The following is a 72,089-nucleotide window of genomic DNA, read 5'->3' as shown; positions in this document are numbered from 1 at the left end:
TACTTCGAGTGGCCAACTTTCCCACATGCTTCACATACCTTTGACCCACACCAGCCAGAATGGTGACGCTAGCAGGTGTTACACTTGGGATGTGTACCCATATAACCTTTTCCTTTCTTCCCAGCACCGGTTGCAGCTTGGACCGGTGTGCTTGACTCTCCTTTCTTGCCAACACCGCTTGTTCCTTGTTTAAAGTTCGAGAACTTCCTTTTGTTCTCGCCAGATGACTCTACGTGAGTCTCTTTCTTCTTTGGTTCAATATTCGAAAACTTGTTTAAACGAATGGCCTCCTCAGTAAGAGCTACGCTCAGATCGATGGCCTCTGTGATTGTCGCAGGCTTTGAAGTAGTGACCATACTCATGATCTGTGGAGCTAAACCCCAAATAAAGCGCTCGATGCGTTTGAATTCCGGTGTAACCATATAGGGTGCCACATGAGACAGGTCGTGAAACCTTTGAACATACTCCGCGATTTTGGGTCCTTCCATCTTCAGATGCCAAAACTTAGTTTCCAACTTTTGAATTTCAGCGCGAGAGCAATACTTTCTTCGCATAAGCTCTTTCAGCTCATTCCACGTCATCGCATAAGCTGCGGCTTCACCAAGGGTTTGTACTTGTAAGTTCCACCAGGATAGGGCTCCGTCCAAGAATAGCCCAGAAATGTAAGTCACTTGTTGGTTTGGAGCGCACTTGCTCATTCGGAGAACAGACTCTGTCTTTTCGGCCCATCTGACAAAAGCAACAGTACCTCCGGTGCCGTCAAAGTTTACAGGCTTGCAGTCAAGAAACTGCTTGTAAGTGCACCCTGCACATACGTTAGAATATACAATTGGCATTAGCAAACATGCTAAAAATATCCAACTTTATCGTAGTACGCCTCAAACGACTTAATCGTTACCATGAGGTGGATTGTTGTTGTCGTTGTTGTTCGAATTACTCCCGCTAGTTCCTCCTTGTGAAGCTGCATACTGCGCAATGGTGGCAACAATGATCTGTTGGAGTTCTGCCTCGTTGGTAGGCATGCGTGTCTGGCGTCTTGGAGGCATCTTCTAAAAGATGGTTCACGTTGGTCAGGTCATAATAGGTAGAAGGATCATACGTACGTAACAATAATATCAACACATAACATCTCATGTTATAAATAAATCAACCACATAACATCTCATGTTATAGAACATAAACAATCAATCAAACATCACATATGATGAGAATACTGCGATTGCACTGTCATAAATCGAGACCACAATGTTTATAAGTACACAACTGTATCATACAACATCCATGACTAAGGGCCACATCGCCCTAGTCCAAAACTATCAGATCAATGTCCACAACAACCAATATACAAAACATCAAAAATCATAATCATCCAAAACGCGGTCTCCAAAAGGCTGTAAAGTCTGCACAATCATCGTCCTCTCATCAAAAGTCTACCCGAGTCGTACAAAATGGCCCTAAGCTGATGGCGGTAGAGGAGGGGGAAAATGAGAAAAGAGCAAACGTCGCATGTGAAGCCAATCCTCCTCCATAGCGCGATGAGAGCGCAACAGGTATGCTATCTGCTACTCCGGAGTCCAAAAACGAGCAGCATAATCAGGAGATAATGGACGAGGAGGGTGTGATACTGCAGGTGGAGTCTGGCACTGGCACGGGAGTCGCTGAGCTCTCTCTAGCTCCTGCACGCGACGGGTCAGCACCTCCTGCTGTATCATGAAAGATCTGAGAATATCCTCCGTAGAATAACCCACGTGGTAAGGATGATAAGGATCAGATGGTGGCATAATGGGTGGCGAAGTCCAGAGGAACGGATCACTAGATGGAGCGAAGGATGGCACAGCAGATGATGCAACAGGGGGAACAAAAGTATGATGAGAAATCGGAGGTACAAACTGATCTCCTCCTGTCATGAGAGGTGTATGACCAAATGGCTGACGAGAAGAGCCCTCTCCAGGACGTGGCGGAGGTATGTCCTGGAGAAATGTAACAGGAAGATCTGCGCGATGCGCATCTGTGACGAGTATGGGAAGCAAAGGGGCATCAAAGGCAGCTGACGCAGGGGCTGAAACAGGTGTAATTGGTACCACGAAAGGTGGGTACTCATCGTCAGCATCTATCCACCCATTTTGGGTGTGCGCATATCGAGGATCAACATGGGTAGCAAAAGGTGCATGATCGAACTGCACAGGCACTGGGTCAGGAAGAGGGGTAACAACAGGATCAGAAGGAATGTCAGCAACATGAGGAGCCTCAATATGAGCAGCATGATCATCCTCCAACAGTGGAGCAACAACAGGATGATCGTCAATAGGTAAATCATCAACCAAAGGAGCAACAGTAGGTGCATCGGCATGATCAGGGTCATGCTCAAATGCGGGGTCAGGAGCAACAACTGGCTCAAGGGCCACAGCAGGCTCTGGATCAACAAACTCCATGTCAAAGTCAGCTGGATCAGCAAACACGGGATCGACAGGGGCTACGGGATCCTCCATGGGCTGATCTAAATGTATAAACTCAATGTCATGATCGGGATCAAAGCCGGGTGGAAAAACAGGATCCGAATCGTCATCAATGTCATGACCAAACTCAAAGCTAGGGGCAGGGGCAGGTGCAGCGGATGATGCCATATCAGGGCCTGTGTCGTGCGAATGATGCTGCACTCCCTGCGTGTGTGAAGGTGCAGATGCCACAGGCTCAAAGGAGTCTGGGACAGGTGAATGGACGGGTGCCTCCTTTGCAGGAGCATCAGCAAGAAGTAGGAGATCGCCAGCAGCAATATGGGCCTCGCCCTCAAAGTCATCCTCGAGTGGGTCCTCATCAAACAAGTCGACGTCGTCGTCAGCGACTACGTCGAGGGGCATATCAACAATAGGGTAAGCGGCAAGGGGTACAGGAGCAGGGATCACCGCGAGCGGCAAATCCCCAACAAGATGGCCATCAGCAGGCTCTGCTACGACATCGGGCAGCGCAAAGGGCTGGAAGTTGTCATCGTCCGTGCTGGTAGTATCTGAAGTATACACCTCGTGCTCTGATGAAACTATGTCGTCTGATACTATAGGCATGGGGTCTGTAGTGTCCGACTCTCCAGTACCAGATGAAGGCATGTCGTCTGTAACACAAACGCACATATGCACAAACAATCAATCATATAATCAAATAAACATATTAGTCACAAATAAGCAATCAAATAGTTCTCCTAGTCCCACTAGTCTACCTCCCAGCCTCTCAGACTGAATCTCCTAGTCTCTCTGACTACTCCCTCAGTCTCCCTGACTGAATTCCTCAGTCTCCCCGACTAATTCCCTCAGTCTCCCCGACTGAATCTCCTAGTCTCCCCGACTAATTCCCTCAGTCTCCCCGACTGAATCCCTCAGTCTCCCCGACTGAATCTCATAGTCTCCCCGACTAATTCCCTCAGTCTCCCCGACTGAATCCCTCAGTCTCCCCGACTGAATCTCCTAGTCTCCCTGACTAATTCCCTCAGTCTCCCCGACTGAATCCCTCAGTCTCCCCGACTGAATTCCTCAGCCTCCCCGACTGAATCATAAATTTTAAGAAGGAAAAGTGCTCAACTTTTGTTTGTAAAAACGTTTTGTGACCTGGATCTGGACGTAGGGGGTATGCAATGTAAAATTTTTTTCGTGAGAGCCCTAGTGATCATAGTCTAGACTCGAGAAGGAATCCTAGTTCACTATGATCAAAGCTCTGATACCAAGCTGTCACACCCTGGCTTTGCGGAAGCCATTGGAATTTCAGGTAGGAGATAAGGTATTATTAAAAGTCTCTCTTTGGAAAGGAGTCGCCAGATTCATCAAAAGGGGAAAGCTAAGCCCCAGGTATATTGGACCTTTTGAGATTATTAGAAAGATAGGGCCTGTAGCCTATCAGCTACAACTGCCAGAGGAAATGGCTGGAATACATGATGTATTTCATGTACGTAATCTCAAAAAGTTCTTAGCCAATGAATCACTAGTAGTGCCTCTTAAGGATATAGAGGTAAACGAAAAGCTTAAATTTGTAGAAAGGCCTCTACAAATTGAAGACAGGAAAGTCAAAAAATCTCAAACACAAGAGATTGGTTCTAGTCAAGGTAAAATGGGATTCCAAGAGAGGACCAGAATACACGTGGGAGCTGTCACACCCTGGCTTTGCGGAAGCGTGGGTTAATTTGGTGTGACTTCTTAATACCATAGCTTAATAACAACAAAGCTATATGAAAGTAAAACCATGCAGATCATCCATTGATTCATGTTTTAAAATAACAGTACCACAACATTATTTTAAAACGTTGACACATGCAACGAAATTACAACATAACAAAATAAAAACATTGTTCAGAAGACATAACCACAAACATGAAACAGACGCAGTTTAAGAACTGTGACTCGTCCAGGTAAAAGGCACAACCCCTAAACTTGGATGACCCCATAACTCTTACGCAGCGTGAAAACGTAGCATACCGTTCCAGATCCTTAATTCCCTGAAATACATGTAAGTTGGAAAAATCAACAAAAATGTTGAGCGAGTTCATGTGTAGTGAGTATGTAAAACCTTTGTAAGTATAAAAATTCCTGGTATGTAGCAAATAAGGAAATAAAGAGATCACCAATGGTTTGCAAGGCCATTGATATGTGTGAAGTGCAGTAGGAAGACTCAAACCTAGCAGATTTTTGCGTCGGGCTCAAAGTCACCCCGAGGTCCATTCTGTTGGGCCTGGGGCTGGGCTCGCTACACCCAGATAGATCTACCGCTACTAACCCTCGGTCCTACACTGAGGATTAATGGCCTTCAGTTCCCGCCTACTCACTCACATGATCTAAGTAGTAACCCTCCTTACGCTAACCATACCATGTAAAAAGTACTCGTAATCATAGTAACATGTATTTCACCCCCGCAGTTTAAAAACTGAAAACAGTTAAGAGAAAAGGGGGACATGAACTCACTGAAGTGCGTCTCGAAATAGTATCTCCCAGTCAACCTGTTGCGTGACGACCTACACGTACTAACTTCTATTAGACGGACGATCGTGCCTTGGCTTAAGGTTTAACGTTTTTTTGGGAAACAGTTAGGTAACTATTTCGTATTTGCACTTCGTAATTATTTAATAATTATATTCCTTCCCAAGGATGGGGGGTTTTAATACATGTGCGTTTATATAATTCCAAGACTTCATTATTAAGTCCCACTTAATAAAATATACTTTAATTTATTCGTCAGAAACATTCTATCTCTAAAATATACATATTTTTCCCAAAAATATTATATTTTATTCCATATAATTTTCCAAAATAATACTTTTATCAAAATACGCAATTTAGAGTATTTTTCCGAAAATACATAAGTTACATTTTAAGGTTCGGGTGGTAATAATAATACCGGTGTAACTTAAATATTTATACGTGAAGGCGTTAGTATTATTTTGGAGTCGTTACTGTTCAGTGTATTCCAGTAATATTATTTTTACTCTAAAAATAATATTTATGTAGTTCACAAAATAATCATAAGAATTACACAAGTGTTACTATGAAAAATATATATTCTAAATATATATTTAGCCAGTTTTATTTATGAAAATCCCACCTCCGACACTTGGAGATTTTATAATAAAAATCATGGCGAACTTTATTTGGAAAAATAAGTTAAAAATATATTCATAACACTTGTTGTAAAAATATTTTCCAAGTGTTATATTTCTAGAAAAAATTCGCCAGAGTTTCCTCCTCTGTAACTGGAGGTGGCCACGCTTACTAGCGTATCATTTTCTTTTCAAAATTCAATCAAAAATTTTCCATCATCAACAAACAATATTCAAACATTAAACTAGTCAAAACAAGTATAAATCGCAAACACATGAACTTGTAGGTTGTGTATAAATACGTAGTAATCTTCCAACATTTTTAGTAGATCTTTCTATCCTTACAAATAAAATCGGTTTCTTGAAGGCTCTATTTTTAAAGAAAATACATCTTTACAACTTCTTAGTCAAGAATTACAAAAATATTTCTTTGTTGAAACCTTTCGTTACACAAGTGTCTACACACTTGTTTGTTCACAAAAATGCTTTTATTTCATGAAAGATCCTGCTTTTAAACGTGGTTTGCATCTGACACTTGGTTCTTCGAAAATACCACTTGTAGATCTTTAGATCTACTAGTTTAGAACTCCATTTTACAAGAAAAGCTATTTTTACACAAGTTCATGTTTATGTATGAAAGGGTTCGTCATCTTGTAACTTTCCTACTTAACATAATGCTAGTTCATGTTCCATGAACATGATCTAGCGTGGTTTGATGACGATCCGTTCCACTACTAGCAACCAACAACATAAAATAACCGTTACTAAACAAGATTCATGAGTTTTACACCATTATTTACTCTTTAACCACTTTGTTTATCCTTCTTACAAGACTTATAGTTTTGTTTTCGCATGTTCTTGATTTTTATCTGTTAAACTTCTTATTAACCACTTTAGACAAGATCAAGAGGGTGTTTAGAAACACTTACAACTAGCTCAAGGCTAGGGAAGAATCAAAGCGAAAACAAGGTGGTTAATAGCGATGTAGAGAGGTCCTTGTGATTCCGTAAGCACCGAGCCTCCTCGTATGAACTCTAGCACCTTGATGTGTATGTGGAATTGCAAGATCAAGATTGAATGATTGTGAGGTAGAGGGTGTTGGGTTCGGCCGATCCAAAGAGAGGAGAGGGAGAGTGAAATTTTTGGTTAAGTGTTGATGTGTATGGAATGAATGATCTCTTGGGTTTATTTATAGTCCATCCATTCTTGTTGTCCATTATACAAAGTGTAGCCAAGATATTAGACAAACAAATAAAATAATCATATTTTGTGTGGTGTGTGTTCCCTAGGGGAACCGAATCGGTCAAGGGGGGGGGGTTTGTGGTTAGTTTAGAACTAGATAGTTAGATGTTAGTGAGCTTAGTTAGGGAGTTTAAACTAAATACTAGTGTGTTATGTATTATAGCGGGTGTTAGGGTATTCGGGGACCCTAACTGGCTCAGAAAAGGAAAAACAATGTCATTGTCAAAATTTTTATGTTCCGGGTAAAGTCCGGTTGTTCGGTTGGATACTGATCCGTTAAAGTGTCAAACAAAGCTTTAAAGTGTCTTTAATATTATTTTTAATGACACAATGAATTCCCGACACTTTGGAAAGTGTCTAGTATTATTTTCCCATGTTTTTGCACTTTACTAGTTAGTTTAAATGCTGAATTTTGTATTAAAGTGCAGAATTTTGTGTTTAAAACATGTTTTAGGCACATCCAGTCACTATAACTAATACCTAGTGACGCAGTTCTACAATCCTCACCTCCCTACACTCCCTACTAGTGTAGTGAACTATTCCCGGCTCATACTGGCCTTAGAGACAGTGTCTGTTTGGTGCTGGCTATGTCAGCACGTTTACTGGGTTATCCGTTCATTGATGCTACTGTGCTTTTGTGCATCAAGTTTGTCACTATAGTTTGTATGTAAATAATGTAGTGACAGTTAATAACGTATGATGCATGTATGTGTATGTATCAGAATTCAAGTAGCAGTTTACCCACAATTGTAAGCAAGCACAGTAATTAAGCATTAATTAAATATTAATTAATTCGTACGGATACCTGGTTTGGTGAGGGTTGTCACATTCTCCCCCCGTTAGAAAAATTTCGTCCCGAAATTTTAGGCTCTGCTTCTAGTTGCAGGGGTCTTGGGAAATAAGTGGGGGTATTTTTCTTTCATTCGGTCCTCACGCTCCCAGGTGTATTCTGGACCGTGTCTTGCATTCCAACGAACCTTGACGAGTTTGACACTGCTCCGGCGGGTTTTATTCACCTTCCAATCCGTAACCTCAGCGGGTTCTTCGACAAAATGGAGCGTGTCGTCAATATGAATCTCGTCTGCGGGAATGACAACAGTATCTTGCGTTGGACTCTTCTTTAGATTTGATACATGAAATGTATCGTGAACACCGTTCAGCTCGACAGGTAAATCCAACTTGTATGCTACTAACCCAATTCTTTCCAGAATCTTGAATGGACCAATATACCACGTATTCAACTTTCCACGCTTCCCGAAGCGTGCCACACCCTTCCAGGGTGATACTTTCAACAAAACTGTTGGATCTGAGTTTGATTTTGATTGTATTTTATGTTTGAAATTAAGATGAAAGTGGATGAGTGTGCAGCGGAATTAAGATGAAAACAAACTTTGTATACAATCAAACGAGAGTAATACTTTGATCAAACATCTTTACACAATGAACCGAAAGATTGAATTTATTTCAACAACGATTACAATGATTGATGAATGAATGCAAACTCCCCCTCAGCCAGAGCTTAGTTGTTTGTTCGTGCAAAGAAGACAAATGATGCAAAAGAGCTAATAGAACAGTACAAAGTACTGAACTATTTATAGGCACTTGCAAACTACTGAGCATCTTAGCTGACGTCACCATGAAAGTGACATCTAACCTCCTAACAAACTCTAACCTCTGATCTATACAGACACTGCTTGTGTTAACTATTGCTAATACATTCTATTACAAAACAGACTTTAGAACAGCTGCTGCAACCTTCTACTGCTGTGAACCCAGCGGCACTTGTCCGGATCAGCAGTGCTTGACTCAAGGTAGTAGATTGAATCAGCAGGACTTTAGTCTTCCATCAGATCTTTACTTGAGCAGCAGTTGTAGGTCAGCACTTTGCAAGATCAGCAGATAGGAGGTCATCAGTTGTTGTAATCACTTTCAAGGGGATAGACTTGTATGTAAACATCTGCTTATTCTGGATCTACTGCTCTGATCCAGTTTTGGCTTTAATTATCTGTTCCTCTGATAGGGTTCAATCCCAACAATCTCCCCCTGGAACAGATAATGCCAAAACTCTTCATTATTGTGGACATTTTATTGCCTCATTAACAGCTCCCTTATCTGACCTTTAAATTGTAATTCAAAGTCAAGGGCATCTGTGTCTTCATCATCCCTGCTAAGTGGAAGATCAAGGAGATCCTGCAAATCTTCAAGACTCAGGCCAAGAGCTTGTTCCCTTGATATTTTCTTCACTTCTCCACCAGACCTGAGCAAAGTCAATACGCAGGTCTGTTTGTCAGATTCCCACTTTTGTATTTTTGAGCCTGGTGGGTTTCTTGGGAGATGTTTATTAGCAGAAGTATTTGGTGAGGCTGGCATATTCATCACTGGCTGAGCAGTGTTAGCAGAGTTTTCCAGTTCGAATTCTTCTTTAAACTTTCTCAACAAGCTTTCTTTTACAACGGCATTTCCAGTAAGAATTTCTTGAACTGTTTCAGCACCTAACTGGCTTTGTCTCCTTCTTTTGTAGATGGCAGTACCAGTTGGAGCAGTGGCTCTCCTGTTTTGCAGCTTTGATGGTCTTTTTGAAACCGCTGCTTCTGGATAGTCAGGTTTTTGAGGAACTTTTGGATCTTTCTTTCTTAATTCCTCCAACCTTTTGTAGGTTGTCCTGACCACATCTTCTTTCCATCTTGCAACTTGTCTTTTGTTACCATATTCAGCAGCAACCAGTTCTTCTCTCATTCTTTTCAGTTCTACCTGTTTGTCAGGTACATTCTTTCTAAACTTTGCCCAATCAGGAGGAGTGTGAGTGACTTTCCTTTTTATCATGTCTTGAATTCTTGTTGCTTCAATTTCAAGCTCAGGAACAGTCCACTCTTTGTACATGTGTCTCTCTCCTTTGTATCTTTTGTGAATCATAATGCTTTCAATGTAGTCTTTCTTCAAAGTTTCAGCTGCTCTTTCTGAAATTTGTTGACTGACATTCTTTGCAAAACGTTCTAGGGAACTGACTTGTGTGAGCAGATATTAGTAGTATCTAGAAATTTCTTTGTCAGATTTCCCTCGTGTGTTTCTTTTCGAGATATCCTCTGCTTGCTTGGCCTTTATCTTCAAATATTCATCAACATTTTTGGGCCAGGGATATCCTTTGATTGATGGCAAACTCCTTTTGGCAGGGTCATCCTCATAATAAAAGGATTTTGTTTCTTCTCTAACAGCTTCCAGTTCAAGAGGAAATTGAACACCTGCAGGAGGTAAGGGCTTGTGCATTGGAACTGAAGAAAGAGGAACTGGTTTTGGTATTGTGACAAGAGCTAAAGATTTGAAGAAGTCTGGGATGGTGAAGTGACATCATCTTTAAGAATTAGCCTTCTCCTCTTTATTTGAGGAGGGACTGATGATGTTTTGGATGGAATGGTGGTTGTAGTGGCAGTGGTTTGTGATAGACTAACAGTTGTTGAAACAACTGGTGTTCCAACCACTGTTGTCTTTACAACAGATGTTATAACAGCTGCTGTCTTCTGCCTTTTGGCAGGAGGTGATTTTGTTTTTGGTGGTGATGGTGGTAAAGCAGTGGATGTAGTGTGTGTTGAAGTGGTGTGTGTTGAAATGGGAACAGATGTTGAAACCACTGATGTACCAACAGTAGTGGATACAGCAGGAGTTACAACAGCTGTTTTAGGTGGTGGTTTTGGAGCAGACTTTGAACATCTGGTTGGAATGGATTTGGGTAGCCTAATTCTTCTTGTAGGCTTCTTCTTTTCATCAATAAGATTTTCATCATCTCTTGACCCTGAAGTATCCTGATCCGGATAATCAACCCTGGCTTTCTTTTTGGCCTCTCTATCCCTTTTTACACATGCAACTGCTTCTGCAAGTGCATTTGTAGTTACATCAATTTTCTTGCTCCCATCTGGCAAAGGGATCTTTTTGGTCATGTTTGAATTTTCTGGTGCAAGGTAAAGACCATCCTCTATTCCCTTCCTTCTCCACTCCTGAATTTTCTCCCCCTTTTTGGCATTATCTTCGGGAAGTTGATCAATGAAGAAAACTGGTGGAGGAGCAGTGCCAGTGATGTGCAAGATCTGAGATTTGAGAGCCTTTAGATCTGCCTGGGTGTTTTTGAATCTTGACTCCATTGCATTTCGCAGCTGTTGAACATGTTTTACATGTTGCTGATCTGCTATTTTTGCTTGCTGATGGAGAAAAGGTTGAAATAGATTCTAGAGCTCTTTGGTAGCAGATGCCTGTTGTGGAGCAGGTGCTGGAGATGGAACAGCAGTGGATTGTACCTTTTATACTTGTAACAGCTGTTGTAGCATATCTTTGAGTTCTGCAACAGAGTTATCAAGTTTTTCAACACGAGCCGTCAATTTCTGGTACTTTAAACCATCACCCAATTTAATGGGATCATCTGATTTCCCACTAACAGTGGTTTTATCAGTGGTAGAGATAGGGAGTTTACTCCAAACATTAACCACTGATGCCCCTTTTTCTTGGTACTGGGGTCTTCTTCCTTCAACACTTGACAACCTTTTGATGTTGCCAGTAGGATAAATAAATCCACTGGTGGTTGGCAGAGGTGCTATAAAAGGAATTGCCTCCAAGGAAGACTTATTGATGTAACCACTGTCCAACTGTAAACCAATGGGTTCAACAGTTGTAGTGGCTGCTTCACTTGGATTACCACCAAGAGTTACTTGTAACTCAAGGGGTTTAACCTCCTCAGGTTGTGTTGGTGGGTTAGCAAAGATTGATACATCAGGCTTAGTCAATTGTTGAGGTATATTCTCATTAACAGGTGATTGAGAGGGACTGGGTAATGCCTGGTTCAAATCGATTGCATCCAACAGTAGTTGTGTTTTTGGTGGAATTGTGGATGTGATGGTGGGTGTAGAAGGCGGATTTGCTCCGGGCATTGAGCTGTGGATGAAGGAAACGAGTGTATCCAGAGCATCATAATGTGGTGGCCCTTTGTGTACAACCTGTTCTTTTTGTGAAGAAGCAGGAGGAGTTATGGTTATGGGTTGAGATATTTGTACCAACTGCTGTGAGGAAGAAGAAGCAGTGGTTTCTTGTGACATTTGTGTTGTCACAGGCATTAACTCTGGTATCTCATCCTCCAGAGTTGCCGTTTTGATTGGTTTGGGGGGTTTTGGATTTTTCTTTTTGTTTTGCTTTTTGGGATTGGTAGGTGTGGGTTTCAAAATAGTTGGTCTGCTGCTTTGATCACCTAGAGCAGTAGGCTCAGCAGCAGATACCTGAGGAGCAGTGGTAGCTGCTAAATTCTGCTCAGGCACACCTGCTTGTGTTTTGCAAGGTGCTAACATTCGTGAAAAAGTTTCAGATGTTAGGCAGTTTATTACAGTTATTTCACCTTGGTTTATTAAAGCTAAATCATCCTTACTGAATTTCTTTGCAAAATAGTAACTTAAAAACCTTGGAAACAGTAAGAATGATTTGGTTTCAACATTATTAACCAAATCTTTAAAGATTTCCCGAGAATAGTTAAAATTTTCTTCTTGAAGAATTGCATATCCCAGATTTTGAATCTTTATAGGGATCTCATTAAAGGAAGTGGTTTTGTTTGAAACACATAGTAGGAGGGTATGAAATAGGAATCTGGTTGCAGGAGGAAAATAACCTTTTTCTAAGGTAAGTTTCTTCATCATTGTGGCTTCATACCCTCGTTCAATGAAGTCAATGTGCAACTCGTTTTTAGTGAAGGAAGTTTTACCTGCCTGATCATCGAGCTGGAAGACTTCAGAAATGGAGTGTGGCGTGATTTGGACCTTTTTAACCTTTATAGAAGAGTGTATGGTGGTTGCAATGTCTCCTTGTTTTTCAAGGATTGCATTCTTCCAAAACTCCCTTTGGGTCGCCAAATAGATTGGTGCATCGGCGGTGAACAAAGTTTTGTACTTTGATTTTGCCATGATGTTGATGATGGAATCGAAAACATCGGTGGTTCCTGGTTTTGATAGAAGACCCAGGAGATTGTGAGATGATTTGTATGGAATTTCAGTGGAAGTTGCCTTTTGAGAGGCTGTTTTCGATGATGATTTGGATGAGGGTTTTGCAGATGGCTTCGATTTTGTCATTTTTGAAACGAATGATCGAAGAAATTTGTGAGAAAATAAGAAGAAAAACTGCTTTGAGAAGAGAAATTTTAAGAATTCAATTCGACAGTAAAACCCTGTTTTGGTGATAGGGCAGAGTTTTATTTAGGAAAAAAAATGAATGCTGAAGTGAGAGCGGTTATAATGATCTGACGGCTAAAAGCTGACCACGTGCCAACCCCTGATGAAATGGTAAATAATGGAGGACAGTTGTTTTGACAACTACTGATGGAGCAATCATCAGTAGTTACAACGGTAATGAAATGAAACAGTGGATGTATCAGTGGATGAAACAAAGATTTTAAACATCAGTGTTTTGTAGAAGCAGAGGTTGACTCTCAGCAGTGGACAGGCTTTAGAGAACAGATGTTGAGGCACAACAACATTTTAAGAACAACAGAGGATAAGAACAATTTGTATAGCAACTGGTTGTGCAGCAGTGTTTTGACTACTGACAGATAATTTTAGCATCTGTTTGTTCAGATGTAGGAATCTATCATCTGTTGAGTACCAGAAATGCTATTCTTAACAAAATACATTTTAGATGTAAAATGTTAAGATTAAATTGTCATCAGTAAACTTCAGAAATTTTGTTCAAGGTTTTGCCAACTGTCTAGTTTTTCAGACAGTGGTTTAGCATCTCAGATGATGAAAACTTTTCTACTAGACCTACTCATTTTGTGTCTAATTACTTGAACTAGAACATGAGTGTCCAGTAGTTCAAAATCAATTTGCAATCAATTTTTGATCAGTGATAACCAAACTTGAGCTTAACATGACCTTGATATGAGTGTCATTTCCTTTTGATCAGTTTTAAGGATAGTAATTTCACACAAAAATAAGGAAATTACATCCTGACCAGAGATGAACTTTTACTATCAAAAATGAGTAAAAGTACAAAATATATTTTATAAAAAATAAAACATATCTGGTTTTATTTAGAGAAAAACACCTTAAGATAAATTAAAGGAAATTTTGAAAAATAAAAGGATCTGACAACTTTTCAATAAGGTTCATGATCATATCATTCTCAAGTTATTTTGACCATAGTTTGGGGTCATTTTCTTGACAATTGATTGTAAATCCTACTTTTAAGAGCTATCACTGGTGATGCCATTGTTACCTGAACAATTTCTGCATTGATGAATGCACACAGTTGCATGACTCCATTGTTTTACCCAACTGTAACCTCAAGAGTGTTTTATGCTTATACTCTTTTCCTTTTGGATACAAAAGTTTGAGATAGCCACACTTTGAGATTTGTTCATTTTCTTTTTCCCTTTCTACCCTTTTTATTCATATGTTCAAAAATGCTCACTGGGAGATTTTATTTTGAACATGCTTAGTCCAGAATCACTTTGAAGTAATGTTTTGAAAGATCTAGTCATATTTGTACATGTTTTATTACCAGATCTCACATTACGCATGATTTGGACAATTTTGACATCTTATTTTCTTAATGTGTTTTGACAAAGTTGATTTGGTCCTTTTGAGGATACTCAACCTGCCTTTTAGCACATAAGAATTTTTGACTAAAGCTTTATTTCCCTCTTTTAGAATTGGCAAAACACTAATGGTTATATGAACTTAGATTTTGCTAATTCTGAGGTACATACTTTAGTGAATAATATGAAAATATCACAAATAACCAAGCAACAACTGAAATCAATTTGAAGATATTGAACGATCCCATAATTTATCAGATACTTTACAGATCTGAAAACTATGAGAGACTTGTGCATGAAATCACTTGTTGCGTGAAATTTGTGTGTCATATGACATCTTGGTTGTTTTACAGAGTTTTCTGAATAACCATTTTGATCATGATTCACTCGTTACTCTGTTTTTCAACTGAATACAACCAACCTTAGTATCAATGAATTTTGAGCTGAACTGTTATGTCAAATTGATTGTTAGATCGATTTTGACTGTCCAAGCTCTGATACCAATTGTTGGATCTGAGTTTGATTTTGATTGTATTTTATGTTTGAAATTAAGATGAAAGTGGATGAGTGTGCAGCGGAATTAAGATGAAAACTAACTTTGCATACAATCAAACGAGAGTAATACTTTGATCAAACATCTTTACACAATGAACCGAAAGATTGAATTTATTTCAACAACGATTACAATGATTGATGAATGAATGCAAACGCCCCCTCAGCCAGAGCTCAGTTGTTTGTTCGTGCAAAGAAGACGAATGATGCAAAAGAGCTAATAGAACAGTACAAAGTACTGAACTATTTATAGGCACTTGCAAACTACTGAGCATCTTAGCTGACGTCACCATGAAAGTGACATCTAACCTCCTAACAAACTCTAACCTCTGATCTATACAGACACTGCTTGTGTTAACTACTGCTAATACATTCTATTACAAAACAGACTTTAGAACAGCTGCTGCAACCTTCTACTGCTGTGAACCCAGCAGCACTTGTCTGAATCAACAGTGCTTGACTTAAGGCAGTAGATTGAATCAGCAGGACTTTAGTCTTCCATCAGATCTTTACTTGAGCAGCAGTTGTAGGTCAGCACTTTGCAAGATCAGCAGATAGGAGGTCATCAGTTTTTGTAATCACTTTCAAGGGGAGAGACTTGTATGTAAACATCTGCTTATTCTGGATCCACTGCTCTGATCCAGTTTTGGCTTTAATTATCTGTTCCTCTGATAGGGTTCAATCCCAACAAAAACCATGTCACCTACCTCAAACTCTAGAGGTTTCCTTTTTCGGTCCGCATAGCATTTTTGACGATCGCGAGCCGCCTTGATGCGATCTCGGATCTGTGCGATCTTATCTGTGGTTTCCTGGACCACATCCGGACCAACCAATTGCCTATCACCTGCATCAGACCAACAAAGCGGTGATCTGCACTTGCGGCCATATAGAGCATCAAATGGCGCGGCACCAATACTGGTGTGGCAGCTGTTGTTCTATGAAAACTCGACCAATGGTAAATGTTTATCCCAGCTACCACCCAAATCCATAACACATGCTCTCAGCATATCTTCCAAAGTCTGTATCGTCCGTTCGCTTTGTCCATCGGTCTGTGGGTGAAATGCAGTGCTCAAATTCAATTGCGAGCCAAAAGCTTCTTGGAAAGACTGCCAAATCCTTGACACAAACCTTCCATCTCTATCAGAGATGATCGAGAGAGGCACTCCATGACGTGCAATGATTTCCCTCATGTAAATTTCAGCCAATTTGCTCGTGTTATCTTTCTCTCTGATTGGTAAGAAGTGCACAGACTTTGTTAATCGGTCCACTATTACCCAAATAGTGTCATGACCTCTTGGCGTTCTTGGCAACTTCGTTATAAAATCCATGGAAATTTGTTCCCATTTCCACTTGGGAATCTCAGGTTGTTGCAGAAGTCCTGAAGGCTTCTGGTATTCAGCTTTTCTAGTAGACCTCGAGGACGAGTTCTAAAACAAGGTGGGGAGGATATAACAACCCTCCTAAAATATTCTGACACCCCTAATATATTTAGAACATCCCTATACGCCCTAAAATACACCCCGTATACGTAAAATGGTCATAAATACCTTTATATAATTAAAAATTAAATAAAAATCAAAATCTTGGTGTCGCTCGCGGGCCGCGAAGACCCTTTAGGTCTCGTTCACGGGGCGAGACAGCTAGGAGATCAGGCCGCACCCTAAGGTGCCACGTGTCGTAGGCGTGTCAGAGCTAGGTCGATGATTGGTTAAGGCTACAACCTAGGTACCCTAGCTCACGGGCCGCAAAGGCTTAGCCTTCATCTTACGCAGGCCGCGAGAGACTGGCCGAATAGCCCTATAAATTGGGAGTTCAGGCAGTTCATTTCCGTCGTTCATCACACAACTTTCTCTCTCAAATTCTAAAGTGTAGAAGTAATACCCGGGCATTATACCCCCCCTAATTAACGAAGTTCTGCCTCGTTGTAAGTATCATAACCCCGGTTACGTTTTAGATACGCTGCCCGATTGATCTAGTGCTCCGTAACGGCTGTCGAGGCTCTGCCCGACGTAGTCGTTGGAGTTCTGTCTCGGGGAGGGTATAACTAATGTAAATATTGGTTTATTATACTAACGCGAATGCATTATTTAAAATTTATAGATTATAGCCAGGAATCCACATGAAATTACCTAAAGTAGCAATGTGAGTAATCTCCTTTTTGTGAACCTTTTTGCAAACTGTTTTTACAAAACCTCAAATGTTTTACATTATATTAAACAGTGACTGAGTATTTGTATTCTACAATTATCGTCTATATGTTGGGGTTTTGTTTACAAAATTTGTTACTACACTGTGCGTAGTAACATGACCACAAGTCGGGTTGACAGTACCGTGGGTGGTAATTAAAGTAGAAAATAAACAAATGTAATTACGAGATCGCCCTCAAAGGTTTCCTTTTTCGGTCCGCATAGCATTTTTGACGATCGCGAGCCGCCTTGATGCGATCTCGGATCTGTGCGATCTTATCTGTGGTTTCCTGGACCACATCCGGACCAACCAATTGCCTATCACCTGCATCAGACCAACAAAGCGGTGATCTGCACTTGCGGCCATATAGAGCATCAAATGGCGCGGCACCAATACTGGTGTGGCAGCTGTTGTTCTATGAAAACTCGACCAATGGTAAATGTTTATCCCAGCTACCACCCAAATCCATAACACATGCTCTCAGCATATCTTCCAAAGTCTGTATCGTCCGTTCGCTTTGTCCATCGGTCTGTGGGTGAAATGCAGTGCTCAAATTCAATTGCGAGCCAAAAGCTTCTTGGAAAGACTGCCAAATCCTTGACACAAACCTTCCATCTCTATCAGAGATGATCGAGAGAGGCACTCCATGACGTGCAATGATTTCCCTCATGTAAATTTCAGCCAATTTGCTCGTGTTATCTTTCTCTCTGATTGGTAAGAAGTGCGCAGACTTTGTTAATCGGTCCACTATTACCCAAATAGTGTCATGACCTCTTGGCGTTCTTGGCAACTTCGTTATAAAATCCATGGAAATTTGTTCCCATTTCCACTTGGGAATCTCAGGTTGTTGCAGAAGTCCTGAAGGCTTCTGGTATTCAGCTTTTCTAGTAGACCTCGAGGACGAGTTCTAAAACAAGGTGGGGAGGATATAACAACCCTCCTAAAATATTCTGACACCCCTAATATATTTAGAACATCCCTATACGCCCTAAAATACACCCCGTATACGTAAAATGGTCATAAATACCTTTATATAATTAAAAATTAAATAAAAATCAAAATCTTGGTGTCGCTCGCGGGCCGCGAAGACCCTTTAGGTCTCGTTCACGGGGCGAGACAGCTAGGAGATCAGGCCGCACCCTAAGGTGCCACGTGTCGTAGGCGTGTCAGAGCTAGGTCGATGATTGGTTAAGGCTACAACCTAGGTACCCTAGCTCACGGGCCGCAAAGGCTTAGCCTTCATCTTACGCAGGCCGCGAGAGACTGGCCGAATAGCCCTATAAATTGGGAGTTCAGGCAGTTCATTTCCGTCGTTCATCACACAACTTTCTCTCTCAAATTCTAAAGTGTAGAAGTAATACCCGGGCATTATACCCCCCTAATTAACGAAGTTCTGCCTCGTTGTAAGTATCATAACCCCGGTTACGTTTTAGATACGCTGCCCGATTGATCTAGTGCTCCGTAACGGCTGTCGAGGCTCTGCCCGACGTAGTCGTTGGAGTTCTGTCTCGGGGAGGGTATAACTAATGTAAATATTGGTTTATTATACTAACGCGAATGCATTATTTAAAATTTATAGATTATAGCCAGGAATCCACATGAAATTACCTAAAGTAGCAATGTGAGTAATCTCCTTTTTGTGAACCTTTTTGCAAACTGTTTTTACAAAACCTCAAATGTTTTACATTATATTAAACAGTGACTGAGTATTTGTATTCTACAATTATCGTCTATATGTTGGGGTTTTGTTTACAAAATTTGTTACTACACTGTGAGTAGTAACATGACCACAAGTCGGGTTGACAGTACCGTGGGTGGTAATTAAAGTAGAAAATAAACAAATGTAATTACGAGATCGCCCTCAATAACTGTAAACTGATAAAACCTGTCTTGATTAAATTGGGATTCATTCACCAGTATTTCCCACTGACAAAATGTTTTTAAGCGCGTTTCAGGTAACAAAATGTGAAAGCCCAATTAGAAACCAGCTGGACAGCATTGAAAGCTTAGAAAAGTGGCTATAAAAGTTACCTAAATAAAGAAGATGTTTTATTTCAATAAAATAGGGTTTATCCCTATAAATCTGTTTGTAACAAAACTTGGGTTTTATCCCAATATGTTTACTATTATAAAATGTGGTGTTTGACTCTGATAAAATATTTCCTAACTACGGTCCTGATGAAATTTCCGCTTCCAAATAATGATAAACACGGATACCACTATCTCTGAGTAGGTCGCGGCCGCCCGCCTCCCGAGGCAGGGGTCGGGGGTTGCGACACTTACATCACTTGGTGAAGACAAATCTTTTATGTATTTCTTTTTGATTTCCAATCTTTGGCTCCTTTTTAATTGGGTATGTATTAATGACTTTAATAAATAGTTTTTTTTTTTATTTTGAAGGCGAATTTATCTAACCATTCTTCATATGTCGTTGATTCACATATTCGTGTCTTTACGGTCTATATAAAGCACGTTAACTACTTGGAAGGGGGTTAGAAGGGTGGTTGAGTAATTCTATGTCTCGTTCAGTGTATAGATGTTGCGAGAACCTGGTTCAAGCTTAGTACTATTCCATGGATTGGCTAGGAATGACTGGCCCGACTGAGAGTAAGAAACCGCTTGAATCCCTTATCTATAAACTATTATTAAAACTTTAAACCAACCCTGCGTGGACTGTATCCCTACTGACTCAGACCAAAGGGTTGAGGGTAACGCTGTCTGGAAGGGGGCCTACCACTTTTTACATTAATAACTTACTTAATTATCTTTCAATAATCCGACCTTGCGGGATTGTATCCCTGTTGATTCAGACCAATAGGTTGAGGATAACGCTGCCTGGAAGGGGGCCTACTACTATAACTTAAAGATAATCTCTTAAAATGCTCAAAGTGCGGAAATCATCAAAAGGATACATAAAAGAGGAGTTGGAACCAAGTGATTCCTTCTTGTCTATTTGTTTTTCCTTATATTTATTTTTATTTTTATTTTTAGTTTATCTTTTTATAGCTTTAAAATCTTTTCATCAAAATTTGGTTCAATTAGACGTTAACGATAAGCCGGTATTAAAAGCTCTTATGTCCTTAGACGACCTCGGTATCTTGCCATCACTATATTACGTCTGCGATGGGTGCACTTGCCCTAACGTTTGTGTAGAGTGATAGTAGAATATCGTGTTTTATAAATTTAAAACTTGAATTTGCGAGTAAAAAGAGCTAAAATATAACTTAATAACATACGCACACCCGCACATGTCAGCTCATCAACGTACTAGTCATTTAAACATACATGTCATTAAAAACATAATGACTTTGTATAACCAAATGTGACTTTGTGTAACCTAAACCAACTCATTAACACAAGAAAAATCCATCAACGTTCATCATACACTTGCCACTAACACTCATATAACTCATTACAAAAATTGTATATATTATAATGTATTTGGAATATACTTCATTTATTTCTAAATTACCCAAAATAGTTAAAAACTATTTTCCACAATGTCATCGAAAGGTGTGAGTTAAAACATTTTGACCACACACTCATTTTAATTTGCCTTTCTCCCGCCCCTTTCCCATTCCCCTCTTGAGCAGTTGCACCCACCCCTCCCAACCGTCGCACCACCATTTTAACCATCACTCCACCACCGCAGTACCATTGCACACGTCCCCCTTTCCCTGCCTCACTATAAACTTGACAATCAGACCCCGACCACACTGCTTAACTACATTTCAAGTTGGCACTCACCACTTGATGCCACCACTTCGCCATTTGAACCCAATGTCTTAGGTAACTGATTGTGTTCAAGTCTAACCTAATTTCCCATTTTGATTATACGGAACTTGATTTGATTTTGTGGATTTAGGGTGTTCTATTGTTCATTTGTTCATATAAAATGTTCTTGTATTTGTTATAGTTAAAGATTCGAACTTGTTGTATTTAGGACTTTTAGGACTTGTATGTATGTACTTTGTTTTAATTTGAATTTGTTGGTAATCATCATATGACATGACCATTTTTACCTAATATGACCATGTTTGACCTAATGTGCAGTGATTGATCATGTGACTTATTTTGTGAAAATTGTCTGTTTTCTGACGGATTTGATGTCGAAATGCATTACAGGGGACAACTGATCGGGTATAACTGATATAATTATTGGTCTCTTATTACCAATTGATACTCAGACATTCACAAATCACTAACAGTTCTTTTAAGTTATTATTTTTATTTTAATGACACTGGTCCATAAATGTTGGTAACTCTTTGGCGGCTTTTTGATATAAATTTTATGTCGATGATAGCCTAATTCTCTTGTAGTGTTTGTGACCCAAAAGTTGTCTTAAATTAAAGAAAATGCATTGTCCCTAAACGGGTTGCTAATATGGTTGTTTATTTAAAAAGAATCGCTAAATTAGTGGTTAATTTTAGAGGAAAATTGCGTGTGTTAACTCTTTTATTGGAAAACTACGTTTTCTAAGTCTGTCTTTTAAATATTTCTTTCGCAAAAATCAAGTACGACGAGTGTTTATGCAACCCTCAAAAACGGTACCAGCCATGTAGGACCATACATCAAAAAACCCGTTCCCTTTAAACAAAAAAACGACTTTATTTATTCTTCTCAAAATTACATGCAATAGTAAAGTAAACGCTGATCAAGTGCAACAAAGCTTTAAAAACTAAAAGGCATTTCTTAAAAGAAAATGAATATGTATTCTGTGTACACGAGCACAGAAAAAACAAAACACTCGTATAGTATAGTTGATTAAGCTTTCCACGCCGATAATGGAAGAGTCTCTGAGTCCTTATATGTTTTAAAACCAGCACCATATCGATCCCCCTTGATTGAATCAGGTGATGCAATAGACTCAAGTTCAGCCATATCTTCTGGTGTTAGCTTAACAGATAAAGCTCCAATGTTGTGTTCAAAATTTTGAATCTTGGTGGTACCTGGAATGGGCACAACATCATTTCCTTGGTGGAGAACCCATGCTAATGCTAGCTGAGAGGTTGTGCAACCTTTCTTTGTCGCTAGGTCATTAATCCTCTCATACATGATCTTGTTGTGTTCGAGATTTTCAGGTTGCAACCTTGGCAAGTATTACAAAACATTAAAAGATTCAAATTTAATGTTAGTTTCGACACTTTAAGGCATTTAAACAAAAACACATAGAGCTTACACCACTTTCTTCCAACTTCTCCAACATCTTTGGAAGTTGGAAGGAACCGAACAGAACGATATTAGAAAATAGTGGATTGTAGTGTTTAACGTCTTTTTATTGAAACGGTCAGAGATGGAAGTGACCGGACGATAATTGGAAAATAAAACAAAAAAGATGTAGACAACATACCTTACGGGCATCACTTTCTTCCAACTTCTCCAACATATTTGGACCATGTGAGAAAAAACCACGTCCTAGAGGACTATATGCAACAATCCCTATCCCAAGTTCTCTAAAAGAGTATGATAAGCGTTAAAAAAAACTTCCGAAGAAGATTGGATACTTGGTAATTTATAATATAGAAAAGAAAAGGAGGAAGGACGATATTACACCTGCAAGTGGGAATAATTTCTTCTTCTACATCTCTTGACTGCAAGGACCATTCCAGTTGTACCGCAGTAATTGGATGCACGGCGTGAGCTCTTCTAATGGTGGATGCTGATGCCTCTGATAATCCAACGTATTTAATTTTACCTTCTTCCACTAGCTTCTTTAGTTCCCCCATCTATTAAGGAAAACAAAACATCAAAAGCTAGCACAAGTTGTACGCCAAAAACACTAAATAACATACATGTAGTTGTTTTTCTGGGAAAGTTTATGTAAGAAAAACAAGGATGGATGATGTAAAACTAACTAACCGTGATTTCGATTGGCACGCTAGTATCAATCCTGTGCTGATAATAGAGATCAATGCAGTCGACCTCGAGTCGCTTGAGGCTGGCTTCGCAGGCAGCCCTGACATAGGCGGGATCGCCTTGGACCTCCCAGGAACCATCGAGCTTGATCCCAAATTTGGTAGCCAACTGCACTTTGTCCCTCATCCCCCCTTTCAAAGCCTTGCCGAGAAGGATCTCGTTGGTTTTGGGGCCGTAGACATCGGAGGTGTCGAGGAGGGTGACACCGGCGTTGATGGCGTGGTGGATGAGCTTGATCATGTCAGGTTCAGGTTTGGGAGCACCGTACAGATCGGACATGCCCATGCATCCTAAACCCAGAGCTGAGACCTCTAAACCCTGTGAACCCAATTGCCTTCTTGGTACTCTGCTTGCCATTTTTGGTTTTAAATTTAGTTTCTACAGTAGAACGGATTGATTGATGATTGATGAAATGAACGCATCACTCAATCCTAATTATAGCAATTGGAGTCGGTACCACGTAGAATTATTTCCGTATATGGATATGAGTACGTCAGCTCCTACGTATGTCGGCTCACAAAAGTTCCAGACGCCTAAGTTGATTTATAAAGTCTTTATATTTTTAAAGTAATAATATGGAACGTTACATTTGTAACAAAAATAGATAATCTTATTTTAATAGATATATCGTCTTGTCTTCTGTGCCATTGTGGAATAATCCCCATTCATCCCTAACTGCTTCTGTCTCTCTTACTATTATTGAAAGGGATACATGGGGTGACCATTATTTAGTTTAAATTGCTTCAAATTAATTTGGTTTTAAATCACAAAATAATTCGTTCTAGTCTTCAAGATCGGGTTCACAATCACTACGTCCCACAGATTATGTCACCAATACATGTTACGATGCCTTAGAATCTAAAGTGGTAATACTATGTTCTAGTACCATCAAAATTAACTCAATCCTTGTTTTAAGATGTGTTATATGTTGTTATATATGCAAGGAGGGTTATTCCTTTAATAAACTACAAGTTTTAAGATTATTGTACTCTCGTTTTGAAACACTTGAAAACACTATTTACATTATGCTTCCGCTGAAAAAATTGGTTTTGATTGTGTTTGGATTTATTTATGAATTAAATGGAAACTTTTATTAAATTCTATGTTATGGTTCAATGTGATTGGTGGCTATATCCTGATACGTCACACGTCCCGCGGAGATTCCGCATGTGGTATTTTTGGGGTGTGACAGGAACGATGAGAAAAAATATTAAATAAAGTTGCGTATTCAACTTTATATAAAAAAATGATGAACGTGAGTTATTGAAGGAAAATCAAATTATATACAAACTAAATGGGTTAAAAGTTTATAAAGTTTTTAGCATATACCGATACGGGTATCGACTTGTTCGGTCGGTATTCATTTTGTTCGTTAGCCTACTACACAAAAAATACTCTATTTCGAATACAACTCTGTTTTCAATCAGATTTATATAAGGACGTCGAGAAATTAAATCAAACATAACTACGTATTTAGTTTTTTTAAGTCAACGGACGCAAGTTATGGAAGAAAAATTAAATTAGTAAAAAGAGTAACGATTAAAAACGTATATTGTATCGGATTAAAAATAGAATAATGTATTAAATTAAAAGGTTTTTGCCAATGGCATCAATTATTAATATTGTTTGTGGCATTAATTATTAATATTTTTTTTAGTTTGGAGCAAAAAGAATTGATTTAGAGCACTGTTCATCAGCCCCGTGCTTCGTGGCAGGATCTCGATCGGTATTGATTTGATTTCTTTCCATACCGACACAATCCATTCATTCAATATGGCAATCAACATCTGCTCTACATCGACTGAAACCATAAAATGAACACGATGCCAATACCGATGTTCGGTCCGGCTCATATGGTACAATAAAGTACAGTAGCGATACAATATCAGTTTATTGAAACTAAAAACATAAATATAAATACCGTTACCAAATATCGTTGTTGTTCATTTGGTTTTACGTTCGGTACAGTAGCAACACGGTGTCTCCTTTCAATAAGATTTACCGAAAACCATAAATATGAATACCATCACTTATGTTGTTCAGTCGGTTTTCTTTTCGATATGGTAGCAGCACGGTATCCATTTTCAATAAGATTTATATCGGAATGTTGGAAAAAATACATAGATGTGTATTTAGATTATTTTTAAAAAAAGTTAACGTATGCAAATTATTAAAAAATTATATTAAATGAACAATACTTAAAAAAAGCTATTTATTATCATGCTCCTTCTACTTTAATATATAAATAAGTAATATATTTGATAAAACTATCTTTTAGTTGAATCAAAAGATTATAACAAACTAAAATAAACATATTTAGTTTAAATAAAATTTTTAGAATTAAACAATTGAAATTTAAAAAAAAATAAAGAACTAAGACACCACTAACAACTCTATAACAACTTTTTATTTATCTTAGTTACTTACTATTCATCAAGAAATTGTAATAATATGTATAATTTATGCAAATGGAACTAATAAAGAACACCACATAAATTTAATATATATTGACCATTGAGGATTGCCGTATTTGACAATGTCCCTAGAATACGTTTGAAGTTTCTCCTATTCAAAATTCCAAGAAAACATGATTTTTTTAGTCAATTCTTGCTACTACACATGTGAATGGTGAATAATACGTCACATAAATAAAAAATAATTGTATATAGATTTAATAAAATATTGACCTTTCTGATTTAATCTTATATTATTTATATATTAATTTTTTCTTAAACAAATTCTCTTAAAAAATTGAGAAGATATATTGTTTCCAATAAACACATGTTGTGTCACTTTTCTAACGGATGGAGTTGATTTTATTACTTTTTCGTTTAGTTGTATGGGTGCTTGTCTTAAAAAATACAGGGCGGGTTTAAATCCTTACAAAGTTATATGTACACGTTGTTTATTTTTCTGGGAGTAAAAATTGTTGTTAAAAGTAAAATTTATTTTTGACATTTCCAAAATGTGTGAAATTTCAAATTGTACATGTATTGTGTTAAGTAGCCGGAAATATGAAATTCCACTACCATCGACCTCGTTCTCTCTCGCAATTCCCAGAAGCTCTCTCTCTCTCATCATTCCCATCGGCTATATCTATTTTATCTCTCTCCTATTTGTCTCCTTTTCTTCTTGTTTAGAACGACGGCCACTTGGTGTTCAAGTTCCAGTGTTAGGTTTGGAACTAGGGATTCATCCTGTCTGGTTTTCTGACTGTGGAGGTCATGTTTTCTTGCCGGCAATGGTTGGAAGAAGGGAAGAAAAATAAAAAAAAAGCTAGATGTATGTTGCGAGGGTGAGGGGTGGATAAGTTTTTTTGTCCTAATATAATCTGTAATCAATGCTCATGGCTTATAAAGGGAACAAAAAAGACAAGAGGTGGGGCCCATAATTTTTATATAGTATTGTTGTTTTTAAATTTTTTTTGTGGAACCACTTTAATATATGCATATTTAGTATCTCATTTTCAAAATGACTTAAATGCTCTCACATTTAACTAAAAGTCTAACAGGGTTTGCATATTGGGCAAAATTGATAAAAGAATAGGAACGGTCAATGGATGATATGTTATATTTTGAGATTTTGGGCTCAACAAGTTAGTATTACCAAACCTTTGGGACAAAAGGCGAACTTACTTTGATGAGAAATTATATTTTTAATCATTCATGTACATGTTATACAATTTACTTTTAAGTATATAAGTTTATGTAAATTAAAATTTCACTTATATCTTTAAAAAAAAGATTAATTCACTTTTATTTACACTACTAAAAAATCAGTATAATGACGCATTATCACCGAATACATTTATTTGCCTATGGTTTTCTACATATGGATCCAAAAAAACTTAAAGCAAAACGTAAAGAAGAAAAACATATACCTATCTATGGTAATCCCTTGTATTTATTGATAGGAGTGTTAAAAAAGACTCTGAATCCAAAACCGAATCCGAATTATCCGAATATCCGAAATTCCGAATCCGAAGTATCTAAAAATGCGGATATCCGAAATTAATTGAGGATATCTGAAAATTCGGATTCAGATAACAATTTTAGAAATTTACGGATATTTCAGATATATGAAATTCAAAATATTAAATAACACTTTTTTTTAGTTTTACTAAAAATTCAATACATATACCAATGCATCCTTGAAAACCCTAACCCCTTTTCTTTCTTCACCCCCTCTTACACTATGTTCCTGAGTTTCATTTACGAAGGAAAAGAAAATATTTGGAAGAATGTAAAAAAAATCATGTTCCAAAATTTTTTTAGGAAGGAAATGGAAGGAAAACTTATCTTAATTTCCTTCATTGTAAGTCCTTCCAAATTGGATAGATTGGGAAGGAAAATATTTTAATACATAAAATCTTAACTTTTCTTTTTATTTCCTTCGAACTCAGGACAATAATTAATTAAACATTTTCTTTTTACTCTCTTTATTTTCTCTCCTTAATTCATTTTCTCTTATTTTCTTTCGTTTATTAAACTCGGGAACACAACATCATCGACACCTCTAATATTAATTATGTGAGTACACATATTTGTTCACTTGGTTCAAGATTTAGTTTGTTTGACTAGTTCTTCATTGCTTTAGTTCAAGCCTATTCTTTGTTTAAGAAATCAAGATTCAATCAATTCGTTGTGCTTGAAATCAATAACTAACTTAGGTAGTTCATTTTATGATGATTTGCTTTTGAAATTTTATAGATTCCAAAGAAATCATACGAATTGCTAAAATTTTGTTATATGTATTATGTGAGGTTTGAAGCAAATGGAATTTGGGTTATTCTATTTTAAAGCAACTAGATTTTGTAGTTTAGTTTTATTTGGAACATTTTTTTTAGAATTTCGGACATATGTTTTATTATCCCAATCCTTATCCGAATTTTCGGATATAGACCGAAAATTTCGGATATCCAATTGTTAACACCCTTATTTATTGACCATATATGAATTTTTCGGATACGGACCTGAATATCCAATTTTGAACACCTTGACCAATCAATTCATCTATGGACAACCTAAACAAGAAAAATAGTACTTTACCAACTGATTACTAAGGGAACACAAATGCGGTTAGGTGGTTAGGTTCTCTGGGCAGATTGCTCTATCATTGTCGGTGGGAATCATTTTCTCGTGGAGATTCCTCTGGTAGTATGTTTCTAATGCTAATTGAAATAGGACTTTAGATAAGATTCCAACCCATGCTATACACGCATTGTAGGTTGGAAGTGTTTTTCAGAAGACATTTCAGCGATAACCGTTCCAATATTTAAAGACAAGATTTCAAAAGATTCACGATGAGGCTTTTAGGGGTTTGTCAGTGGGAATCATCTTTTGACGAGTGTTCCATTGGAAAAATAGGTATAAACGATAAATGAATGTTCATTAGACACCTATATATTCTCTTGATTTCTTCGTCCCAACAAACCATCTGGTTTTCACTTGTAATGTGTATTATACAAACTTTTTAGTTACTTTGGTGGTAAATAGTTTGTTGGAATTGGTGGTCTATAAATACCCAAAATGGTTTTGTATGGGCTCGTGTATGCTTCTCCAAACTTTTACATGTGTGCATATGCTTTGTGAGATGGGTTTCTACATGTGTGATGGTTTCGAAAGTCACATGTTTTTTGACATTTTGGATTGTTAACAAGGCCACAAAGTTGTTAGAGAGGCCACCAAGTGAAATAAAGCTAGGAATATACCACATATGTCATAGAGTTTTCACACTTTCAGGATTGCATTATGGTGTATATGGAAACCAGTGACGCACATATACTCACAACGTCAGGATATGGAAACTGAGACGCATGTGGCAAGACACAATCTATAAGATCTGGGTATGCAATTTAATACACATAGTAAAGCAAGTAGAATACATTTATAGGATATGGAAATTTAAATTAACCCTAAAATGACCTTTTATGATCTATGGTGACTTTGCATAACTTAAACCAACTTAGTGTCACACCCCGAAATATCAGAGCTGGCGTGACTGGTCTGGTATCTTCATTGCACAGCGGAAGCAAATAAGCTAAGACTTCTAGAAAGTGAACGCCGCTAAGTACTCGAATTCCCATGGGTTCTCCTATTCCAACCGTTCCATAGTTTTGAAAATGTAACCTAAGAAAGAACATGCGAAAAATCAACATAAAGTTGAGCGAGTTCATAGTTTGTTTGAAAAAGATTTAAAATAAATCTTTTGATAACTGGTTTTAAAGTTGTTGAGAAAATATAGAAAAATCATTTTTCTCGGCGTGTTATATGAAAATTGTGAGTCTAGCCCACGAGAGTCTTTGTGCATTGCACAAGTGAGAATGGGTCGAGCCCAAAATAGTCTTTGTAGGTAGGACCAACCCGTCCTCCTGCTTGTACATAAGTTGAAAACGTTACCCAAGTTCATAAATCATGTATTTGTGAGTTTTTATCAAATGAATCTTAAAAACATTTGAAAATCCGAGTATCAATAACTGGTATGTAAGCGTCTATGAACAGATCATTAATGTTTTGCAAGGACATTAATATATGCGGCGACATAGGAAGCACTCAACCCTAGCGAATTTCCCCCGGTCCACCCGGTTAGAACAACAAAAGCACTACATGGGCCACACAAGGACCCAAGAGTGGGGATCGCTACACCCGATAGATCTACCACTTTTGCCCTCGGTCTTATACAAGATTAATGGCACTTAAGAGAGATTACTATTCGCTCACATGATCTAACAGTCCATTCCCTAGCTAAACCATACCACTGAGACATGTATTTTCCCCCAAGAGTTATAAATCCGAAAACATTTAAGATAGAAAGGGAACTTGAAATCACTGGGTGTCCCGTTCTTCAAAAGCAGGCCAACCCAGTCCCATTGTTATAATTAGGACGACCCCGTCCCTAGTCAAGAAAATCATACACGTTTCGAGAATCACATTTGTTTTGTAAAACCAGTATATTTAGTATGAACCGTTCGTAAACCATTTGAGTTCCTTGAAATTCATTCGTAACATGGTTTAGAAATATGGGTTTTCGTTTATCGAAAAAAATTATTTACTTTTGCAAAACTTGCATGTCTTTCCACCATCGAAAACATTTATAAAAATGTTAAACCGTAAAAGGTGGGGGTTATGAACTCACCTGATCGGCAAAACGTAAGCTCCAAATAACAACTAATAGAGAAGAAAAGTCCGCGTGCGAGTGTGACGACCTAACCGTGTCCTAATTAATAATAAGACACTTTTAATGTCTAAACGATGTTTCCTAGCATACAAGTTGATCATGTATACTGTTAACCCAACTAGTTAGACTCAATAGGAATATATGTCGTGTTTCACTGCTTTAACTCGATGAATCGTTGGTGGTATATCTTTGGTCTCTTGAAAATATATATTTATACAAAATATATATAAATATAAATGATAAAATTATCATACCTCATCTTTGTATTCTCGTATGAAACTCGTATTCAGGCGTATAAAATTAATAATTATCTTAACTCAAGTTGTAACTCATCTCGATCCACAAATAAGTAAATATAAAATTATATATTACTTTTAGAGACATATACTTCGAAATAACCTCTTGATTGTGTAAAAAAATATATTATATTTTCACACCCATATTCCCCTCAAATACTATAGCTATAGAAAAATGAAAATTTCGTTTCTTAGACTAGTAATACTTGTAAATATACCCACAAAAAAATACAAGTATATAGTTTAGGGTTTTCTAATCGTAATAACTTCATGTAAATATTTAAAATAAACTTAAAGTCAAAAACCGATTTCTTGGACTCACAGTCTTTGATTACATAAAACATATATATAATTTTAACCAAATCTATATTTATCTTATGACGACCAAGTATAATATTTATATCTATTTTTGAAACATAACTCCCCAAAATATGTTTAAGTCCATTAAACACTATGTCTATGAAAAATCGAACTTGGGTTAAAAATATATAATATTTACTATCTTGTCATAAGATATGTCATGAACTTATAAAAATATGTTATTCGATCAACCATCTAAAGATACTCAACCAAGTGAGATCACATCAACAAAAAATACATATATAATGATCATAACTAAAATATATATATGTACACTTGTGTCAAAAAAATAAATAAATACACACATATTTCTTGGATTTTAGATCTTAAGAACATAAGCCCCTTTATCTAAGCGAACCTACTAACTAAAGATATAAAACAGTAACACGTGATCTTTGAAAATCCCATGTAAAAGCCTTGGGATGTCACCGACAATTCCAGGAAAAACCAATGTTGTTTATAGTGTTAGTTTCATACTTTTGAAGTTTTAGATAAACAACAACTAATTGGGTGAATGTATATACAAACAAACTTGTAACTTTATAAATTATAGATTTAGAAAAGAGGTTACTCACTTTAGACAAGCAAGGAGAATGAATGGTGAAAGGAAACTTGAACACCTGAAACCTTTAGATTAAAACTTGATTCCTGGATATATATTTTTTCCTTTGTAAGACTTGAAAATAAAACTATGAGAGGTGTGTGGGTATGTATACCAGCCGAGATGTAGAAGTGAGGATGTTCTGTTCATGGGCGGAACTAGATGGGGGTCAAGAGGGTCCATTGACCCTCCGGTCATCAAAACTTTTTGAATTTTATTTATAAATTTTGAGTTTTTGAAGAAAAAACTAAGAGATGGACCGCCTAATTTGAACCAGTATAGAATATAAGCTTATGATGACCCCCTAACTAAATCGTTCTGGTTCCGCTACTGGTTCTGTTGCTTTTTAATTGAAAAAAAATGTAAAGTATTATGATGGAAGTGTAAGATAGTTTCTTACAAGAATCATGGTGAAGTATGGGCAATGGTGAGGAGGAAAGTCAAGGAAGAGTGTGGGTATTGGCATAGTACAAGCATGCTAATCATGAAGCATGACAAATTTATTAATCAAACTAGTTAATTTTTGCCCGCGCGTTGCGGCGGGACCCAATGACTACAAAAGGCGTGTCAGCAACGGCAAACAGATACCGAATATCAAAACATAAATAAAATGATGTGGTAAGGATAGTCACTCCGTCATAAAAAACGATTTTAAATAACCTACTATATAAAAATAGGACCCACACGTCCTACACGTTGGAAATTCGGTTGTTTTCAGTTCAGTTATTACGGTGCTAACACGTTAAAATATGGATGAGCTCGGTACCGGTAACGGCAGCGAAAGTACCGATTCGGAAAATCATCGAAATTAGGTACCGGCACCGAAAATGCTCGGTACAATACGGTATGATATTTGAAGGTAAACATCAATAAATACAGGTATGGTGCTAGACCGGTGTCGAACCGAAAGTAACGATTCTGAAAACGCCAAAAGGTGGGTACCAAATTGGTACCGAAAATGATTTGATATATTAAATTTGGTTCCGATACGATACCAGTTCGTTTGCAGGATTTGATACGATTTGCTCATCAATATTCTAAATATTCAAGTTAATTTTACATGCTACAATTCATTCATTACAGAAAAAGACAAAAAAGAAAGCAAAATAAGTTGTTGTGTATATAAAACCTCATTCAAACGAAATACAATTTACTTACTGTGTGTATGAAAAGTAATCTAAACGGTGCAATTACTTGCATTGATGCGTTGCTACAGGATTTGATGAGCTCGGTACCAACCGGTACCGAAAATACCGTTACCGAAATCCCCGAAAGTGGGTACCGGTACCGAATATACCTAGTATGGTACGGTTCGGTACCGGTCGGTAATGGTACGACACTGGTATTTGAGGGTAAAAACCGGTGAATACCTGTGCAGAACCGGTACCGAAAATACACCGATTTGATAAATTTGAGACCGATACCTATACCCGATACCATTTGCTCATCTCTTAATTATGTTACTATTCATTCCATTCTAATTTTAAATAATTCTAATTCTAATTTTAATTTAATAATAAACTACTGTTAATTCAGTTTAAATTTTATCATATATAAATTAAAAGAATTAAGATGGGTGGGAAAAGCAAAGTATTATGTTGGTTGGGGGTAAGTTTCATGGGGTTGCGTTTAATGCGGAACACCCATTTGCAACCAATGGGAGTTTGGGTGGTGTGAGGTACAAGTTCCCATGCGTTGTTTTGGATGAGGGCATTATATTCAAGATCCATGGCGTGACGCCAATCCGGATCATTTAAGGTTTGAGTATAGGTGGATGGTTCAAGGGACACGGGTAATGGATGAATGGTGGTGGAGTTGACAAAGTTAGAGTTGTAGTATTTGGGGTTGGGTTTGGGTTGTCGACGAGGCGGTGGAGTTTGGTTGTTTGGAGGGTCGGGTTGATGATATTGTGAGTTGGGTGAGTTGATTGGTGTAGAGGTGGTGGAACCGGTGGGTGGGGTGGGTTGGTCAATGGGCTCGGGCATTGGGTCGAGAGGGGAAACGGTGGAAGTGGAGGGTGGTGTATGGGCCGGGGAGGTTGGAGATGGGTCGTGGAGTTGTAAGGGAGATGATACTGGGCCGTGGGAGGTTTGGTGAGATGGGGTGGTTGGTTGGGCTTTGGTTGGTGTGTATTATTGGGCTTCGGGTGATGGAGTGGGTTGGGTAGAGTGGGAAGTGTGAACAGTGGGTGGAGAGTTTTGGGCAGGAGATGTAGGCGATGGGAAGGGAATGGGAACCGAGGGTGTTGGATTTAAAAAGGTGTCGAAGGACATATGTAGAGGGTTGGAGTTGGTGGTTTGGGATGGAAAGATGTGGGGAATGAATTTGTTGGTGCATCCGTCTGTCGTCTTCGTCTTGTATCGAGTCTTGTATAGAGCTAGTTAGATCAGGGCACGAAAAACGAGAAAGTGAATTAGTGGAGATTCCGCTTGAAATGACATCTGGACATTTCAAGCGAAATCAACAACTTTCTGATTCCGCTCGAGAGTATCGTAGTGATTTCGCTTGAGTTATTGATGTGATTTCGCTTGAGATGTGTTCAAGCGAAATCAGAACATCTATAAATAGGTAGTTCCAAGCAAAATCAGAAAAACAATTATTCCGGTTTTGCAACGAAGTGCTGCCGAAGTGTCAAATCGCTGTAATCGTCATTCAATCAATAGAAACGACAGTTTAAAGTGTAATACTTGCTGAATTGAACTCGGTTTGTCTGTTTCCATCGTTCAAACTGAGTAAAACTCTTCTGATCGACTCGTTTGGGTCTGAATACAATCCTACAAGTGGTATCAGAGCTTAGGAAGAAGAGTTCATACCAATTCAGCTGTTTTTTTACTTCTACACCTTCTTTTTCAAATTAGAAAATTTTTCACGGTTAAAATCAGCTCAAAGTTTCACAAAATGCTCGGAATTTTATTTTAACAAATCCTTGAAAGTTTCAAGCTAAAATTCGATCTAAAACTGATTGTTTTTGATATTCCTCTTGAAAATCAGCGATTGTATGATGACGTCAGTAGCATTTTGGGTTTGATTTCGCTTGAAATCAAGGTTCCGCTTGAAAGTTCTTGATAATTTCGCTTGAGACGAGTTATTCCGCTCTAAATTGTTTTGTGATTCCGCTCCAAAGTGCTTGGTGATCCCGCTTGAAAAATCTTGGTGATTCCGCTCGAACCAAGGTTTCGCTTGAACAAGTATTGTCTTGATTCCGCTTGAATCAGGGGTTTCGCTTCAAAGTGTTTTTGTTTGAAGTTGGTTATTTCGCTTGAACTGACTGTGTGTGAATTTCTTGAAATCCGAATCATGGATGAGGAGTTTTATAACGCATTCGCTACTCCGGTTACTCCGATCAGTCTTGCACAGAACACGATGTTGGAAAACGAAACGGGTACTATGCAAAAACCGCCTAAGCTCATGAACATTGAGGAGTATAAGGGTTGGGAAGGTCGTTTTGAAAACTGGGTACAAGCTAACTATTTAGATGCTTGGGAACGTGTTGAGACGAAGTATGTGAGACCGACAAATGACGATGAAGAGGTGATTGCTATCAAGGATATGAGTGCTGAGGACAAAAGAAAATACAAAAATGAGAAAATGATGCTGAGTCTGCTACAACAAGCTGTGAAAGAAGACATCATGGTCTTATTGCAACACAATGGAAGTTCTTATTCGATTTGGAAAGCTTTAAGATCAAAGTTTGTTGGTAGTCAAGAAATGATCAAGAACAAGAAATCACTTCTAAAGAAAGAGTTTGACTTGTTTCGTGGTTTGAAAAATGAGAGCACAAAACAGATCATTGAAAGATACTGCAATTTGTTGGTTAACATGAGAAGGGTAAGTATCAACAAAGATAATGAGGAGTTGATTGAAAAGTTAGCTGATGCGTTACCACATGAAACTTGGGGCACATATTTGATGATGCTCAGAAACAAGAAACGATTTAGCACGCTAACCTTGAGTAAATTCATTGAAAAGTTGGAAGCTCAAGAGATGGAGCAACGGAAGATTGTTCGAATGAAAGATTTTGATGGTGAACAAGACATCGGTTTGTACTATAAAGCAGGGTTAAATGAAAAAAACCATCAACTTATCACCAAAGGTTGAAACTGCTTTCAATGCTAAAGGCTCATCAGGAAGTTCATCAAAAGGATCAAACAGCAACACAAGTTTTTCATCATTTCCATCATTTGATCCAAACATTTCAGCAACAAGAAATGGAAGAAAACATCAATGCAACATTGTATTAAATCTTGAGAATGATCAAGATTACTCAGAGGAAGTTGCTAAGAATCACATGTCTTTGTTGGGAATGGTGTTAGAATCATACAATAGTTTTGTGGCAGGAAAGATCGGGAATCCAATGCTTACAAAAGAGGATTACGATCAAATAGATGCTGAATAGATGGAGCTAATGGATATAAAATGGTGTTTGGCTAGTGTGTTGAGGAGAGCTGAGAAATTCAAGCAGATCACAGGAAGAAATGATCTACGTAAAGCTAATATTTCTACTTTGGGTTTTGATAAATCTAAAGTCACTTGTTTTCGTTGCAGGGAAAAAGGACACTTCAAAAGGGAGTGCACCAATCGCGAAGCAAGTGGAGGTCAGAATCCTTTCAACAACAATGATTACTACAGAAAAGCTATTTACCATCAAGTTGCTCAACCACAACAAGAACCACAAGTAGCACATGGGAGGAAAGTGATTGAAGATTCTTCAAAGAGAGCATGCATGGTGGATCATGATGAGAAAAAGTCGTCAACAGATTTCAACTGGGATAAATATGTTTCGGCTGATGGAAAAGCTTTGGTAATAGATCAAGATGATGAGAAATTACCTGAAAGGTTTAGCTGGGAGAACTTTAATTGGGATGATTATGATCCAAACAAAACTTCAACCCAAAAAGCTTTTGTTGCTCGTATTGAAGAAGATAGTGATGATGATGATGTTGCCGAGTATTATGAAAAAAGAATGGCACAACATCTGAAGATGATGGCAGAAAGTGATAGCGAAGATGACAAGGCCAAGAAGAAAAAGAAAAAGGTAAAGACACCGGTCAGCAGTGAAGATGAAGCAGTACCGGTAGTGAGAAGAAAAGTAAAAGAAGTTCCAAAGTTCAAAATTGATGAAAAAGCTGATGCTAGTGAAATGAAAGTAAACTGTGAAACTTGTGTGATCTTGAAAAAGAAAAAACAGTGAATTGCTTAACAACATGAACAGATTGAAGGAGTCGTATGATGTTTTGAACAAAGCAATGAACATGTACAATGACACCAGTGAAGAACAGGCAACAGCAATGAAGACACTTCAAGGAGCGTTCATGATCAAACAAAATGTTGTGAACAACTACATCGAGAAGTGTGCTGCTTTGGAACAAAAAGTAGAATTACAAAGAATTGAAACTGAAAGAGTTAATTGCTTATTGAAAAGTTACTCATGTACTTCTTATGTCATTGACAGGATTTATCCAACTGTTGAAGGCATGAAGGCATTTGAAGATGATGAGGTAACTGAAGAACAAAAAGTTTCTGAAGAAAAGACTTCTGAGAAAAAGACTGACAAGAAGAATGACACAAAGATAAAGACTAACAAGAAGAATTCTGGTAAGAAACAAGGTGTCAGTTATAACAAGTGTCCACCCTCGCTGGAAAATGGATATTTGCCCAGAAATCCAAATTCTGAAAGAGTCCAAAAGGCGACAAATTTACAGTGGGAGTCTGAGTCTACAGTCAATTTGCCAGAAAGTATTGATGTCACGTTTACATCGTCTGAGACTGATCAACAATCTCAATTGATGAAGAAAGTGGTGGGTCATGTGTTAGATAAAGATGAAACTGAGGAGTCGAAGTCGGAGTCCGTGTTGGAGTCAAAGTCCGAGTCTAGCACTCCGGGTCAAAATGAAAAACATGGCAAAAGAGTTTATGATAAAGAATTCCTGTTATCAAAATCTAATTTGAGTGATGAAACATTTAAAGTGGCATATACTTTGAATGATTCGGACAAATTATATTCTGATGAGGAATTTCCAATAAGAGGTGTCAAAACTGAGATGATAAAAAAGGTTTTCATACTAACAGAAATCAATATTTCTGAAATAAAAGATTTAAATCTTACTAATAAACCTAAAAAATACACCTCAAGAGTTCAACAAAGATTAAACAAGAAAAAGGGTTACGGTTCTGATTCTGGTTTTCAAAAGAAACCAAACCATAACGGTAATTTCAAAAAGAAAGGTTTAGGTTTTATTCCAACACAAAAACAGAAAAATGAAAAATATGTTCGAGATTTTAATAAAAAATGACATTTGTTTCAGGTACATCAGCAGATGAAGAAGAAAAGAAAGAATTTTGGAGACAATCAAATAGAAAGTTCCTTGCTAAGAAGCAAGAAGATATGAAGTTTGTTGTTCAGAAGAAAGACACGAGAATCTGTTTCCAATGCAATTCTATTGGACATATTGCCAGAGATTGTTCTAAGGCAATACAATCAAAACAGGGAGTATCTCGTAAACTAAAAGAAAAAGTGATTGAGTTTGAACCGCCAATTGATAGAACCAAATTATTCAAAAATTCAAAATTTGAAATTGGTGAATGTTCAAACAAGTTTTACAAGAAAAGAGCTAAATCTGACAACCAGAATTGGGTTGTTAAGAAGTCTGCTGATAGTTCTAGCGATGATTCTGATAGGTCAAAATCAGAGGAGCTATCTTCTGGCAATGAATCTGATTCCATAAAATCAGAGGAGCCACAGGTTGAGGTAAACGGTGAAGAATCAGTTCCGACTGTGGATGATGAGAATTTTCCATCACTTCGAGCTGAAAATTTTAAGAAGAAAATTGGTAAAATTGAGATTTCAAATCAATTTTATTCTGATAAAAAGGTTTTTGATGTAGAAAAGGCTTTTAACCCCAAAGTAAAACATATATTTGGTAAAATGGTTGACCGAAAAGTCAAAGGGGTTAAAGAGTTCTATGAGAAGAAGAGGAAAGGTAAGAAACCGAGTGTTGATGACTCGGTAACACCCAAGGCTGGTCAGGCTTGGGTGGATATATTCTTTGAATAGAAAAACCTGACTTGCCGGAGTTCCCAGGTTGGTAAGAGTGGAACATGAATCGGCGTCATTCTTTGTTTTTTATTGTGTTTTGCATACAAGTGGTACAGAGGTTGGTTCTTGCAAAAGTGATTAATCAAGGTCATTAATTTGAACTTGATATAATCTTCATATATTTGGTTTTAAGACAATATGATGAACCACATCCCCGAACTTACAAGTGGTAAAATCAACTAAACTTATTTTCCGGAAAAATCATTTTGATTAAAACAAACTTAAGTGTTTTGAAATCTTAATGAGAAAATAGTTTGTTGACAGGGGGAGTTCTGATTGTTTATGCCAAGTGAATGGCGATTTGAGGCAATTTGATATCGGTTGTCAATTTACTTGTACAGTTTATGTTCAAATTTCTTTAAATGTGTTTGCATTTTAGGGGGAGTAAAAATTTCAGAAAATCCAAAAACATTAGAAAATTTGAAAAAGCCAAAAACATGATAAAATCAAAAATGAGTTTTGCTGTGAAAAAGAGGAAATGATAGTACATCAGTGGATTATCACAACATGCTAAAGAATTGGAAAGTTAAAAATGTGATAAACAATCTCACTGTGGATGTGTGAGTAGGTTTTTGCACATTTAGTAGATTGTGACGAGATATAAACCTAAATTCAAACTTGCTTATATCGTGGGGAACAACTTCTTGGATATATGGGTAACCCCTGAAATCTTGTTTGAAAGGTCCCTCTTTCTGAGATACTAGGTCTTTATACTCAGTGATATCTGGGGTATTATCCCGGGACTTCTGCTGAATGGAAATTCTGACCTAGTCCCCGTATAATACTTTCTGCAAATGCTTGAAATATAGCGTCGCCCTCAGCAAAATGATGAAACAATAAAATTGATAATCATTGCTGTTGAAGAAAAGATCCTCTAAAAGGGACACACCTAAAGTCGAACCGTCATCTCTCTGCTGAACGGAAGTTCTGACCTGAGCACTCACGGTTTCGCACCTAACCCCTTTACAGATATCATCTGTGGTATACTCACCTGTAAGACTGAATATTGGGATCTGGATACGGGAGTATATTCAAGTAGTGGGACACGCGAATAAGTTTAAGTCCTTAAAACATTAATCTCGTATCTCGAAACAATTGAACTTTGTGTAAAAATTTAAGTGGACTAGTATACTGACAATCTAGGCGAATTGTTTATAACTTAAAATGAAATGAAGCTTAACGGTGTTGGTGATTTGTCTCGGAAACTGATATGATCCTCTTACACAAACTCACAAAAATATTGTCTGTATAGATTTCATTTCTGCATAGTTGTATTTCTACATATGGTGTCAGTTTTGAATTTCAAAAATCCAAAAAGATTTTATTGTGTTTTAGCATAAATTTTGATAAACACAAAAAAGATTTTCGACAACTGGTGTTGAAGAGCTGATTTTCAAAATTCTAAGTGCTAAACATGATGACATTTTGTGAAAGGGAGTTGAGTAAAAAGAGTTTAAAATCTGTCGTACAAGTGGTCATAAGAAGCTTTGAAAATGATATTCCTGCAAGTGGTTCATCAGAGACTAAATGATAAATCATTTTGAGATTTTTTTACAAGTGATGTCTGAGTGTGTTAAAGTTTGATATCATAAAACTTATGTTTGTGGTAGAGAATATGCAGATTTGAGCCAGGCAACAATCTGAACCTGTGAAAGCCAAACTACGATCCCAGCTGATTGAGAGGGGGAGTCTGAATGACTAAGAGCAAGGTTCTGATCCTGAGATTGTTGCTGCTGACGAGATTAAAGATTCAACATTTGAGGGGGAGTGTATGTTGGTGCTGATGAATAGAGAAGAAGTCAACATAAGAGGGGAAAAGTTTGTTGGTGATGAAAGAGAAGAGAAGATAAAGATTGAGGATACTTACAGCGTCAAATACTTCATAGAGAAGCCCATAGACTGATAAAGACTGAAGATGCGAAGACTCGACACAGAAGACTCTGTCAACATCCGAGGGGGAGTTTGTTGGTGCATCCGTCTGTCGTATTCGTCTTGTATCGAGTCTTGTATAGAGCTAGTTAGATCAGGGCACGAAAAACGAGAAAGTGAATTAGTGGAGATTCCGCTTGAAATGACATCTGGACATTTCAAGCGAAATCAACAACTTTCTGATTCCGCTCGAGAGTATCATAGTGATTTCGCTTGAGTTATTGATGTGATTTCGCTTGAGATGTGTTCAAGCGAAATTAGAACATCTATAAATAGGTAGTAGCGAAATCAGAAAAAAAATTATTCCGGTTTTGCAACGAAGTGCTGCCGAAGTGTCGAATCGCTGTAATCGTCATTCAATCAATAGAAACGACAGTTTAAAGTGTAATACTTGCTGAATTGAACTCAGTTTGTCTGTTTCCAACGTTCAAACTGAGTAAAACTCTTCTGATCGACTCGTCTGGGTCTGAATACGATCCTACAGAATTGAACATGTTGAGAGTGATAAAGTTTTTGATTAAGAGGGTCATAGCATTTGAATGCCGCCTTAGAGGAGGAGTATCCAAGAAAGATGCATGCCATGGACCGTGATTGTAGTTTTGAAGTGGCATATGGTTTTAGCCACGGGTAACAAAGGCAACCAAAAGGTTTAAGTTTTGAATAGGTAGGATCGGTTTTGAACAACACATCATAGGGTGATTTGTTGTGGAGAATGGGTGTAGGTAAACGGTTTATGAGGTGAGTAGCGGTTTGAAAAGCATGAGACCAAAAATGTTATGGTAAGTGGGAGTAGTGGAGTAATGCGAGGCCGGTTTCAACAACGTGTCGGTGACGTCGTTCGGCAATACCGTTTTGTTCCGGTGTGTGAGGTGGTGTCGTGTATGGGAGATACCTTGAGAGGCAAGATATGGTGAGAGACCCACATATTCACCCGCATTATCAGTGAATAACGCAACAATGTTGGTTTTTAAAAAAAATTTCAACAAGAGATTTAAATTGTGGAAAAAGAATTTTGACATCAGATTTTCATTTGATTGGATATAACCAAATGTATTTGAAAAAATAGTCAACAAAAATGACATAGTATTTAAAGTCATCTATTGACGTTTTTACGGGACCCCATACGTCAGAGTAGAGAAGTTGTAGTGGTTGATTAGCAACAAAAGAATTTTTGCCAAAAGGTAGTTTGTGGCTTTTATTTAGTGAACATGAAGCACAATGAAAAAAACTCATGGGTCACCTTATTACTATGAAGTCCCAATCTAGAAATTAAAGATTTAAACACTTGAAGCGATGGATGTCCAAGTATGTGGTGCCACATGAGAAGAGAGTTTGTTTGGGTGTTGTTGACTTGAGGAGACAAGGAGATTGGTCCATAGTAAACATCATTGATGTTCACTCCTCGCATGAGACGCGCCCCCGTGCGTAGATCCTTGACAAAAATATGATAGGGAAAAATTCAACAGAAACATGATTAGTACGACAAACTTTGGCAACGGAAATAAGATTATTTCGAAGATTAGGAGCAATTAAAATGTTATTTAAAATAAGTGGGCGAGATTTTGTTGGAATAGTTGTTTGAGCAATATGAGTTATAGGGAGAGTTTTACCATCACCTAGCACGATCTTGTCGGGTCCTCCGTATTCGGAAAGAACGGTAAATTGTTGGTTGTTGTTCGCGGTGTTGTTGGACGCACCGGTGTCCCACATCCAAGATGGGGTTGTAGCCGTTAGGTGAGGGGTGGTGTAGTTAACCACCGGGGTGTTGTTATTTTAAGGCGAGACATTGTGTTCTCGTAGGAAGCGACTAAGTTTGCGACAATCTTTGATGTCATGTCCGGGAATGTTACAATAGTAGCAATAGGTGTTGTTGTTGCGAGTCGGGCGAGTGTTGGTATTGGTAGTTCTAGATGGCCATTGGTTTCGAGTTGTGGGTGGATTTGGGTTGCGTGTTGGGCGATTGTCATAAGTAGTGGGTTGACGGTTGTGGATGATTGGTTTGGCCATGGTGAATCGAAAGAAAAGAAAAGGGAAGCGGACAGAAGGTGTCTGTCGAGTTTTGGATCGGAGATGGCTCAAGGGAGCTTTTAGGCTCTTGATACCATATAAACAATAGAAGTTTGTATTGAATCAAGATGCTATTCTCATTATTTACAAATCAATATGTAGTGGTACAAGAGTGAATACAATAATTACAAGAGCTTGATTCTAGGGAGAGAATTATGCAATGGTTACAAATCTTCTAGTGAGAGAATTATGCAACGGTTACAAATCTTTTAGGGAGAGAATTATGTAATGGTTACAAATCTTGTTGACTAAGAATAATTTGCAATTAATGGTGACTTAATTTGTGGTGTTGATAAAAGCCTTAGGATATCACCGACAATTCTAGGAAAAACCAATATTGTTTATAGTGTTAGTTTCATACTTTTCAAGTTTTAGATAAACAACAACTAATTGGGTGAATGTATATACAAACAAACTTGTAACTTTATAAATTATAAATTTAGAAAAGAGGTTACTCACTTTAGACAAGCAAGGAGAATGAATGGTGAAAGGAAACTTGAACACTTGAAACCTTTAGATTAAAACTTGATTCCTGGATATATATTTTTTTTCTTTGTAAGACTTGAAAATAAAACTATAAGAGGTGTGTGGGTGTGTATACCAGCCGAGATGTAGAAGTGAGGATGTTCTGTTGCTTTTTAATTGAAAAAAAATGTAAAGCATTATGATGGAAGTGTAGGATAGTTTCTTACAAGAATCATGGTGAAGTATGGGCGATGGTGAGGACTGAGGAGGCCGATCTTTTTACCAGAAAAGTCAAGGAAGAGTGTGGGTATTGGCATAGTACAAGCATGCTAATCATGAAGCATGACAAATTTATTAATCAAATTAAAAGAATTAAGATGGGTGGGAAAAGCAAAGTATTACGTTGGTTGGGGGTAAGTCTTTGAACAGATGGGAATTGGTATGGTGGGTTGGTAACTTGTATAAAATACCCACTTATTTATACCCATTAGTTACTCGTTTATACCAAAATATAATAGATCCGTGAAAAAGAATATGATTGTGCCGGGTTGTAAAAAAATATATTTTTCTACGTTTGTATTCGTGTCACGCTAAGCGTATATCGCAAAAATAGTTTGCGATATACGTGTCATAAACTTCAAATAATAACCAATATATATCTAAATATATATTTATAGTATTACCCACTAAATATTACTATAGAGTGGTTTCCAAAAGCATTAAGACAATTATCACCAACGTTCGTGTGTGTCGGGTTAGTTCGTTTGTGACCAGGTAATTTATAAAAACTAGAATTGAGACCCGCCGCAATGCGGCGGGGATTTTTTAATTATGACTAAGTCGATCTAGGACTCGCACGTTATGTTAAACCTGTCAACGGGGGAAAATAGACGATGTAAAAACGTTCACCCACACACGCACATTGCGTCATGTTAACTCGCAAAATTTAGAACGAAACGTAAAAAAGTTAAACCAAAGACGCACGTTGCGATGTGTTAAGTCATAAAATTTAGAACCAAGCATAAAGCGAAAAATTTGTGGAAAATGAAAACTGTAAATGACCAAAGTTGAAAGTAAAAAAAGTTGTGAGGATATATTACAAAAGATAAAAAGTTTTGGGTTAAACGTAAAAAAACAAATAGTTTCAAGTTAAAGTAATTTATGAAATACTTTTGGGTGAAAAGTAAAAAAAAATCAATTCTTTTTAGAAACCCCCAAAGCCAAGGTTACGACAACCATATGCATAACGATTTTTTCTTTGGAAAACCCCCAAAGCACACGCCGCGTTGAGTGCAAGGCGTAAAACGGTGTCAAATAGTACTAATGTCACACAATTGTTATCGACCACCAACACTGACTCGACCTAGGGTCTGCGTGTTGCGACGAACCTGGCAAACATGAAAAAATAGAGGTAAAAACGTTGAACCACTCATGTACGTTGCGTCATATTAACTTGAAAAATTTGAAACAAAACATAAAAAAGTTGAACCACACTTGTACGTTGCGTCGTATTAACTCGAAAAATTAAGAACCATACGTAAACCGAAAATTTGCCAAAGATGAAAAGTATAAGTGACAAAAGTTGTGAAGTTAAATTGCAAATAATGAAAAGTTTTGGGTTAAAGTTAAAAAACAAATTATGTAGGGTTAAAATTGCAAAAGGTAAAAACCTTTGGGTTAGAAGTAATGAAAAATTTGGGTTAAAGTTAAAAAAACAAATATGTAGGGTTAAAATTGCAAAATGTAAAAACCTTTGGGTTAAAATTAAAAAATCAAGTTTTTTTTTTGAAAAACTCTCAAAGCACAGCACATGTTACAAGTGGTTATGCACAAAAAGTTTGGTTATTTATATATGGAATAATTTCAAATGCAAAAAGTGACACGAAAAGACATTGTTATGCATATGACGGCCCAGATAATAACAATTAAGTCTAATACATAAGATCACGGTGTGTGCGAGATTCAAGAGCGTAAAGATGTTGGCCCGAATTTGCGAGTTGTCACACTTAGTAACACATAACAAGACCTATGAATGTATTAATCGTCATACACATGTCATGAACACTAAATTAACATTTTATGACCTAATATGACTTTATGTAACATATAATTTTTTTTTGAAATTTTTTTATATAAAAAAACCTGGGAAATTTGGTTTGCAAAAAAAAAAATAAAAAAAAAATTTGTATGATTTTTTGGCTTTTTTTAATTAGTTTTCGAGTTTTCACAATAACTAGTGGTTTTCATTTGAACCTTCCCCTATATATATATAAAAAGTATAATGTACAAAACGCCTTAACCTACATTAACGTACGCGACAAAAAACATAACGTGCGTGATTATTTTTTTTACCATCAAAACGTGCGTGATTATACTTTCCATGCGTGATTATCACCCACATGCGTGATTATCACCAAAAAATGGATCCCATGCGTTATTTTGTGTCTTATGCGTGATTAGTGCCCTGATCCGACGGTTACTGGTGTCGCGTACGTGAAGTACGATAAGGCTTAATGTATGTTAACCGCACTCTATATATATATATATATATATATAGGCTAATGCTAGACAAAAAACCCTAAAAATTTTAAGAAACCCTAGAAAACCCAACCTCCCGACATTTTTTTTTTTTGAAAAAAATAACACATGTAATATACATGTTTTTAAGAGTTTTGGGCCAAAAAAAAAACAAAAAAGCGCTGAAGGATTTTTTTTTTTAAAAAAAATAAACAAATTTCAGCAACTTTTGTGACTAACACGTGTGAGACAAAAAATGCTGAAACTTGTTTATTTTTTTTTAAAAACATTCCTTCGGCGCTTTTTTGTTTTTTTTGGCCCAAAAATCTTAAATACATGTATATTACATGTGTTATTTTTTTCAAAAAAAAAAATGTCGGGAGGTTGGGTTTTCTAGGGTTTCTTAAAATTTTTAGGGTTTTCTATATAGCCCAACCCTATATATATATATGTAGAGGATCCTGTAAAAAGTGCTCAAAGTGTGAGAAGTGTATTATAACACTATATATAATACTATATAACACCATATAAACACCGTATAACAATATGTAACACCATATAATACCATATAACACTATGTAACACTATATATCATTATATAAAAAATATAACACTATAGGTTGTCTGTTAGCATGTCTATGATAGATGTATAGTGTTATATTTGTTATATAATGTTATATAGTGTTACATAGTGTTATATGGTATTATATGGTGTTACATATTGTTATACGGTGTTTATATGGTGTTATATAGTATTATATATAGTGTTATAATACACTTCTCACACTTTAGGCCCTTTTTACACTATCCTTACCCTATATATATATATATATATATATATATATATATATATATATATTATAATGTATTCGGAATATACTTCATTTTTTTCTAAATTACCCAAAATAGTGACAAACTATTTTCCACAATGTCATTGAAAGGTTTGAGTTAAAACATTTTGACAACACACTCATTTTAACTTTCCCTCTCTCCCGCCCCTTCCCATTTCCCTCATGTGCAGTTGCACCCACCCCTCCCAACCGTCGCACCACCATTCTAACCATCACTCTACCACCGCAGTACCATCGCACACGTCCCCCTTTCCCTACCTCACTATAAACTTGCCAATCAGACCCCCGACCACACTGCTTAACTACATTTCAAGTTGGCACTTACCACTTGATGCCACCACTTCGCCATTTGAACCCAATGTATTAGGTAACTGATTGTGTTCAAGTCTAACCTAATTTCCCATTTTGATTATATGGAACTTGATTTGATTGTGTGGATTTAGGGTGTTCATTTGTTCATATAAAATGTTGTTGTATTTTTATAGTTAAAGATTTAAACTTGTTGTATTTAGGACTTGTATGTATCTACTTTGCTCTAATTTGAATTTGTTGGTAACCATCATATGACGTGACCATTTTTTACCTAATATGACCATGTTTGACCTAATGTGCAGTGATTGATCATGTGACTTATTTTGTGAAAATTGTCTGCTTTCTGACGGATTAGCTGTCCGAATGCATTAGAGGACAACTGATCGGGAATCAAACATAAAAAGGTAACTGCTATAATTATTGGTCTCTTATTACCAATTGATGCTTAGACATTCACAAATCACTAAGAGTTCTTTTAAGTTATTATTTTTATTTGAATGACACTGGTCCATATATGTTGGTAACTCTTTGGCAGCTTTTTGATTGAAATTTTCTGTCGACCATGGCCTAGTTCTCTTGTAGTGTTTGTGACCCAAAAGTTGTCTAAAATTAAAGAAAATGCATTGTCCCTAAACGGGTTGCTAATACGGTTGTTTATTTAAAAAGAAACGCTAAAATTGGTAGGTAATTTTAGAGGAAAACTGCGTGTGTTAACTCTTTTATTGGAAAACTATGTTTTCTAAGTCTGTCTTTTAAATATTTCTTTTGCAAAAATCAAGTACAGCGAGTGTTTAAGCAACCCTCAAAAACGGTACCAGCCGTGCAGAACCATACATCAAAAATCCCGCTCAAGCATGCTCTTTAAACAAAAAAATGACTTTATTTGTTCTTCTCAAAATTACATGCAATAGTAAAGTAAACGCTGAAAAGTGCAATGAAGCTTTAAAAACTGAAAGACATTTCTTAAAAATAACGAATACGTATTCTGTGTACACGAGCACACGAATAAACAAAACACTCGTATAGTTGATTAAGCTTTCCACGCCGATAATGGAAGAGTCTCTGAGTCCTTATATGTTTTAAAACCAGCACCATATCGATCCCCCTTGATTGAATCAGGTGATGCAATAGACTCAAGTTCAGCCATATCTTCTGGTGTTAGCTTAACAGATAAAGCTCCAATGTTGTGTTCAAAATTTTCAATCTTGGTGGTACCTGGAATGGGCACAACATCATTTCCTTGGTGGAGAACCCATGCTAATGCTAGCTGAGAAGTTGTGCACCCTTTCTTTGTCGCTAGGTCATTAATCCTCTCATACATGATCTTGTTGTGTTCGAGATTTTCAGGTTGCAACCTTGGCAAGTACTACGAAACATTAAAAGATTCAAATATAATGTTAGTTTGAACACTGAAGGCATTTAAACAAAAACACATAGAGCTTTCACCGCTTTCTTCCTACTTCTCCAACATCTTTGGACAGATGGAAGGAACCGAATCAAACGATATTAGAAAATAGTGGATTTGTAATGTTTAACGTCTTTTTATTGAAACGGACAGAGATGGAAGTGACCGGACGATAACTGGAAAATAAAACAAAAAAGATGTAGACAACATACCTTACGGGCGTCACTTTCTTCCAACTTCTCCAACATATTTGGACCATGTGAGAAAAAACCACGTCCTAGAGGACTATATGCAACAATCCCTATCCCAAGTTCTCTGAAAGAGTATGATAAGCGTTAAAAAAACTTCCGAAGATTGGATACTTGGTAATTTATAATATAGAAAAGAAAAGGAGGAAAGACGATATCACACCTGCAAGTGGGAATAATTTCTTCTTCTACATCTCTTGACTGCAAGGACCATTCCAGTTGTACCGCAGTAATTGGATGCACGGCGTGAGCTCTTCTAATGGTGGATGCTGATGCCTCTGATAATCCAACGTATTTAATTTTACCTTCTTCCACTAGCTTCTTTAGTTCCCCCATCTATTGACGAAAACAAAACATCAAAAGCTAGCCCAAGTTGTACGCCAAAAGCACAAAATGACATACATGTAGTTGTTTTTCTGGGAAAGTTTATGTAAGAAAAACAAGGATGGATGATGTAAAACTAACTAACTAACTAACCGTGATTTCGATTGGCACGCTAGTATCAATCCTGTGCTGGTAATAGAGATCAATGCAGTCGACCTCAAGTCGCTTGAGGCTGGCTTCGCAGGCAGCCCTGACATAGGCGGGATCGCCTTGGACCTCCCAGGAACCATCGAGCTTGATCCCAAATTTGGTAGCCAGCTGCACTTTGTCCCTCATCCCCCCTTTCAAAGCCTTGCAGAGAAGGATTTCGTTGGTTTTGGGGCCGTAGACATCGGAGGTGTCGAGGAGGGTGACACCGGCGTTGATGGCGTGGTGGATGAGCTTGATCATGTCAGGTTCAGGTTTGGGAGCACCGTACAGATCGGACATGCCCATGCATCCTAAACCCAGAGCTGAGACCTCTAAACCCTGTGAACCCAATTGCCTTCTTGGTACTCTGCTTGCCATTTTTGGTTTTAAATTTAGTTTCTACAGTACAACTTGATTGATTGATGATTGATGAAATGAACGCATCACTCAATCCTATTTATAGCAATCGGAGTCGGTACCACGTAGAATTTTATCCATATGGATGTCAGCACCTACGTATGTCGGCTCACAAAAGTTCCAGGCGCCTAAGTTGATTTAAAAAGTCTTTATCTTTTTAAAGTAATAAAATAATATGGAACGTAATATTTGTAACAAAAAAGAATAATCTTATTTTAATAAATATATCGTCTTGTCTTCATTGCCTTTGTGGAATAACAATATTCACATTCATGCTATCAAATTATGTGTGTGCGTTTTTAAAATATAAAGAGTATAAAAAGTGGTTGTGAGTGAAGTAGAGAGAAAATATTACTGTATCTGTATACTAGGTTATTACCCGGGATTGCTTCCCGGGCTCGGAAAACTTAGTTATATTAATTATTATTTGTTATTAATACGACCTCATTACATCAAGCATCTAATTGGATTCAACAACAATCTCTACAATTCACCGGATTAGATCACGAACCCATATTAGACGTCAAACAAAAACGCAACAGGACCACATGAATAACATAATTTCCACTTTTACTTCAATGCACTTACATGATCGGGTGATTGTGTAGTTTTAACCCAAAAGCTTTAGTTTTTCCAGTTTAACCTCACAACTTTTTTTACTTTCCCTATGTTTTTCATATTTTGCAAAATTTTTTGTTTTACGCTTAGTTCTAAATTTGGCGAGTTAACACAACACAATGTGTGTGTGGTTCAACGATTTTACGTTTTGTTATACGCTTCGTTCTAAATTTTGCGAGTTAACAAGATGCAACGTACGTGTGTGGTTCAGTTAGTTACGTCGTCTATTTTTTCCGTTTAATAAGTTCATCACAACGCGCGAGTCCTAAATCGAGTTAGTTATTATTTTCTATGTTTTGTATGTCGGTCTAATTTCTTCACGTTAAGACGCCGCAACTTCAATGTTGGTGGTCGTTGGCTATAGTGTGGCATTGGTGCTATTTGTCACGGTTTTACGCACCCGCCGCAACACGGGGGGCTTAATACGATAGGTTATTTATATGGATACAAGTCATGTAACGTAGTAATTATGATACCATTAATTGTATTGAGCTTATTTGGCGAATTACTTATTTGTATAAAATAGTAATACATCTTTAACACATTGTAAATGTGAATCTGATCAACAACTTGTCAATTTCATTGGCCGCGGCGCAACGCACACGGATGAATCTTCTAGTTTGATTAATTAATATTTCAACTATCACTAGTGAAATACTAAGTTCTGCCTATGTTAAGGAATACAAAGTGGTATTATTATTCATAACCTCCTTTCCAACATTAGAAAAGACCATATCATAGATAGACTCTTCGAGGCTTTGCTCTGGTGGTAAAGCGAAACCCTACTATGTGTTTAAGTAGGGAAAACCCTCTAGGTGTTCAAAAAACTAGTATCACTCTGTCTAATGTGTGATTCTTAAGTAGTTTAGTTTAAATTGCTTCAAATTTATTTGGTTTTAGATCACAAAATAGATTCGTTCTAGTCTTCAAGATCGGTTTCACAATCACTACATCCCACAGATTATGTGACCAACACATGTTACAATGCCTCAGAATGTAAAGTGGTAATACTATGTTCTAGTACCATCAAAACTAACTCAATCCTTGTTTTAAGATGTGTTATATGTTGTTATATATGCAAGGATGGTTATTCCTTTAATAACTATTTATGCAAATGGAACTAATAAAGAACACCACATAAATTTAATATATTGACCATTGAGAATTGCCGTATTTGACAACGTCCCTAGAATATGTTTGAAGTTTCTCCTATTCAAAATTCCAAGAAAACATGAATTTTTTTAGTCAATTCTTGCTACTACACATGTGAATCGTGAATACTATGTCACATAAACAAAAAATAATTGTATATATATTTAATTAAATATTGACCTTTCTGATTTAATCTTATATTATTTATATATTAGTTTTTTCTTAAACAAATTCTTTTAAAAATTTGAGAAGATATATTGTTTCCAATAAACACATATGTCACTTTTTTAATGGATGGAGTTGATTTTATTACTTTTTGTTTAGTTATATGGGTGTTTGTCTTAAAAAAATACAGGGTGGGTATAAATTCTTAGGCTGGAAGGTGTGGTTTGAGCCCCTAGGGGCTTTATCAAGCCACGTAGGATTCACGTAAGCCATGGAGTCCTCTTTTAATTTGGAGGGTGTGGATGGAGCCCCACTTGAACAAAATTAATTTTTTTTTTGATTGGATTAAAACTAGTGGGCCTCACCTAAACATTTGAACCTTGGCGCTACCATGTTGGCGAATGGAAGATGGCGTCCCCCTCTTCACTTGGAGGGTGTGGTGATGGAGCCCATATGGGCGCTATACATGGTGAGGTGGCGGCAGTGGCGCCCCCACACCCTCCAGCCTTATAAAATTATATGTACACATTGTTTATTTTTCAGGGAGTAAAAATTGTTGTTAAAAATAAAATTTATTTTTGACATTTCCAAAATGTGTGAAATTTCATATTGTACGTGTATTGTGTTAACTAGCCGGAAATATGAAATTCCACTGCCATAGACCTCATTTTCGCCTATTTCTCTCTCTCGCAATTCCTAGAAGCGCGCGCGCTCTCTCTCTCTCATCATTCCCATCGGCTATATCTATTTTATCCCTCTCCCATTTGTCTCCTTTTCTTCTTGTTTAGAACGACGACCACTTGGTGTTCAAGTTCCAGTGTTAGGTATGGAACTAGAGTTTCTTCCTGTCTAGTTTTCTGACTGTGGAGGTCATGTTTTCTTGCCGGCAATGGTTGGAGGAAGGGAAGAAAAATAAAAAAAAAGCTAGATGTATGTTGCGAGGGTGAGGGGTGGATAGGTTTTTTGTTCTAATATAATTCATAATCAATGACCATGGCTTTATAAGAGGGAACAAAAAAGACAAGGGCTGTGGCCCACAACTTTTATATAGTATTGTTGTTTTTAAAAGGGAAATTCTATTGGCACACCGGCCCTGTCTATCCGCACACTTTTCCAATTCAATACGCATCGTATAGGCCTATACGATGCGTATTGAATAAAGTAAAAGACATGGCAGACTGGCAGGTGCAGGTGTTGTCTGGCTGGTGGCCTAATACGCATCGTATAGGCCTATACGATGCGTATTAAGGCACTAAATTTTTGAAGTTTATTTTTGGTGTGTTGTGCTTGGTTTTTGGTGTTTTCGGTTTGTTATTGATGTTTATTATTGGTTATTTTTGTTTTAATGAGTTTTAAAATTTTATTATTTTTTATCGTTAAGTATCGTATTATAGCATATCGTGACGTATCGTATTATTTTTAAAATATTTGAAGTTTATTTTTTGGTGTGTTGTGTCGAATGCAAGGATTTTCGAATGCGAGCCCGAGAACCGAAAAGGGATTTTGAGCAGTTGGTTGATGACATGATAGATAAAGATCTTGCAATGAAAGATAGAGCAAAAAATTTGGAAATGTTGCATAATTCATTTAGTTTCTATTCGGTCATCTTTCCAAACTGCAACACACGAATATGTGGTTTCAACGAATTGGTGTGATTCGGTAGTTACCTTAATCACATCTTCCATGGAGTCAGAGATCCGACAATAGGGCCCACGGATCTTATGCCCACATGAGACCGACCTCTGGATTACACGTTCTCCGAAATCCATTTGGGTCACATGTTGAATGATCGAGAGAAACTTCTTCGAGCTAACTGCCGATATCTCATCCTTCTTATCTATTTCACAATCAAATCAACTCATAAATAACCAAAACCTACAAACACTTTTAAAAGCATGAACTACTTAATATTTCAAATCATTCATCACCTGGACCTTGAATGGCGGTTTCCATCACCGACTACAACCTAGAGTACTGGTGCCTGACAGATGACGCGTGGTACAACTGCGCCGTCGTTCTCGACGACGGCAACCACCACCTCCATGTCAAGTTCCGCGATTTTGTTCAAAGTTTCTACGACGAAGATTTCCCCATCGCCAATTTCTCTACTCACCGTGAAATCGAACAGTTTCTTCATAGATTCCGTCCGGTTTCAAAGACGGTTGAGGATTATGAGTGTTCTAAACTCGTTCAAGGCATGCTTGTTTGTGCGATTTACAGAAATAAGGATGAAGTTCTGTATTTTGATGCCGTTGTTGATGCTGTATGTATTTTATCTCTAATTTAGGGCTATTTTATAAAATCAATACGATTATAGATTATATGCGTCATTTACTTTTTAGTGTCCTAATTTTAGACAAGAGGAAACTTATGTTTAACTAATATTCAACAGTGAAATGGATTTTGCATTAGGTGAACCCTCCAGAAGAAATCGCAGGCTGTTACATTAAAATACATATAACGAGTTATCGTCTTCAGAATCAGACGAAGGTTACAAACACTCAGAAAATCACCAAAATGATATTGAAATTTGTGAGCCTTCAAATTATTTTGGGAAACATGAAAGAAGACCACCTCACGAAACGAGGTTTCATAATCATGGGAAACGAAGAAATTTGATCTTGGAAGAGATCGAAGATTTGGGTACAATTTCAAGTCACGAAGATCACTCTGCAGTAGTTGATCATGACGACTGTAATAAAACGGAACATAATCCTAGATTGTCTAGAGAAGCGCTTTTATCATGTGTCATATGTTAGACGGAATATAGTTCAACAAAAGGAGTTCTACCATGTGGACATCGATGTGTTTACATGCAGTGTACAGTGTTCTAATATCACCATATTGTTGTTATCAAGTTTAAAGATGCATTCCACGGTAAATGATGGGCCTGATATTAGGGGAATTATAACTTTGGTAACAACTACCAAGGCGGCAATTATTCAATTATGGTAACAATTACCAAGGGGATAATGGGTATGGTAACAACTACCAAGGCAGCAATTATTCAACAGTCATTAGTTCTTAGTGAACTCGTATTCAGGAAATAATGAGTAATGTAAGGAGAAGCGTTGGAAAGATGACCGAATAGAAACCTGAACCAACCGAAATCCACAAATTCCATGGGTTTGTGTCCAATGCAAGGATCTTCAAATGCGGGCCCGAGAAACGAAAGGGATTTCGAGCAGTTGGTCGATGACATGATAGATAAAGATCTTTCAATGAAAGCCAGTGCAAAGAATGCGAAATGTTGCATAATTCATTTAGTTTTTGTTTGGCACCTTCAATCTCCATTGCTTCATTAAAATTACGAAGCAGTTTCTGTATCGGTTATTCAGATCTCTATTCGGTCATCTTTCCAAACTACAACACACGAATATGTGGCTTCAACGAATTGGTGTGATTCGCTAGTTATATAACAATAAGTTTAAACTTTATATTGAATACAGGCCCGCAAAGCCCATTAATGACTGCGTGCTGTGGTCATTAAGATAACTACAGATAATGAACGAATCCAACATAAAGGACTTCTTGTTCCAAATGCAGCTGTAGGATCCATACTTTAAGGTCTCTCTATAAAAGATGCAACTTTACGGCACGCTTACCTTAATCACATCTTCCATGGAGTCACTGATCCGACAATAAGCGTGGTACACCTCCGTCGTCGTTCTTGACGATGACAACCCTCCAGAAGAGGAAAAACACTACCAGTGCGGTTGCCGTGAGCCTGAAGAACTTTTAATAAGCTGTCACAGTTGTCAAATTCGTTGCGTGCATTCATATTATTTGAACAGTCATACCCCAGCAATTTACATCCACTAACCGTACTATTATTACATCCGAGACGATTCAAGTGACTCCTATGAAGCAAGGGTCCGTCTATTCAATTGAGAGGAATCATTGCATTACATCCCCGTTGGAAAACGGAATCATAGTCCTTTCCTTCAATTTCCAGAACAACCACTAGCAGTACCAGTTTGTTACCAGTGCGGTTGCCGTGAGCCAAAGGAACTTTTAATAAGCTGTCACAGTTGTCAAATTCATTGCGTGCATTCATATTGTTGAGACAACAACAGGTAATGAACGAATTGTTGGACTTCTTGTTCCAAATGCAGCTGTAGGATCCCTACTTAAAGGTCTCTCTCTAAAAGATGCAACTTTACAGCACGCTTACCTTAATCACATCTTCCATGGAGTCACAGATCCGACAATAGGGCCCATGGATCTTATGCCCACCCGAGACCGACCTTTGGATTACACGTTCTCCGAAATCGATTTGGGTCAGGTGTTGAATGATAATATTAAAAACCGACCATCTTTCACCAAGAAGGATAACACAAACAAGTTCTCGATAGTTTATGCAAATGGCGGTTTCCAGAAGAAATCGCAGGCTGATACATAAAAATACATATAAGGGGTTATCGTCTTCAGAATCAGACGAAGGTTACAAACACTCAGAAAATCACCAAAATGATATTAAAATTTAGGAGCCTTCAAATTATTTTTGGAAACATGAAAGAAGACCACCAGCAGTACCGGTTTGTTACCAGTGCGGTTGCCATGAACTGGACTTAAATGAATGTGTTAACTTAAGAGAAAACATGCATTTACATTGTTGATTGAGAAGGTGACTCTGAAGGTTGACGAGGTTATAATCGTATAACTCCACGGTAGCGGAATCACACTGTTTTCCACTGACGAACAAAGTCCTCCCAATCTGGTTGAGTAAACGAATTCTTGCAGTGCTTCACAATATTTTGTAAGATGTGAAACCTGCAGAGATATCTATGTGCGCCAGGGAATATTTTTCTACACGCGTTTATCAGTGCCTGGTCCCTGTCTGTTTGAATTACACGCAGCTCCATGCACTCGTATAGCATGGACCTGACCCTCTCCATGACCCAGACGTACGTTACCTCCTGCTCGTTTGAAAGAAATGCTTGCGCAACATAGAAGGTTTGGTTTGTCGACGTCATACCCACAACTTGCAAAAATGGAAGACTGTACATGTTAGTCTTGTAGGTAGCGTCGACCATAAGCACATGCGGGAATGCCCTCCACATTTCAAAGGACTTGTCGTGACAGAAAAATACATTGTGAACGACATTGGTGGAAGGTTCCGCCTGTATGTAATAGGTCATTTTTTTTTCCTGGAGGATTTGTTCCAGCCTCTGCATGGGAGGCTTTTTTTCTCGAATTTTGTGGCCCTAATCTTTTGGCGAGTGTTGTGTATGTCTTTCGGAACACATTTGTTTTTAGGGTTCTGTTCGGTTACGACCTTCCAGATTGTATGGGGCTGGTCTTGATCTGTCAGCTCTTGCACCAGTCTAAACTCATTAGGAGTAAGTCTTCTGGCATACGCGTAACCCTCCGGATGTTCAGGAGGGCCGTGGTTGTGGGTCTCGTTAAAATTTTGGTGTAGATAATCTATCTACCAAGCCCGACGACTTTGGTCGAGACGACCTATCACCATAAAAGGGCACACGCATTTTTTGCTGCCGGTTTTCCTAACCGTGTCCTTACTCTCATGCTCGCCGCTACGACAACATTGGAGCCATATGTCACACCCTGTCTTTTGCGGAAGCGTATGATGTGTGACTGGTTTAATATCATTGCATTCAATCGTAATAAACAACTACATGATCAAAATGATGTTCATCCATTCATAAAATTTGAGTATTACAAACACTGGTTATTCAAGTTTTTAAAACACAACCTTCGACTAGGTTACAAATCAACAAAAGTGGATGACATCTACACTTGTAGTCCACTTTTAGTTACGACACCCGCGCCCAAGATTTGTTCCGACAAATTAGATTCTACAAAATTGCCCAATTGTTTATCTGCTTCTAGAGTCTCCTGCTTTCAGATCTACAGACAACTATTTGTTAGGCTCTAGAAGCTTATTCTAGCCTTGCTTTCCTAGCAGATAAGCATCCTAATTACCTGTCACATACGTTAAAATAAAAGTCAATACACATAGTGCAAAGGTGAGCATACAAGTTTGATAATAGCATATAGAGTTCGAAATAGTTTACGCATAACCAGCACGTACACAGAGGAAAACGAAGCATGTTAATTATCGACACGGATCTATCGATACCAATGACTGCGGGTTGACTGCTCAAGGCGGTTTGCAATACATGATCACCACTGTAATCTATGCAAGTAATTGTCCTTAACAACCCCCGCATGAGCGGGTGCTGAGTCCAAACTATAGTACTGTCGTCGTTAAGGCAGGCAGACAGCATTCCATGTGTAAACATAACAAACAGGCATTCATTAAGTCACGTAATACATGCGGTAACGGTTAGCGTTTTAAATATTGCGTAGTGTGTTCGATGTGGTTTCGTATAAGTAACGTTTGTGACACCCAAAAGTGCTTAAAGCAGAAAGGGATCGAGTATACTCACAGCGGTTGTTGGATTGAATGGAGCGCTTGAGAGTAATATTAGCCTGAATAGTTCGATAGAATAATGATAAGCGTTTCGCAAAAACGGGAGTAAGTGTTGATTGGTCGAATGGTAGTTCGGTCGGATGATAATCCGATCGGACAGCCAATTCATGCGGATGACAATCCATTCGGGTGGTCATCCGGTCGGGCGGTAGTCCGGTCGGATGACTATTCGAGTGGATTGTTTCTTCCTATGAGAAGGATGTGTTTGTGTATGATGGTTTGACTTTTGAAGTTTTTGTCGTAGCATTTGAAAACATTGGAGTATCTTTACCTTTCAGGTCGGTCAATCGGACGGTCGTTCAATCGGCCGGTCATCCGATTGGTTGACACTTTTTGTAAGAACAAGTTCACAGCGGTTTGTCACTCGATTGGACAACCGTCCGGTCGGGTGGCATCCCTATTGAACATGTCTGAAAAATCGATTAAGTGTTAGAGTCAAGTATCTCATGATCCGAAGAGTAATCCGGTCGGATGGTAGTCCGATCGGACAGCAGTTCGTTCAATACTTCAAAAAGTGATCAAGTGTGGTTCCCATAGTGCAAGCCGATCGGGTGGCAACCTGTCCGGTTGACAATCCGATCGGATGGTCATCCGATTAGACGGTCCTTCCGTCCTGGGCGTTCCGTTCGTCTTACACTTGGTTGTTTTTGATGGTTTGTCGTTTTTATAGAGTTATTTTGATAACGAGTCAAACATCAGGAACTTGTCAATACTAGATTCTCCGGATCAGACAGGAATCACCCAAACCCGATTAGTGAACTGTTCGTGACGGAGTTCTTGTTAAACCCGAAACCGATGAAACTCGTGGATAGGGTCGGATCTTGAGCAAACGTAACCACCGAATGAGTAGTATGTTGAAACAAGGCCCGATTCTATCGGTTTTGTGTGCATTGAGTGTAAAAGAGTTGAAAGAAAGTAGGAAAACCATCTTTCAATCCTTTTCTTAGTGAAAAGGTTTAGATCTATGGTAGATCTTTGTTTATTCATGTGGAAATCGGTTAGATTTAAGTGGTTCTTGAAGGATTGAGGCCAAAGTATGAAGTTCTTGAAGAACATCATGATGACGTCATCATAGAACACTCGAATCTTGATGATTTCACGGTTAAAAGTTAAAATCCAAAAAGATAGAAAGGTGTAAGAGTGCATGTAGGTCAAGAAAGTACAAGATTTAGGACGAGATCTTACCTGGTTTGAGAGAAATCAAAGAAAAGGTGAAGAACACAAGCGGGTCGGTCAGAGGATTTCCAAAAGTGGAAATGATGACAATGATAGGGGTATTTATAGGCTTCCAAAAGAGGAAAATGTGGGTCGGTCGGATGACACCACACCCGGATGTCAGGTCGGTCGGATGGCACACCGACCGGATGGCAGCCCGGTCGGATGGCAATCCGTCCGGCTGGCATCTGGTTCGGGTGCGCGACGCGACGATTTTCGATATTTCGATTCGATTGCGAGCGATACGAGTGCGATAGATTTCTCTATTCAAATTACTTTTAATCCCAACTACTATATCAATATTCACGTATCCTTATTTCGTATTCGGTTTGCGACTTGCGATTCGATTGCGATTGAGTTCGATTGCGGTTCGATTACGCTTAGATTGATTACCATACATAACATAAATAAACATGCACAAGTAACACATAAGGCACACACACACGTATAATACTTACCAAAAATGCGTAGTTCGAGTTGCGAGCACGATGTTGATTAGATTAGATCGATTAGCGTTTAATTAACTTTATCGCATTGTTACTTCCCATTGTTCATAGTCTTAAAGCGGTTCGTAGCGATAAATAATTCAATTACTTCGATTTTAGCTAATTACTCCACATAATACAACTAACGTAAAACTCAAAATAGGCTAGCTACAGTCAAAGAAGTCAAAACAGGAATTGAGCGAGGAGAGGTAGTTTGAAATTAGCAATCTTTTCATGCTTTGACTTCAATCTTAACTTTGACTTTAACTTTCGAAACACGGGGTGTTACAGCCTCCCCTTGTTTAGGGAATTTCGTCCCGAAATTAGGTCGACGCCGTAGCAAACAACCGTGGGTGCTTTGTCTTCATGTCGCTTTCGAGTTCCCAAGTGAACTCTGCGCCTCGTTTGCCTTCCCATCGGACTTTCACAATAGGAATGCGCGAGCGCCTAAGCTGCTTGGTTTGGCGATCCATGATTTCGACAGGTTTCTCCATGAAGTGTAGTGTTTCGTTTATTTGGAGGTCGTCAAGTGGTACAATTAAATCATGCTCAGCCAGGCATTTTCGGAGGTTCGACACGTGGAAACACGTGGAAAGTCGGGTGGACGTTACTATGTTCCTCCGGTAGTTCGAGTCTGTAGGCGACTTTTCCGATCCTTTCCAGAATCTTAAAAGGTCCAACATATCGAGGCGCTAGTTTCCCTTTCTTGCCGAATCTGACCACACCCTTCCAAGGTGATATCTTTAGGAGTACGTAGTCGCCAACGTCAAATTCAAGGGGATTACGTCGTCTATCGGCGTAACTTTTCTGTCTACTTTGAGCTTTCAACAAGTTGTCTCGAATCGGGAGAATTTTTTCAGTCGTTTCTTGCAGTAGCTCAGGACCGGTTAATTGCGATTGACCGATCTCGTGCCATACAATAGGCGATCAACATCTTCTTCCATATAAAGCCTCGAATGGTGCCATTTGGATGCTGGTGTGATAGCTGTTGTTGTACGAGAATTCGACTAACGGCAGGTATTTATCCCAATTACCACCGAAGTCTATGACACACGAACGGAGCATGTCTTCAAGAGTACGGATCGTTCTTTCAGTCTGACCGTCGGTCTGAGGATGGAATGCGGTACTCAGATTAAGCGTAGTACCAAGAGCTGCTTGAAACGTTTCCCACAATCGCGAGGTAAACCGAGCGTCACGGTCGAAGATGATGTCATGAGGCGTCCCATGATTACAAATGATCTCGTCGGTGTAGATTCGGGCTAATCGTTCTACCATGTAGTCTTCCCGTATTGGCAAAAAGTGGGCTGATTTGGTGAAGCGATCGACGACAACCCATATGCTGTCGTGACCTGACGACGTGTGTGGAAGCTTTGTTATGAAGTCCATAGCTATACTCTCCCACTTCCACATAGGGATTGGGGGTAGTTCGAGTAAGCCAGAGGGTCTTTGATGTTCAGCCTTGACCCTTTCACAAGTCAGGCACTTCCCAACGTAGAGAGCAATATCCCTTTTCATGCCCGGCCACCAGTACCTATAGCGAAGATCCTGATACATTTTATCGGCACCGGGATGAATAGAATATCGGGATTTGTGGGCTTCGTCCATCAAAATCTTTCGCAATTCGGTCCGCTTAGGGATCCAAATTCGGTCCAGAAAACAGAAAATCCCATTTGACTTATTTACCAATTGAGCTCCATCGTGATAGATTCGTTCCTTCTTCAGAGTGCGTTCATTAAAACAGGCGTGCTGAGCTTCGCGGATGAGGGCTTCGAGATTGTATTGGGCTTGGGCATCACGAATGCTGAGCAAATAACTCCGTCTGCTGAGAGCGTCGGCAACGACATTTACCTTGTCTAGGTGGTAACGAATCTCACAGTCGTAATCGCTGAGAAGTTCTACCCATCGGCGTTGACGCATATTAAGTTCTTTCTGATCAAAGATATGTTGTAGGCTCCTATGATCGGTGAAGATCGTACACTTGGTACCATAAAGGTAGTGTCGCCAAATCTTTAACGCAAAAACAACCTCGCCTAGCTCGAGATCATGGGTTGTATAGTTCTTCTCGTGGATTTTGAGTTGACGAGACGCGTAAGCTATAAGCTTGTCCCGTTGCATAAGTACACAGCCAAGACCAAGGTTAGAAGCATCACAATAGACAATGAAACCGTCGTTTCCATCGGGCAATGTGAGAACAGGAGCATTGTAGAGCATATGCTTGAGGGTTTGGAAAGCAGATTCTTGTTCGGTTCCCCAAACAAAAGACCTGTCCTTATGCGTAAGAGCGGTAAGCGGCACAGCGATCTTGGAGAATCCTCCGATAAATTGGCGATAATAACCCGCTAGTCCAAGAAAAGAACGAACTTCGGATGGGTTCTTCGGTGTAATCCAGCTCTTAACTGCTTCCATTTCGCGGGATCAACATGAATACCTTTACTATTAACTATGTGACCCAGAAACTGAACCTCCTCTAACCAGAATTCGCACTTTGAGAACTTGGCATAGAGTTGATTCCCCTGGAGTAGTTCGAGAACCAAACGTAGATGTTGCGCGTGTTTGGCTTTCGATTGGAATAGATCAAGACATCGTCGATGAACACGATGAGGAAACGGTCAAGATATGGTTTACACACGTGATTCATCAGATCCATGAAAACCGTGAGCGCGTTGGTTAAGCCAAAAGGCATAACAACGAACTCGTAGTGGCCGTAGCGGGTGCGAAAAGCGGTTTTGGGTATATCCTCCTCTTGAATGCGTAGCTGGTGAGAGCCTGAACGTAGATCGATCTTTGAGAAACATGTAGCACCTTGTGGCTGATCGAACAGATCGTCGATACAGGGTAGGGGATAGTGGTTCTTGATGGTTAGCTTGTTCAATTCCCGATAATCAATGCACATCCAGAACGACCCATCCTTCTTTTTAACGAAGAGGACTGTCGCGCCCCAAGGAGAGGTGCTCGGGCGAATGAAGCCTTTCTCAAGTAGTTCCTGGAGTTGGTTTGAGAGTTCACGCATTTCGGATGGTGCAAGCCGGTAGGGAGCTTTGGCAACAGGGTTGGCTCCAGGAATGAGGTCGATACGGAAGTCGATATCACGACTTGGCGGTAGTCTAGGAAGATCATCAGGGAACACCCGAGGAAACTCACGGACCATAGGGACGTCTTTCACTTCTGTCTTCCTTTTCTTTTCCTTCTCCGCTACTACAATGTTGGCCAAGAAAGCTCTGTATTCCTTGCGGAGATACTTGCTAGCTTGGATGCAGGACATGAGTTTAAGACCTTTCGAATCAGTTTCGCCGTAGACACACAGTAAATCACTATTCGCGAGCGAGAATCGGATCATTTTGTCGAAGCATACAACTTCAGCATGGCTTTCGCGAAGAAAGTCCATGCCTACTATGACGTCGAAGCTTCCGAGTTGCATTGGGATAAGGTTGATTGGAAAATGTGATTGTTGAGCTCAAGAGTACAATCACGAAGAACATAATTAACGGCGACGGTTCTTCCGGTAGCGACTTCAACATCGAACGTCGAGGAGAGATAAGAGCGCTTAAAACTAAGGAGCTTCTCAAATTCGAATGACACAAAGCAATTATTGGCTCCAGTATCAAACAAACATGATGCATAAATACCATTCACAAGGAATGTACCATTAACCACGTTGTTGTCGGTCTGGGCTTGGCGCACGTTGATGTTGAAAGTTCTGGCGCGTGCGGCTTGTTGTTGCTGGTGAGGCTGCTGCTGCTGGTGACGCTGCTGCTGCTGCTGGTGAGGCTGCTGCTGCTGGGGCTCTTGTTTCACCACCTTGTTCGGGCACATGTTCGCAAAGTGGTTGGGATCACCACATGCGAAGCAGACTCGGGCGTTGATCGCGGGTGCCTGAGCCGCGTGTTGGCCTTGCGGGGCGGGGAGCAGAGCTTGATGAGAAGTGGCAGGGGCTGCGGTGTTGCGAGGACCAGTACGACAGTTGACAGTGACGTGGCCGTACATGTTGCAGTGAGCGCAGAAACGACAGGCAATACCCACCGGATGGTGATAAGAGCATGTTGGGCAAACCGGGTGGGGACCTGTGTATGCACGCTTTGCTGGAGGTGCATAAGTAGTTGGAGCTGGATGATGGTGGGGCTGCTGCTGAGCCGGTACGGCCTGGAGAGGAGCAGCAGTGGTAGTGGCAGCGAAGTTCTTGTTGCTGGAGCTGCTGTTGTTGTTCTTCTTCTTCCGGCGTGAGGATTTTGATGACTGTGGTGCGGTGGCGGTGGCGGTGGAGTCAGCTGTTGGTGCAGTAGTAGCTTGACGCAGATGCTTCGAAGTTTTATCCCAGACACCGGCCTTAACTCGTTTGTCGTTGATTTCGGCGGCCAGCAGGTAGGTTTCCTCGATCGTCTTAGTCTTAGCTGCTTGCACGAAATCTGCGACACAGTCAGGCAGGGCTCGGATATACTTCTTGATTGCCATGTCAGAAGTTTTCACCTGATCAGTGCAGATGATACTGAGCTGCTTGAATCGAGCAGTTAGAGCAGCGTTTTCACCATCCTTCTGCTTTATGTGCCAGAATTCATCTTCCAACTTCTGGCGTTCGTGAGGAGGACAGAATTCTTCCAGCATGACCTCCTTGAGTTCATCCCACGATAGACCGTATGCTGCATCGTTTCCTCGCTTGTTTCTCTCGGCCGTCCACCAGTCTAGTGCGCGGGACTGGAAGATGCCAGTAGCGTTGAGAGTGCAAAGATCGTTGGGGCAACCGCTTAGTCGTAGAGTGACCTCAATGGAATCAAACCATTGGAACAACGTTGTGGGGCCTCCCTCGCCAGTGAATTCCTTTGGCCCAAAAGCTTTAAACTGCTTGAAACTGAAGGCAGCTTTGGGGGCAGCTTTAGGAGCTTCGGTTCTCGACTCCTCAGATGATTTGCTGACGTTCTCGTAGACATCACTGACAGCTTTTGCTACTTGTTTGGCGATAATAGCAGCAAGACGTTTGTCTCTCTTTTCTTGGCAAGAAAGTGATGAGCGACGGGATCCTGATGACGGTCCAGTTGACATTTTCTGCAATAGACATTGTCATAGGTCTCAGACATGTCGTAGTCGAATCTCACCTCACAGTCTAAAGCTTAGGAACACAGTCGCGTAATTGCATAAACACGTAGGCACGAAAATCACAGATTCACAGAGGGACACATAAGCACATAAGCACATAAGCACATAAGCATGTAAGCACGTAGGGCACAGAAGCACAGAACACAGAAGCACGTACGCATTTAGTCATAGAGGCAGTCAAAATATAGAAACCTATCATTCAAAGTCTGCGATTGTTCGAATATCGCGATCGCGTCTAGTGTAGCAATTAGTATAGCGTAACTATTTGTTAACGTTTTGGGATAGGAGAGCAATGCGGGTCGTGTGTGTCGATCGAAATGAGAGCAAAAATCAAATAAGTTCCCAAAATTGTAAACACATAAGCAGTTAAACACATAAAAATACATAAAATCACTGAGTCATCAGAGTCAGCAGTTGCGGGCTCAGAATCGAAACGCATAAAATCGAGAGATAGATTATCTGCGGCTATTAGACATTGACTACCCAAAGCGATTCGACTATTCTCAAGGACTTGTTGTTCACATTTTGGCTTTCAGAATTGGACCTCTGCCTAGATTCTTGGGCATCCGACGCATATTCCTCTAGCCATATTGTGAGTTCAGGTCATATGAGTCCGTCGAGACTTTGGTGAGAGTTTTGTAAAACCATGGACAAGTCGTCAAGGTTAGGGTTTCACCCCTGGCTTGACAACTTCCCCTTGATTTTAGTAAAATAGAGGAGAATATTCATCAAAATAGGGGTTTCACTCCTGGTTTGGTATAATTCTCCCCGTTAAACAAGCGTTTGTTATTGAAAAAGAATTTGATTTGTTTGCTTGTATGAAAGGTGAAACTGTCTTACAAATAATTGAAAGATTTTGTCATCTTAAACTTGAATTGGAGGGAGTTGGTGTGTCAAAAATAATGAAAAGATCATTGATAAGTTGATAGAATCTGTCCCTAAGTGAAGACGACTGGTCATACTATGTCATGATTCTCAAAAACAGCAATGATATGAGCAAGGTGAATAGTGAAAATACGGGTTGATCAGTAATTTAGTCGAGAATTTGCGGCTTTCACACCTAATCTTGAGTTAATCGCTTGTCTTTACTTAAAATTTCGTGTGCAGTGATAGTGTAGCGTAGGCGAGAATAACAAAGAATAGTAATAAACTCATGCATAGTCCCTAATGGATATGCACGAGTCGGTCTATTGGGTCCTAACTATAGACTAGGTTTCTAAGACATCGACCCAGACTAGGTCGAGTCTGCCTAATTCCCTATAGTTATGGCTCTGATACCAATCTGTCACACCCCAACCGATGGCGGAATCATCGGGGTGCGGCACTGAGCAAAACAGATTGTCCAGAAGTTTCCATAACAATTATCATTACCAATTAATTTAAATTAACATGTCCCATACCATGCCTCAAAAGGTAATCAAATTATTACAGACAAAATCCAGGCAAATAGTTCTATTCTGACAACTTAGATTCTATAAAATTGCCCAATTGTTTATCTGCTTCTAGAGACTCCTGCTTTCAGATCTACAAACAACTATTTGTTGGGCTCTAGAAGCATATTCTAGCCTTGCTTTTCTAGCAGATAAGCATCCTAATTACCTGTCACATACGTTAAAATAAAAGTCAATACACATAGTGCAAAGGTGAGCATACAAGTTTGATAATAGCATATAGAGTTCGAAATAGTTTACGCATAACCGACACATACACAGAGGAAAACGAAGCATGTTAATTATCGACACGGATCTATCGATACCAATGACTGCGGGTTGACTGCTCAAGGCAGTTCGCAATACATGATCACCATTGTAATCCATGCAAGTAATTGTCCTTAACAACCCCCGCATGAGCGGGTGCGTAGTCCAAACTATAGTACTATCGTCGTTAAGGCAGGTAGACAGCATTCCATGTGTAAACATAACAAACAGGCATTCATTAAGTCACGTAATACATGCGGTAACGGTTAGCATTTTAAATATTGCGTAGTGTGATCGATGTGGTTTCGTATAAGTAACCTATGTGACACCCAAAAGTGCTTAAAGCAGAAAGGGATCGAGTATACTCACAGCGGTTGATGGATTGAAGGGAGCGCTTGAGAGTAATGTTAGCCTGAATAGTTCGATAGAATAATGATAAGCGTTTCGCAAAAACGGGAGTAAGTGTTGATGGGTTGAATGGCAGTTCGGTCGGATGATAATCCTATCGGACAGCCAATTCGTGCGGATGACAATCCGTTCGGGAGGTCATCCGGTCGGGCGGTAGTCCGGTCGGATGACTATTCGAGTGGATTGTCTCTTCCTATGAGAAGGATGTGTTTGTGTATGATGGTTTGACTTTTGAAGTTTTTGTCGTAGCATTTGAAAACATTGGAGTATCTTTACCTTTCAGGTCGGTCGATCGGACGGTCGTTCGATCGGCCGGTCATCCGATTGGTTGACACTTTTTGTGAGAACAAGTTCACAGCGGTTTGTTACTCGATCGGACAGCCGTCCGGTCGGGTGGCATCCCTATTGAACATGTCTGAAAAATCGATTAAGTGTTAGAGTCAAGTATCTCATGATCTGAAGAGTAATCCGGTCGGATGGTAGTCCGATCGGACAGCAGTTCGTTCAATACTCAAACTTCAAAAAGTGATCAAGTGTGGTTCCCATAGTTCAAGCCGATCGGGTGGCAACCTGTCCGGTTGGTCATCCGATCGGATGGTCATCCGATCGGACGGTCCTTCCGTCCTGGGCGTTCCGTTCATCTTACACTTGGTTGTTTTTGATGGTTTGTCGTTTTTATCGAGTTATTTTGATGACGAGTTAAACATCGGGAACTTGTCAATACTAGATTCTCCGGATCGGACAGGAATCACCCAAACCTAATTAGTGAACTGTTCATGACGGAGTTCTTGTTAAACCCAAAACCGATGAAACTCGTGGATAGGGTCGGATCTTGAGCAAACGTAACCACCGAATGAGTAGTATGTTGACACAAGGCCTGATTCTATCGGTTTTGTGTGCATTGAGTGTAAAAGAGTTGAAAGAAAGTAGGAAAACCATCTTTCAATCCTTTTCTTAGTGAAAAGGTTTATATCTATGGTAGATCTTTGTTTACTCATGTGGAAATCGGTTAGATTTAAGTGGTTCTTGAAGGATTGAGGCCAAAGCATGAAGTTCTTGAAGAACATCATGATGACGTCATCATAGAACACTCGAATCTTGATGATTTCACGGTTAAAAGTTAAAATCCAAAAGATAAGAAGGTGTAGGAGTGCGTGTAGATCAAGAAAGTACAAGATTTAGGACGAGATCTTACCTGGTTTGAGAGAAATCGAAGAAAAGGTGAAGAACACGAGCGCGTCGGTCAAAGGATTTCCAAAAGTGGAAATGATGACAATGACAGGGGTATTTATAGGCTTCCAAAAGAGGAAAATGTGGGTCGGTCAGATGACACCACACCTGGATGTCGGGTCGGTCGGATGGCACACCGACCGGATGGCAGCCCGGTCGGATGGCAATCCGGCCGGCTGGCATCTGGTTCGGGTGCGCGACGTGATGATTTTTGATATTTCGATTCGATTGCGAGCGATGCGAGTGCGATAGAGTTCTCTATTCAAATTACTTTTAATCCCAACTACTATGACAATATTCACGTATCCTTATTTCGTATTCGGTTTGCGACTTGCGATTCAATTGCGTTTGTGTTCGATTGCGGTTCGATTGCGATTCGATTGATTACCATACATAACATAAATAAACATGCACAAGTAACACATAAGGCATACACACGTATAATACTCACCAAAAATGCGTAGTTCGAGTTGCGAGTGCGATGTTGATTAGATTAGATCGATTAGCGTTTAATTAACTTTATCGCATTGTTACTTCCTATTGTTCACAGTCGTAAAGCGGTTCGTAGCGATAAATAATTCGATTACTTTGATTTTAGCTCATTACTCCAGATAATACAACTAACGTAAAACTCAAAATAGGCTAGCTACAGTCAAAGAAGTCAAAACAGGAATTAAGCGAGGAGAGATAGTTTGCAATTAACAATCTTTTCTTCCTTTGACTTCAATCTTGACTTTGACTTTGACTTTCGAAACACGGGGTGTTACACATCCTGTTACCTGAAATACATGTAATTTTGGAAAAACATCAACAAAAGTTGAGCGAGCTCATGCGTCTTGTTTGTGTACTGTAATTCTTGTAAATCTTTGAGAGACTCCTTTGTAAACAGGTATGAAAAGCGTGTATGAACATGAATGTTTTACAAGGACTTGAAGGTATGTGAGGACATAGGGAGCACTCGTTATGGCTCATAGGGAGCACTCGTAATGTCTCATAGGGAGCACTCGTAATGGCTCATAGGGAGCACTCGTAATGGCTCATACCCTTGTCGATTTTCCTCGACTGTGTAAATTTACCTTGACTGAGTCGATTACCCTCGAGTGTGTTGATTAACCTCGACTGGGACTCCGAAGCACTACTAGGTACTAGTCATGACCATGAGTGGGGTTCGGCCGTACCCGTTAGATCTAACCCTCGTCCCTAATGAATGTTTTAATGGCATTTCAGTATTAAGTCTATGCTCACATGATCTAGTATTTCATAGGCATTTCATACCGTTTAAGCATTTGTACATGTATTCCACCCCCGAGAGTTATAAAACCAAAAACAGTTAAAGAAAAGGGGGAGCATGAACTCACTGTTTTGCGTCTTCAGTACTCGTAACTCAATCTCGTCAGCAAATACGACTACCTACAATGTGCTAGGGTCTATTAGACGAGCGGGCCGTGCCTTGCCTTAGTATTCATGTTTTGAGTTACGTTTTCTTTATGTCTTTACATCATCCAGAGTTATAATACTTTTCAAGTATTTGCTTTCGTGTTTCCTTCCCAAGGATGGGAGTAGTTCATACATGTATTCTCGTATTTTTGTATGTGTAGTTTCCAAAATAATATATTTTCACTTAGAAAATATATGTAGACTTGTTTTGTCCAAAAATAATGTATCGTCAAGAAAATATATATTTTTCTTCAAGAAAATCATATATCTTCTAAAATATTCTAAGAAAATATATTTCTTGCTTCCAAAAATAATAGATTTTCTCTTGGTCGAAAATACAATATTACTCTTGTAATATTTTCAAAAACCGTATTTTCATTTCTTGTATCCAAAATAATATTTGCCAAAAATATATTTGTATTGATATTTTTCGGAATATTTTATAAGTTACGTTCTTGTTCGGTTTGCAAATATTTAAGTGTGTAACTTATATACTTTATTCCTTGTGATTTTTGGTATTATTTTGGATCAGTAAGTTCTTGGTATTTGTAAGTTATATTATTTTCCCTAAAATAATATAACTACTTCACATAATCACACACAATGTCTTTAATGTAAATATATATTTATTCATTTTTATTTACAAAAACCAACCTCCGATACTTTGTATTTTTGTAACAAAAATTATGGCGAGATTTATATTTGAAAAACATAGCTTAAAATACACTAGTAAACACTTATCTAGAAAATATTTTCTAAGTGTTGGAATTTTTGGAAAATTTCGCCATAGTTTCCTTTGTAAATGGAGGTGTCCATGCTATTTAGCATATCATTTTCTTTTCGAAAATCATTCAAATAATCAACAACAAATCACTAAACCATATTACACTTACCAAGTGCACAAACTATATATTTTACATAATAACATGAACTTGATTTTTCACAAAAATGTGTAGTAGCTTGGTAAAGTATTTAGTAGCCTTTGTTACCCTCCAAAATATACTTACTACTTGGTAAACTCCATTCTTGAAGGTTTTTGATGTTTACAACTTGTAAACACCTTTTTGCAAAAATGTTTATTTATCACTTCTTATTATTTCAAGAGTATTTCTACACTTATTTTGTCACTAAAAATAGTGTAGGTTTAATAAAAATCATGATCTTTCAAAAATCATTTTTTTAAACTTGGTTCTTTTAGAAAAATCATTCACAAATCTTAGATCTACAAGTTTACTAGTTCACTTTGTTTATTACTTTACAAGAATCATTTTATTTTCAAGTTCATGTCTTCACTAGAAGATGATTATCTTATGTTGTTACTTAATCATCTTCCTACTTGCTAGATTATGTGTTTAATCACCATCTAGCAAGCTTCTTGTAATGATTAACATCATCAACTCAAGAAATCAACAAGCAATCATCATACATATACTAGACAACACCATATCATCTTTATATCATCATATTTCATCATATGTTTCAAGATTCAAGTGTATGTTCTTTAGTGTTCTTGTTATTTCACATGTTATATCTTTTAACCACCAAAAATATGAAGTAACAAGAGTTTAAAAGCATCTTACTACTAGCTTGAAGCTAGGGAAGAACAATGGTGAAAATCAAGTGGATAAAAGCTAATGATGGAGGTCCTTCAAGTTCTTTAAGCACCAAGCTTCCTAACTTAGTTCCTTTCACCTCTAGATCACCTTGGAATACATGAAGGATGGTTGAAAATGGAGGTGATGTGGTGGGGTGTTGTGGCCGTGGATATGGAAGGAGGAGAAGGAGGTTTGAGGTGATGAAGAATGATGAAGGTGCTTATGGGTTTATAACCACTAATTCTATTAACCAAAGGTTTATATGTTCCTAGAAGTACATACACAATCCTATCAAGATCTCATCAAATCTTAGGAGGATTTCTTGGGGATTTAGGAGATTTAGAAAAATCTTGTGGTGGGGCCCTTAGGTGAGCCGTGAATTGTGAATGGGCGCCGGGGGGGGGGTGTAAATTGTAACTTTGATGGTAAAGGGGGTAATTAGTGGAAGGTTACTTGTAAAGTTTAGTGTTTCAAGTGTTTCTTGCATTATATAATATGTTAGAGTGCTCGGGAACCATAACTAGCTCAGAAAAATAACAACAATGCTTAGAGTAATATTTTAGTGTTCTGGGTAATGTCCGGTTGTTCGGTTAGATACCGTTCCGTTAAAGTGCTAAGTTATACTGTATAGTGTCCTTTTTGTAACTTTTTGTGACACTTTTAATTCCCGACACTTAGGAAAGCATACAGGACCATTCTGCCAAAATTTTGCATGTAATAATCTTGTTAAATGCTGAATTTTTGCTGATTTGTGCAGAATTCTGCACTTTACGTGGGTTTTCGGCACTTTGTCTATCACTTAGGCATGCAGTTTTGTGGTCCTTACTTCCCTACACACTATACTAGTGTAATACGTCATCTCTGGCTCATACTGGGCCTCATAATATTGTCTGTCTATGTACTGAACTTCGTCAGCATTTTTAGTTTGTCTGGTAATGGTGCCAATTCTGTTCTGTGTATCATCTGAACTATCTCGTGTTGCATGTAGCAACGAATAAAGTCTTGTATCATGAAATGCCATTGTATGTATATAACAGTAATAAAAAATTCATTTGTCTTTTAAACTAGATCATGCACAATTATTTAAGCACATATTATTGTTCAATTAGTGTACAGAATGTACGGAAAAGTGACAGTTGTCACACCATATCCAGTGATTCTTGGACCATCTGGTAACAATAACATATCCGTTGGCTAAACCCCTTCATTTTACCCAACCTTCCAAATCATTGCAGGATATACAACAACAACAACAACAACC

At 38.4% G+C, this 72,089-nt stretch overlaps 2 protein-coding genes across 3 annotated transcripts; both read right to left on the bottom strand.

Moving 5' to 3' along the window:
• Positions 1-21,697: 21,697 nt before the first annotated feature.
• On the bottom strand, positions 21,698-23,448 carry LOC110865247 (auxin-induced protein PCNT115). 2 transcript variants are annotated; one of them, XM_022114482.2, is made up of 4 exons: positions 22,972-23,448; positions 22,666-22,838; positions 22,463-22,565; positions 21,698-22,212 (listed from the first exon to the last, which is right to left on the bottom strand). In XM_022114482.2, the coding sequence occupies exons 1-4, from the start codon at positions 23,383-23,385 to the stop codon at positions 21,877-21,879; spliced, it is 1,026 nt and encodes a 341-aa protein (XP_021970174.1). In that variant the 5' UTR covers positions 23,386-23,448; the 3' UTR covers positions 21,698-21,876. The 2 variants fall into 2 exon arrangements, with proteins under 2 accessions (XP_021970174.1, XP_035830422.1); XM_035974529.1 differs by having other exon boundaries at positions 22,048-22,201; positions 22,972-23,447.
• Positions 23,449-47,558: 24,110 nt separating this feature from the next.
• LOC110865249 (probable aldo-keto reductase 4) lies at positions 47,559-49,302 on the bottom strand. The gene is made up of 4 exons (XM_022114485.2): positions 48,829-49,302; positions 48,515-48,687; positions 48,316-48,418; positions 47,559-48,064 (listed from the first exon to the last, which is right to left on the bottom strand). The coding sequence occupies exons 1-4, from the start codon at positions 49,240-49,242 to the stop codon at positions 47,729-47,731; spliced, it is 1,026 nt and encodes a 341-aa protein (XP_021970177.1). The 5' UTR covers positions 49,243-49,302; the 3' UTR covers positions 47,559-47,728.
• Positions 49,303-72,089: the final 22,787 nt, after the last annotated feature.

The sequence above is a fragment of the Helianthus annuus genome, chromosome 6 (assembly GCF_002127325.2).
Source record: "Helianthus annuus cultivar XRQ/B chromosome 6, HanXRQr2.0-SUNRISE, whole genome shotgun sequence".
Classification (NCBI taxonomy): domain Eukaryota; kingdom Viridiplantae; phylum Streptophyta; class Magnoliopsida; order Asterales; family Asteraceae; genus Helianthus; species Helianthus annuus.
Note: the sequence above shows the minus strand (reverse complement) of the source record. Positions and strands in the feature narration are given on the sequence as shown.

What these genes read in the sequence shown, in the direction of transcription:
- LOC110865249 (XM_022114485.2), bottom strand. Translation starts at nt 49,242, where the DNA reads ATGGCAAGCAGAGTACCAAGAAGGCAATTGGGTTCACAGGGTTTAGAG. An exon ending in GCGTGCCAATCGAAATCACG is followed by an intron (nt 48,688 to 48,828) that starts GTTAGTTAGTTA and finishes TTTCGTCAATAG; the next exon opens with ATGGGGGAACTAAAGAAGCT. An exon ending in AAGAAAGTGACGCCCGTAAG is followed by an intron (nt 48,065 to 48,315) that starts GTATGTTGTCTA and finishes AATGTTTCGTAG; the next exon opens with TACTTGCCAAGGTTGCAACC.
- LOC110865247 (XM_022114482.2), bottom strand. Translation starts at nt 23,385, where the DNA reads ATGGCAAGCAGAGTACCAAGAAGGCAATTGGGTTCACAGGGTTTAGAG. An exon ending in GCGTGCCAATCGAAATCACG is followed by an intron (nt 22,839 to 22,971) that starts GTTAGTTAGTTT and finishes TTTCCTTAATAG; the next exon opens with ATGGGGGAACTAAAGAAGCT. An exon ending in AAGAAAGTGATGCCCGTAAG is followed by an intron (nt 22,213 to 22,462) that starts GTATGTTGTCTA and finishes AATGTTTTGTAA; the next exon opens with TACTTGCCAAGGTTGCAACC.